Source organism: Protomyctophum parallelum (genome assembly GCF_964188405.1).
Source record: "Protomyctophum parallelum genome assembly, chromosome: 18".
NCBI classification, from domain to species: Eukaryota; Metazoa; Chordata; class Actinopteri; order Myctophiformes; family Myctophidae; genus Protomyctophum; species Protomyctophum parallelum.
In genome coordinates this window covers 981,541-1,053,629 of record NC_139716.1, presented here as the reverse complement: position 1 = coordinate 1,053,629, position 72,089 = coordinate 981,541, and the positions used below count along the sequence as shown (strand labels likewise).

Here is a 72,089-nt window from a genome sequence, read left to right as displayed (position 1 = left end):
CAAACCCAAATTATTTTCGCTCCTATGCCACCAAAATGTGGAACGCCCTACCAACAGTCATTAAGACATGTGAATCCCTTGACTCCTTCAAAACCGCTCTCAAAGGGCACCTACGGATGGCTGCAATTCGAAACTGGCCTCTGTAAAATCTGAATCCCCCCCCCCCCCCTTTCCCCTCACTGTATATGTATCTTTTCCCTTTGTGCTTCCTATATGATGAATTCCTGTTCTGTTCTTTAACTACATAGAAGTGTCTATTTGTATGTCTCTAAATGTTTTGATGAATTGAACAAGGTGGACCCTGTTGCAAACAAGTGTAATGCGTAATTGGGTCGTCCACTCACAGTTAACAGTCTTTGTATTGAGTTTGTGCTTGAAATGTACTGTAATTCTGCAAACTGTTAATACATATTTCAATCAATCAATCAAAACAGAGAGCTACATCACATGGGAGCAGGGTACTGTGTGTGTGTGTGTGTGTGTGTGTGTGTGTGTGTGTGTGTGTGTGTGTGTGTGTGTGTGTGTGTGTGTGTGTGTGTGTGTGTGTGTGTGTGTGTGTGTGTGTGAGAGTGAGAGTGAGAGTGAGAGTGAGAGAGAGAGAGAGAGAGTTTACAACAGCAACTTGATCTCCTGCACACTTTCTCCCAGACATGCAGCTGGGCCCTAGCTGACAGTAAACCTAAACACATGATATTACAAACATATATATAGCCCCCAGCACCAACAATTTGTATTAAATACAACTTCACAAAATAATGCAAAACTATCTCGACCTAAACATCAGCAGCTTCAAACAAACTGCTTCAAACAAACTGAACTGAACTGAAACTAAACATGGCTTGAGAACCAATTAGGGCAAGAATAAAAAAGACAACTTTAGTTTTTTTCAACCAAGGTTCATGTTTTAGGTTGTTATTAGAGAAAGTAAAAGATGAGTGTTCATTTTCTTTCATTTGCTGCTTTCTTTCGTTTTAGGGATTTTAGCTGTTTTTGACAGGGGGGCGGGGGCATTCGAGCATGGGGCTAAATATGTATTCTTTTTACAAAATATTATTTATTATTTACTATAGTCCTAATAAACCCCAAGAAATTACATCTGACCACAAAAGATCAAAGGATCTATTGAAGGTGACAAACTGACATATTGAGCCTATGCGCACAGCCTTCCCCCAGTAGGCTACCTTCACAATCAATAGATCCTGTGATCTTCTGTAGCCAGATGTAATTTCCTGGGGTTTATTAGGACTATAGTAAATAATACAAAAATAAATGGCCATAAAATTTGGTAAAAAAAACAAACATATTTAGCCCCATGCTCGAATGCCCCCGCCCCCTGTCAAAAAGAGCTGAAATCCCTAAAACGAAAGAAAGCAGCAAATGAAAAAAATGAACACTCATCTTTTACTTTCTCTAATAACAACCTAAAAGAAGAACCATGGTTGAAAAAAACTAAAGTTGTCCTTTAAGGGCTTGAGAAGTAGGCCTACTTACGTATGTATGCACTTATAGTTACTTAGTTGGAAAAGCGCTATACAAATGCAAAATAAATGCAATTAATTAGTTTCTTCCACCACTATGTAGTTACTTTATATAATTAATTAGTTTCTTCCACCACTATATAGTTACTTTCCACCAGTGATATTAAGTGAGCTGCGAGCAAAACACACCATGAAAAGGTGTGAAGTTGAACTCTTGGCCTCTTGGTCACATGGGCAGCAAAACAATGGGCCTCTCTCTGCGGGGAGCCTGCCTGCTATCATCCTGACTCCAACAACCAGAGACAGCTAGTGGGACTGACTCACACACTCCTGGGCAGGCAGTATCACATTCACTGCTATCTTTATTTATTATTATTATTATTATTATTATTTGTTTCACTCATATGGATATGATGAAGAATCAACTGACTGAGAGAAAACGCTATTGTTACTGCTGCTGAATTCGTTACATTTTCTCTAGAAACAGACTGTATCATATTACAGTAAACGATACAGAGACACCTCCTCAACAATATAATGCATGAGACAGCTTGTTTATTTTTGGACCACAATGCTTATATGAGACAATTTTAAGATGACCCCTGCATGTTATTCTACATAGAGAAATTACTTCCGTGAACCGGGCAGAATTACCAGGGGATGAGCGAGTGACATCAGGACTTCGGCGCTCTATTCAGTATGACCAATTCTTAACTGAACTAACTGGATGTTTGGGAAGGAATTGACTGTGGAGAAAAAAAAGTCCTTACAACATGAACCACTGCCATGTCAAAAGCAGTGTTGTTTTCGTCGACGAAAAATGTTCGTCGACTACCTATTTTCACTGACGAAACTAAATGGAAACTAAGCTACGATGACTAAAACTAAGACTAAATATACTGACAAGTTCGTCAACAAATAAAAACTAGACTAAAATGTTACGAAGGGACTAGTGGACAAGAGATCCAGTATAAGTCATTTTACACTTGGTTGCATACTGAAAATAGCTGATCTACAAGCTCACAACGCGTCGCAGCGCGACGGGTTGTGAGCTTGTAGATCAGCCATTACGACGGCATCAAGTCCGCCAAAATACATTTTAGTCGACTAAATCAACTGTAGATTTAGTCGACTAAAATCGCATGACATTTAGTCGACTAAAACTAGACTAACACTAAGACATTCCGAGGTGACTAAAATGTGACTAAAACAAAATGAAGTTTTAGTCCAAAGACTATGACTAAACTAAAGTAGAAATTTGCTGCCAAAAACAACACTGGTCAAAAGATCAGTTATTAGACAGAGTGCCATGTTGCGATACATTGTGATATTGTATTGAATATTGTATTGGCTATTATTTTCTTTATTTTACTTAAAATGGAGTGTATATAGGGTTCAAGTATAGTTAGATGAAAAGGAAATTATCGACCTTTTTGAAGTGCATGTAAAGCTACAAGGTCAACTGACTTAATAGAAAATACAAATCAAATCAAGCTTTTATAGCACATTTAAAACAGTTGAGATTAACCAAAGTGCTTTAGACAATACAATCTAGAAACAGTTATGCATATAAAATCATATGTACTGTTGCCTGCTAATGAGAGAGAGAGAGAGAGAGAGAGAGAGAGAGAGAGAGAGAGAGGAGGGGGGGGGGGGGGGGAGGAGGGGAGTTGCACCACTCAGTTCACACGGGTGAGTAAACGATGATGAAAAGGAAAAAAAATCCCTTTCTGGCCAAAAAGTACCGTTTACACGTGTGGTGGGGACTCAGAGTGCGTCCACTAAGGAAAGTAGTCTTTCTATTGACACAACCCATCTTTGTATTGGTGAGTAGGTCAAACGTTCATGAGATTTCCACAAAAGAGGAGAGGCTGGTCTGATTTCGATTTGAGATTTAAAACTGATAGTCCCATAGCCTTACTGCAGGGCAGAATCGAAGCAGTAGAAGGTTATGTACCAGAGCTAGCTACCCCCTACCTCTCCGATCTTCTCGAACCATATGTCCGTCCCCCCCCCGTCCCCCGTCCCCCCCGCTCCCTCAGGTCCATGACTGAAGCCAACCTCCTGAAGGTCCGCAAGGCCAAATACCGCACCTGGGGGGACACCTGGGGGGACACCTGGGGGGACAGACAGGGCCTTCTATGTTTCGGCCCCCAAACTCTGGAATGAACTCCCTAACCATCTCAGAGCTGCTCCCTCTCTCTCTCCTCTCCTTCAAAACCTCACTCAAAACACACCTCTTCAGGATAGCTTTCCCCAGCTGAGGCCTCGTTTATCCTTTTATCTTTTTAACCCTGTACTGTTGTTGTATCTGTTATGTTTTGCTTTCTTTTTTTCTTATTAAAATCTGTTCCTAGTGTTCCTATATGTAAAGCGCTTTGGATATTTAGAAAAGCGCTATATACATTTGAGCTATTATTATTATTTTATTATGTTTCATGATAAATGCTTTTTATATATGTGATGTATTCCCATGCTTTTTTGTTCTTGCTTAATGTAAATCGCTCTGGATTAAGAGCGTCTGCTAAATGCCTAAATTGTAAATTGTAGGCATGACAATGAATGAAAAACACAATCACTTAATGTGGCCCTCAGGTTAATATCAATACTGAGTCTAAATTAGTAGCTATGTTATTGTCTTATTATGCAATGTATTTGTATTTAGTTTATAGGCCTGCAGTTAACATAACTGTAAATAAAGACATTTGGAATTAAATAAAAATGTTGCTTTTCAGGGTTCCAGTTGAAAAATAGCAAAACATAATTCAGGATTTCAATTCAAATAATAACAAAACATTGCTGATCTACAAGCTCAAAACGTGCACTGCGCACTGAGCTTGTAGATCAGACTTTTTTTGCCAGTAATATGCAATGTGGCCCTCTGGAGCGAGTGTGGAACTATTATGTAAAGTTTCCCACCCCTGATTGTAAATAAATATACAATCAAGATATGCAATGTGACATATAGCTCTGTTTACAAGATGCTCTACCACCCCCTCCAACTGCATATAGGATATAGGCTATACTTTCCCCATTTTCGAATGTTTTTATATTTTGACACTTAATTGCTTTGGCTATGTAAACATGATAGGCCTATGTTTTCTCATGCCAATAAAACTAATTTAAAGTGAGACTGCCACTCAGTGAGAGGGGGGATGCGATCATGCGCCATGTCATGCTGGAGGCTGGAGCCCCGCCCCGCCCCCCAAACAAACACACACACACACACACGTGTGTGGGCGTGTGTGTCACGAACGCACGCACGCACGGTGATGCTGCCTGCCATGCTGGAGAGGAGACGGTGCAGCACTGACTGAGTGCCTGGTCTACTAGAGAGGAGACGGTGCAGCACTGACTGAGTGCCTGGTCTACTAGAGAGGAGACGGTGCAGCACTGACTGAGTGCCTGGTCTACTAGAGAGGAGACGGTGCAGCACTGACTGAGTGCCTGGTCTACTAGCCTATTTCGTAAAAACTTTCTCTCCCAGTGAGTGTCACGTCAAACTGCATGAAACTATAGGCCTTATTTAGCTTATACTGCATCATGCACCGGGTTTTAAATTCAGCGTTTTGGTTTCAGACGGAGGAGAACATAATCTACAGTAGGCTAGCCTAAACACGAAGACCACCGTCGGGGAGGTGAAAGATCCAGTCCACACCCAACATGTCAGGTAGGCCCTAATCTATGCTGAATTCATGTTGTTTATATTATGGTAATGTGGGCCCTGTCTTCAAAAGGTTGTTAGTGGAACACAGACAGTGTAAATAAGTTATTCAAACAACTCTTTTGGTTGGTAATGACTCTGAGATGCAGACCGTCGTGTGTTTATTGAGCCATGATCTGTAATCAATTAAAGTGCGTGGTTGTATAATCTAGGCTTATTAGGCCTAATGCTATAAAGTTAATAATGGGCGCTGCGCGTGTTTAGCAAGTCTTTCACATTAAGTCACAGGTTGATGAGAACTTGAAGCCGTATACAAAATGTGTTCATTTTGGGTTGATGTATAGTGTGTAGGCTACTGTAGACTAGGTAAACGCTGAACGCTCCGGGGCCCATCATGCACGCATTTAGGCCTTATACTTTTACTTTTCCAGAGGATTTGAGACATTATAGAATTGTAATACATTAATTTGTAGCACAGTGTGAATTAAATTGTTGTGTTATGGGTAAAAACAAATGTATTCCTGCATTTGTTTTATTTATTATTTATTATAAAGATTCGGGTTTTGTTTTTACTTATTAGGGGGTGGGGTGGGGGATGATCACAGCTGTGTCGTCGCTAAACTAATTAACTTTGTAAACTAATAATAATAACAATCCTTCAAACTGTATATGAAACTATTGAAGCTTCGTTAGACTGACTGACTGGTGCCAGCACTGATTTATCGTCAACCAAGTTTGGCGTGTTTTGGTTTTCAGACGAGAGGGAAAAAAAGACACCGTGGTGGGAGAATGATAAACGGACCAGGCGTCCAGGCCTATAGGCCCAATGGTGATTTAATGCCGTGTTTGTATTTATTTGGAACCTAATAGTTTAATGTTATGATAATGTCGGTAACCATTTGTTGTTTGTTGTTGTGTTGTAGGCTATAGTAGTTTAATAAATGTGGGTTTTCTATAGTACGTAAATATCAGCCCTGGAAGCACCGCAGACAACAATGTACAAATAGCAACCTTTATTATAATGCTTGACAAATACATGGAATAGTATGCAAAATATAAGTAGGAATACAATACAGTAACACATTAACCCAATAACCCCCTATTAAAACCAAGTAGCTATATAAACTGTATAAATACAATGTCTCTTAAATAATCCGTGTATACACAATACAATGTCTCTTAAATAATCCGTGTACACAATACAATGTCTCCTACATAATCAGTGGACATAGCCTACAATACACGATACAATTTCTCTGGGTACTTAACTCGCCGTGGTGGCGGACCCTCCCCCGGGGTCTTTGCTTGTGACGCCGTCCAACTCCCCGGGGAGATGCGTGTCGGACGTCGTGACTTGGACAAGTTAACGTTCAGTCCGTTGCAGATCGTATGGAGGAGCAAAGTGAGCGCACACTCTCTAAAAGCCCCTCTATCTAAACTACAGGAGACCGCAGGTGTAGTCTCCCCTCCTGCTACGATATGACAGCTAGCTCCCCCTCACTACCTGTCTTCACCGTCGGCAAGACTATAACACCTGCGAACGGCCCCTCCCGTACCCAGAGTGCCGCTTCACAAGACGTGGGCTCCAACGACACACAAACGTCTAAGTGTCACTTTTATACTGGCGTCCTCTAGTCGCCACCTGATTCAATGCCTGCAATCAGTGTCATTAGTTTACCACACCCGCCTGTGTGGCGTCATCAATGAGTCCGTGTTCGCATGCACATCACAGTAGTATTCGGTAAATTAGCTAAACATTAAAACTGTAAGCTTTTGGTTGCGGGATGCATTAAACGTCGTGATTAATGAGCTATACCTTAGAGTGCATATAGGCTACAGTTGGTTTAATTGGGAGTCTTTCTAAGTCGGTGACAAAAACTGCAAACGTTTGTTCACTTTTTTTGGTTGATGGAGAGATAAGAGGTTTCGTTTCGTTTCACATGAAGCATGCAGCTGTGTAATAGTATATAATATTAATATGCTGCAGCCTGCATGCAGGGGGCCCACGCATGCACGCATGCGTCTCTGTCGTGTAGTAGACTATACTTTTTAAATCGTAAAGGCCCGATGTGTGTTAATGTATCCTGGGATTCCTGGGCCGACCAGTTAACTATATGTATTGTCATTTAATTGTCTCTGATTGCTCTCTGTTATGTATACCGGTATAGGCTATAGCTTGGACTGGCCTGTGTGCGTGTGTGTGTGTGTGTGTGTGTGTGTGTGTGTGTGTGTGTGTGTGTGTGTGTGTGTGTGTGTGTGTGTTTTTCACATGAAGCAGCTGTTTAATAATATGCTATACTATGCTGCAGCCATGCAGGGGCCCACCATGCACGCATCAAAGTGGGGTCCGGGGACCCCCAGGGGTCCTTGAGGGAATTCCAGAGGGTCCCCAGCTAAATTATAGTTCGGAACAAAATATACCCTTATGGGTCTGTAACTCTGAGAGTGTACAAATGGACCATAATTTGTACAGCCTGCAGAGTTACATTAACATTGCTTTTACAATATAAATTGGGGGTCCCAGCGATATAAATGCTATTAAAAGGGGGTCCGTATACTGATGCACGGCAAACTGCAGGGGTCCATGAAATTAAACGGGTTGAGAATCACATCTTCTCTCATGGCATATTATATTTTCAAATGGGGGTCCGCGAGCTAATTAGTGTCTATTTGGGGGTCCTCGACATGTAAACGTTTGGGAACCACTGTAGTACTTTTTAAAACTTAAAAGCTAGGCCTAATGTGTGTTAATGAACTGGACTGAACAGTTAACTATATGCATTGTGACAATGCCATTGTCTGTTTGAACATGCTCTGATTGGTGCGTGTGTGTGTGTGTGTGTGTGTGTGTGTGTGTGTGTGTGTGTGTGTGTGGGGGGGGGGGGGGGGGGGGGGGGCTCTACCAACTGGCTGCAGGCTAGCAAGTACCTACTTAAGGGCCATTTGCTGGTCCTCACTGATGAATTGAAAATGGTGGACCCTGTTGTAAACAAGTGTAATGCTTTATTCAGTAACAGTCTTTGTATTGAGTTGTGCTTTCATGTGAAATGTACTCATTCTGCAAACAGTTAATAACTAGGCTACTTAAATCAATCAAACAAAAAATTGTGGTTTTATGGTAACAATAAATATATAGACTATAGTGGAACAGCACATTTTTATAAGCGAGTTTCCACTGAGCTTATGCATTTTCACCAGCACTTATAATACGTTATAAACATTGTTAAACGTTCTTATGCACAATGAAGTGTTTTATTATAATGTATGTATAAATGCACTTATAATTCATTATAGACCCAAGTTATAACATATAGTCTAACCAATAATTGTATACTCTGTAGCATTAAAATAAAGAAAGAAACTAGACGATCTATAAGCTCTCATGCGTTGCATCTCGACACTTTGCGAGTTTGTAGAGCTTGAATAAAGCATTACACTTGTTTACCACTCGGCTGGTGCTTGTTTACAACATAAAGGGTCCACCATTTTCAATTCATCAGTGAGGACCAGCAAATGGCCCTTAAGTACTTGCTAGCCTCCAGCCAGCTAGCCATAAAACATTTGATTCAGTGTGAAAACATTAAACGCCAAAAAAAGGTATGTATTAAGTAACAATAGTATATATAATTAGGGCCGGGACTAAATGCGATTAATTACGATTAATTAACTACAGAAAAATTAATGCATTAAAAAAATTAACGCATTTTAATCGCACTATTTTTTTCACCGCGGAACGTTGTCACTGGACAGTTTTCAGACGGACCTGCGCACCAAGTGTCCGTGTCCTCTTCAGACAATAACACCACCAGAAACCGCAGACAGTTCACCAGACTGGGGGAAGCCGCTGAGATCACTTTGCTTGTCCCCGTGGATTGGAAATAGGATTTAAAAGGCTATCCGATGGTAGCGTGGATTACAGCACAGTTGTGTGCAATTATTCAATAAAGAATTATTATACCCCTATTACTACAAAAACAATGTTTTATTGCTTAAACTTATGTATTCACTATTCATTGATTCACTAGTATACCAAAATCCATTTGAAAAAATTGCTTTCTCACTGTTCTCGGGTCAAATAATGATATGCGATTAAAATGCGATTAATCTAGATTAATTAATCGCAAAGCCTCTGATTAATTAGATTATTTTTTTTAATCGAGTCCCAGCTCTATATATAATATAATTAAATATTCAAATATGTTTGACACAGATTTAAATGTTTTATGGCCAAGATTCACCAGGAACGTGAACAAACATTTAAAACTAACTAAGCCCAGAACTAGGCCTGTTTTCTGCAGCAAATGTATGCTTGATTTTACACGTTTACACGCGTTGTGAGCTTGTAGATCTGCTATTTTCAGCAAGTGTACAAGAGATGACTTATACAGGATCTCAGTCCCTTCCTAACATTTTAGTCTAGTTTGTATTTGTTGATTAAATTGTCAATATATTTAGTCTTAGTTTTAATCATCATAGCTTTTCTTTTTTTTCCCCAGGAGCATTATTTAAATACTGGAGTTGAGAAATAATAAATGGTGGCATTAACAGCTTCTCTTAATAAACCCCACAAGTATAATGTACAACATTGAATTTTCACCCCAAAGAAAAAGGACAACAGAAAACAAAACAAACAAACCTTAAATACAATATCAATAAGAGTTGGAAAATAAAAGGCAGACTAAAACAGTACAAGACATCGACAAACAATTACAAGTACATGATGCATCCATAATCCACATTACCTCACAGCAGTCCAATCACAGTATACTTTTAAATCAAAAGTCCAGCAGACCAGTCCTCAAGCAGAGACGGATTCAATTTCTGAATGAATTTAAAGAATGGACCCCATATCCTCCCAAATGTATCAGAATAACCATTTAATGAGAGTCTAATCTTCTCCAGTTTTACACAGTCCAAGGTCTACAGTACATTTGAAAATGTATGAACAGTTTTGACCATGGAAATGATTAGGCCTATTATTGATTGATTGAAATAGTTTGCAGAATTACAGTACATTTCAAGTACAACTCAATACAAACTGTTAACTGTGACGCCATAAAGCATTACACTTGTTTACAATAGGGCCCACCATGTTCAATTCATCATAACATTTAGAGACGTACAAATATACTCTTCTATATAGCCAAAAACAGGAAATCATCATAAAGGAGGTAAATAGGGGGAAAAAACATGCAGTGAAAAGGGGTGGGTGGGGGATTCAGATTTTACGGGGGCCAGTTTTGAATTGCAACCGTCCGTGGTGCCCTTTGAGAGCGGTTTTGAAGGAGTCAATCGATTCACATGTCTTAATGACAGTTGGTAGGGCGTTTCACATTTTTGTGGCATAGTAGCGAAATTCATTTAGTCCTTTGTTTGTGCCGAATCTGAGTTGCACATGGTCTGTTGAACTCCCTCTGGTGTTGTGGGTGTGGAGTTCATTGACATTAAGGAAGTATTTAGACAGGTACATGTGTATCTTGGTGGTGTATCGAATCTTGTGGACCAGACCCATTGCAAGGTGCTGTACTATGTCGTCAACCCTAAGCCATTCCAGCCTGTCAAAGTGGGCAGGGGTGAGGTGGGTTCGGGGGGTGAGGCCAAGTAGTAGCCTGACCAGTTTGTTTTGGGAAGTCTGGAGCCTTGTTTTTAGGGCCTTTGAGGTGCTGTGGTACCAAGAGGTGCATGCATAATCGTAGAAACCTTGTACGAGGGCTCCTGTTAGGGTCTTCAAGGTGTTTTTGTTGACCAGTGAGGAGATCCTGTATAGAAATGGTTGACTTTTTTGATTACGTTGGTGGCCATTTTATCACCGGAAAGATTTGCCTCCAGGATGAAACCTATAGGCCTAGGTCATAATCATATGATGATTATATTATGCAAAATAATTATGATTAAGCTGTAGATGTAGTAATGATTGTGCCTGTTCATCGACTACCTTTTTCACATGACAAACTAAATGGAAACTAAATTAAAGCTAAGCTAGCCCACACCTTTGGGGGCTCTGACACTGTGTGCTGTTTTCCCCTCTGTACCGTCACTCTCTTAACCAGAGAGGGATGTTTTGGCTTTTGTCATTCTGTTAGCTAGGAGACTAATCTTGATCAACTGTAAATCGCCCACTTCCCCTTGGGACACCTTGGACTGTGTAAAACTGGAGAAGATTAGACTCTCATTAAACGGTTATTCTGATACATTTGGGAGGATAACGGGGTCCATTCTTTAAATTCATTCAGAAATTGAATCCGTCTCTGCTTGAGGATGTGTGAGGTCTGCTGGACTTTTGATTTAAAAGTATACTGTGATTGGACTGCTGTGATGTAATGCGGATTATGGATGCATCATGTACTTGTAATTGTTTGTCGATGTCTTGTACTGTTTTGTCTGTTTTAGTCTGCCTTTTATTTTTCAACTCTTATTGATATCGTATTTAAGGTTAGTTTGTTTTGTTTTTCTGTTGTCCTTTTTCTTTGGGGTGAAAATTCAATGCATTTATTCTTGTACATTATACTTGTCTGGTTTATTAAGAGAAGCTGTTAATGCCACCATTTATTATTTCTCAATTCCCCCCCCCTAATACTAAGACTAAATATATTGACAATTTCGTCAACAAATACAAACTAGACTAAAATGTTAGGAAGGGACTAGTGGACAAGAGATCCTGTATAAGTCATTGCTTGTACACTTGCTGAAAATAGCAGATCTACAAGCTCACAACGCGTGTAAACGTGTAAAATCAAGCATTACGACGGCATCAAGGCTGTATATTTAGTCGACTAAAAACAACTAGACTAACACTAAAACAGTGTTTTACAGGCGACCGGATTAAGGTTGGCGAGGGGCCCATTGAAAGGACCGGATTAAGGTTGGCGAGGGGCCCATTGAAAGGACCGGATTAAGGTTGGCGAGGGGCCCATTGAAAGGACCGGATTAAGGTTGGCGAGGGATGCGCTGCTCTGTGCTTGCGTTTATGGTTAGGTTGGGGTTTGAGCTAGGTTGAAGTTCGGGCCAATGGTATGTCGGGAAGCATGCACCCATATAACACCGCCCTACTAGTAGTAGCCGGAGCTGTAAAACAAGCGCCCATCGAAACTGAGGCTCTGCGTAAAAGCCCTGCCTAAACTATGCACGAGTTACCCTCACCAAAGTCCTTGTAATGGAGCCGGCCCACGTAAAGAATCATGTAAATAGTAGTCTTCAAGAGACAAGGTGGGCCACTCAGTCACGCACACACTGGTAGCCAAAGTGCCAATACTTTATTCTGGATGCAAAAAGAAGCCAATGTTTCGGCAGCTAAGTTAACTAACTGCCGCCTTGTATTATGACCAGAACCACCCCTGAAGGGGATGGCACATACGTCCTAAAATAAAATGGCTAATCTACCAGCTCAGTGTGTCGTGCCGCGATGCGTTGTGAGCTTGTAGATAGGCTATTGCCTATTTGTAAAAATAAAAAAGTAGTAATACAAACGTCTGTGTGTTTTGTGTCCATGCTCCAGAATGCAGTGCAGCAGGGAGACGGATTTCTCAACACGAACAAAGTACACACTGCAGCAGGTAACACACACACACACACACACACACACACACACACACACACACACACACACACACACACACACACACACACACACCCTCTCTCACTCTCACTATCACTCTCACACTCACACTCACACTCACACTCACACAAAACTAAAATCAAAATTTGCTGCCAAAAACAACACTGGTAGCCAGACGCACAAACACCAGGCCAGCAAGGCCTTCTCTGCTGGCCCAGTACCCGATGCAGAAATTCATATTTTATAATAAATATTTATTTTTAGAAAATATATTGTATTTATTTTGCTGCTATCATTGCACTGCATGTCTCTAATTCAGACAGGGAGGCAGGCTGGAAATACAGCAATATCCAAATAAAGATCAAATGGGCAGCCTATTTAAAAATTTCATTTGCTGCAGCTTACCATGAGGAATACAATAGCAGTAGAACCTTTTTAGTTCGCAATTATTGGTAATTAGCCTAGTTTACCATAGTGCGTTATTTTCAGTTATTATACCTTTGTATAATATGCAGTGGCAAAATCACAGTTAAATCATTAATTTATTAAAGTTTAGTTGTATGCATGTTTTTAAGGAATGCCAACCAACTTCATTTATATGAACATACTGTACATATATATGTACACACTATGCATGAATATATACCTTGCAATCTAATTGCAAAATTCTTGCAATCACCAATTTGGGGAATTGCAAGCTAAAGCATTTAGAATTATTGACATTAAGTAAAACTCCAACTACTAGTAATGCTGTCAATTATTTATGTATTGCCCTCTGGCTCCCTCTAGTGTTCCTTGAGTGTCATAGCACAGTTCGTTCCGTGCATATAGACTTCAGATGAACTTTGTACAAATACAATGGAAAGACAAAGAAGTTTTAAAACAAGAACAATGTACTGTTTCTCAACCAAAATAATTTTAGTCAGGGTCAGTCCTCCTTTTTGCCTTGAGACTGTTACTGGACTTATTTGTATAATTAAAAGCTATACCCTTTACGGCGATCAATCAAGTCTCCTGCGTCCTCCACTTGCACCCTAGTCCCGCCTCTGAGCGAGGAGGTGAGAATTAGACGAAAGTCTGGAGGAATTGAGCAGGTTGGACTGACTGACGGCCACATTCCAATACTTAACCCATTTAGACCTGAGAACGATTCTACAAATGTCTTCTAAATCCTGACGGTTTTATGAAAAACCTCTTTCTGTGTCAGTGGTGCTCAACCTTTTTCACGTCAAGGACCCCCAGAATTATCTGTATTTGGTCACTGACCCCCCCCATCTGAAAACATGTTGATCCAGGGCACCCCCCTGGATCGACAAGTAAAAACAAAGATCACATGGCTTTGGGGTAGGGTCAGTGAGGGATCAACCCCTCTCAAGGCCCTGGCACTTCACCAAATCAAAAGGCCCTACAGATTCAGCCAATTAATTAATGAATTAATTAACATGCATGCGTTCAGCGCATATCCACCACTGCCTGCGCTGCCTGCTGATACACAAGACACAGCCATGCGCTGGGCACAGCCTTTCCAACTTCAGTCTCTGCTAAACTATTATGTAAGGACTAGGAGATTACGTTATGGTTATTAATACAGTCATTAACAAGAAACATGCATGGCAATGATGAGATGGGGGAAAAAACTATGCCGTGTATTTTCTTATACTGTATTCAACAGCCAAACAGCTGATTGATGCACCACACATATCATACCTTGATTGATTGATTGAAATATTTATTAACAGTTTGTAGAATTACAGTACATTTCAAGCACAAACTCAATACAAAGACTGTTAACTGTGAGTGGATGACCCAATTAAGCATTACACTTGTTTACAACAGGGTCCACCTTGTTCAATTCATCAAAACATTTAGAGACGTACAAATAGACACTTCTATATAGTTAAACAACAGAACAGGAATTCATCATAAAGGAAGCAAAAGGGGAAAAGATACATATACAGTGAGGGGAAAAGGGGGGGGGGGGGGCGGTGGGGGGGATTCAGATTTTACAGGGGCCAGTTTCGAATTGCAGCCGTCCGTAGGTGTCAAGTTTTGAAGGAGTCAAGGGATTCACATGTCTTAATGACTGTTGGTAGGGCGTTCCACATTTTGGTGGCATAGGAGCGAAAATAATTTAGTCCCTTGTTTGTGCCGAATCTGGGTTGTACATGGTTTGTTGCACTCACTCTGGTGTTGTGGGTGTTGACTTCGTTTACATTAAGGAAGTATTTAGACAGGTAAATGGGCTGGCATGGAACTGGTCCACTCAACAACACTGCAATTTTCCAGAAAACATATTTGCCTATATCTACAAGCTCCATTAGCAGGCAGCAGCATATTTTGTCTAAATTGTCTTTGTGGCCAAATGTAGCCTACATTTGAAAACAGTGCTGTTGACCATGTTGTGGTCCAACAGACAATGCCAATATGCTATATTAATATTAGAACGTTTTAAAGACTATTATTATTAAAGATTATTATTGACGACAATGCAACCATGTGGGTGCAACGTCACTGAAAACTTTCATAATAGCAATTCAATTCATTTACTCACGAGTGCTGAAATCGTGAAATGGAGGATGTAAGAACACACTTTTGTTGGTTTAGAGCAGGGTAAATATGAAGTTTTGCGCCATATAGGCTGTATGTTGTCGCAACAATGTTGGTCTGAGAGAGGGGGCCTTCCTGAGCGAGGGGGCTTCTGACGGCGTCGCTTACTCTCTCCCCCTCTGTCAGTGACTGAGGAGGAAGCGACACGCAGCCATCAGGAACCCCCCCAAACCGACCAAGTGAAAATCAACTGCTACAGAAACTGTCGGACAACCAAAAACACTAGCGGGGGTTCCTGTGTTGCGTTATATTGTCCGACAGAAGCAACAGCTGTACCTATAGTCTCGTACCGGGCCCTGCAAACTGCGGGCCCTGGGGCTTAAGCTGCACTAAATTCCATTGTTAATCCAGGCCTGGGTAGGGTGACCTACAGAAGTCCCCTTTTGTGTGGGACAGCTTATTTAAAAAACTTTTCAGGTGTCCCACAAATTGAGACCCTGTCCTACATTGTGACTGACAGGCATCAGTGTTCACATTGAGACCCTGTCTGTCCCACATTGTGACTGACAGGCATCAGAGTTCAAATTGAGACCCTGTCTGTCCCACATTGTGACTGACAGGCATCAGTGTTCAAATTGAGACCCTGTCTGTCCCACATTGTGACTGACAGGCATCAGTGTTCAAATTGAGACCCTGTCTGTCCCACATTGTGACTGACAGGCATCAGTGTTCAAATTGAGACCCTGTCTGTCCCACATTGTGACTGACAGGCATCAGTGTTCACATTGAGACCCTGTCCTACATTGTGACTGACAGGCATCAGAGTTCAAATTGAGACCCTGTCTGTCCCACATTGTGACTGACAGGCATCAGTGTTCAAATTGAGACCCTGTCCCACATTGTGACTGACAGGCATCAGAGTTCAAATTGAGACCCTGTCTGTCCCACATTGTGACTGACAGGCATCAGAGTTCACATTGAGACCCTGTCTGTCCCACATTGTGACTGACAGGCATCAGTGTTCAAATTGAGACCTTGTCTGTCCCACATTGTGACTGACAGGCATCAGAGTTCACATTGAGACCCTGTCTGTCCCACATTGTGACTGACAGGCATCAGTGTTCACATTGAGACCCTGTCTGTCCTACATCGTGACTGACAGGCATCAGTGTTCAAATTGAGACCCTGTCTGTCCCACATTGTGACTGACAGGCATCAGTGTTCAAATTGAGACCCTGTCTGTCCCACATTGTGACTGACAGGCATCAGAGTTCACATTGAGACCCTGTCTGTCCCACATTGTGACTGACAGGCATCAGTGTTCACATTGAGACCCTGTCCCACATTGTGACTGACAGGCATCAGAGTTCACATTGAGACCCTGTCCCACATTGTGACTGACAGGCATCAGAGTTCACATTGAGACCCTGTCCCACATTGTGACTGACAGGCATCAGAGTTCACATTGAGACCCTGTCCCACATTGTGACTGACAGGCATCAGAGTTCACATTGAGACCCTGTCCCACATTGTGACTGACAGGCATCAGAGTTCACATTGAGACTGTTACGACTCACCGAGTCTAGGACGGTTAAGAAGGCAAGGTGGTAAAATGCCCAAAGTTCTTTATTACTCTTTTGTGGCATACAAGTGGTGGAAAACAATATACATAGGTATTCAATATGAATTACGTTATCATTGACAAACAGATGCAACGAAAAGGAAATAATCAAAAGCATACTAAAACTAACCTCTTGAGTTTTAGACACTAACCTAACAAACGAAATAAAGAGACAACAGTGCCCTACTATTGCCTACTCTACTCTAATCTAACAAAGTGTACAAAAAGCAGGCTTCCGTGGCCCGGTGCTCAGAACATAGGAGTACTACAGGTGACACAATAAACTCATCAAGCAACTATTGCTACACGATGGTTCCATAATATTACTCCGTGCATTCTCTCGCTGCATGGAGGGCGCGCAGCCTCTAGTCTGCTCCACTCTGGAGTGACGGTTTGGACAGCGGCCGTGAGTGAAGGCTGCAGGACGGCTTTATGCCGTCAGGTGGGCGCAGGTGCAGACGCCGGTTGGAGGAGCGAGGTGTGGAGCGGGCGACCAACAGCTGAGAGACGGTAATGCTCCCCACCAATGGCTGCGCTGACGGATCTACAGGGAGGGGTTAGGCAAAGGTGGTGCGCACTGTGCGCACCACGCACACAAAGACATACCTATAGGCCTGCGGCCGTAACACCCCCACCCTCAAGAAACAAACCAGCTGGTTTGTTCTAAACCAACTGCACCCCTACTAACCAAAAATACATCATAGAATATTTACCATACAAACCTACCCAAATCGCACTTAGGTTAACTTTTCAGACCAACTGTCACGGGTAATAATACAAATACAAACTGCACACAGCTATACTAACGAATCACCTCATGAAAAAAAAAGGGAAGATCGAATAATGACTCTCATACCCAATCTCAAGCTAAAGTAGCTATTCTGGTAACAACCACCTCATGAAGCCCTCTCCAGTCGTTCCCACGGTAGGACCGCTGCGGTCCACCGGCTCCCTCGAGCTGAAACGCTATACAATAGCTTGTAGGGCGGCGCAAGCGCTGCACGTCTGCCAGAACAGAACCAAACTGAATTAACATACAAGGTCAGGGACCCATACGAGTACGTTTGCATTTAATTTTCATCTTACACAAATGCATACCTTAAAGTTAGATGACACAAAACAAACCATATTATTTTCATTTCCTTAATCCTATCAGGGATCCTACTGAGAACATCCCTATCTCCGCTGCGGAGCTGCTTTCCATCTCCTCTGAGGAGCTCTGCTCTATACCTATCTCCACTGAGGAGCGCTTTGACTTTAGCTTTGAATATGAACCACATCGAACTCACTCAAGTTCAATAAGAGCGAGGCTAGATTATCCAGCCGCTCTGTATAACAAACCATGTACCGAAAACACACCGAAGTTCAGTAAGAGGCTAGACTCTCCAGTCCTCTTAACATAACGACGAACACACATTTGAACTCACTCAAGTTCAATACGAGACTAGACTCTCTATAGTCCTCTTAACAATATGTTTAGAATCTGCTTCTCCTTATAGGCTACCACTCGGCATTTAATACTGTTACAACATGCTCAGGCATGCATAACATAATATAGAACGGAGAAAAATAAACACGCAAACTAGTCCGTTCCACCCTTTGGTGCAATGGCAAGTGTTGGCATATTGCAAAACCAGAAGCCAATAAACACATGACTGAATTATATATGGAGGGTAAAAGGCTGGCCTGGCCAAATACCAGTTCTCAAATATACAAAGTAATAAGTAAAACGAATTTCGAATGTATACCAAAACATTTGTTCATAATGGTGAGCACATCCACTTTATATTTAAAAAAAAACACCTTCGTAGGATGTTCCCACAATAACCGAAATAGCCGCGCTATCGGGAAAGCTACATGAATTGAGTAGGCCTATGTAAAACTCTGACGATCATTTCATAGTGGGACCTGAACACATTAAATATTAATCACAAAAACAGGGGACATTCTAAACCACACGATTGGATACACATTCACTGGACAGTCAAATACATGACAACTGGATGGGAGGGGGACGGTCAGATATATGACCACTGAAGGACACATGTCCCATGTCTTCTGCTATCATGCTCTCCCCAGCACACATGACAGAAATGAACAAAAGGGTCACAAACACCCCAAATCATCTCAAAACGAATACTATAATTAAACGCTCATAGTATACATATACTGCCGCATATTCCGTCTAATGAGCCGAATACACAAGATTAACTGGTTGTTAACGAAACAATTAAACACCCACGCAGGAGCTTTGCATTAGCCATACGTTCAAACAAATTCACATTTTGGTCGACAGATTTCTTGACAGAACGAAATCTAAGTCTGTAATATTTCACTCAAAAACAAAACAGGATATACCAAAAGCACTTTACTTAAGTCACTATTAACTGAATCATACTGCAGCCTGTATATCCCCAGACTGTATAGAGAAAGAGTAGCCATGACCACACGGCCTCGAATTATGCACTATAGCAGCGCATCTTTTTGTCCACTTGAGCGTAGAGGAAATTAAGCAAAATAACAATCCACCGTAAGACTCGATCCCCAAAGTAGCATTAAAACAAGATGCTTAGATACATCAAAAATGACTGGAGTAGTAGTTGAAACACCCGCCGACATACCTGAATCTGATGCGGTGTGAGCCCCTCGTTGAGCGTCCATTTCCATTTGTTTCGCACGGCAGTGTTGCCTCAATCTCCAGTTTCTCTACCTGGAGCTATGCTCAAGCTCGGCTTGTCATTTTTGCTTTCATCTGTACAATACGGACTTCTGCGTCCTCCTTGAACCTTGGATCCATCTGGATCGGGTAGTGGATGACCACCCCCATGTACCTTTATACCTGCATGTGGCTGGATCGGCGCCTCGGCACCCTCCTTCACTCTGAGCATCAACTCGAGCGCCACCATTCGTCTCGCCTTGGGACATACTCACCACATCGCCATACAGACAACACCAGCAGGATATTCTTAATTACCAAACCAAACAAATGAGCGTCTTTAGCACTTCCTTACCTGCAACCTTCGGGACGGGAATCCTATAATAGAAAGCCATTTTATTTAAGTCCTCTTTGCACAAGCGCCAATTAAACCAACGTCGGGCTTTTACGAAATATTTTGAAGTAAAAGAAAACAGAGCACTCTACACCACGTTTCCACAACTGTATGCCACTTGAATAAACGGGAACACTATAACCAGGTCCAATTAAGTTCACGAGCCCCCATATGTTACGACTCACCGAGTCTAGGACGGTTAAGAAGGCAAGGTGGTAAAATGCCCAAAGTTCTTTATTACTCTTTTGTGGCATACAAGTGGTGGAAAACAATATACATAGGTATTCAATATGAATTACGTTATCATTGACAAACAGATGACACACGGAGCAACGAAAAGGAAATAATCAAAAGCATACTAAAACTAACCTCTTGAGTTTTAGACACTAACCTAACAAACGAAATAAAGAGACAACAGTGCCCTACTATTGCCTACTCTACTCTAATCTAACAAAGTGTACAAAAAGCAGGCTTCCGTGGCCCGGTGCTCAGAACATAGGAGTACTACAGGTGACACAATAAACTCATCAAGCAACTATTGCTACACGATGGTTCCATAATATTACTCCGTGCATTCTCTCGCTGCATGGAGGGCGCGCTGCCTCTAGTCTGCTCCACTCTGGAGTGACGGTTTGGACAGCGGCCGTGAGTGAAGGCTGCAGGACGGCTTTATGCCGTCAGGTGGGCGCAGGTGCAGACGCCGGTTGGAGGAGCGAGGTGTGGAGCGGGCGACCAACAGCTGAGAGACGGTAATGCTCCCCACCAATGGCTGCGCTGACGGATCTACAGGGAGGGGTTAGGCAAAGGTGGTGCGCACTGTGCGCACCACGCACACAAAGACATACCTATAGGCCTGCGGCCGTAACAGAGACCCTGTCCCACATTGTGACTGACAGGCATCAGAGTTCACATTGAGACCCTGTCCCACATTGTGACTGACAGGCATCAGTGTTCAAATTGAGACCCTGTCTGTCCCACATTGTGACTGACAGGCATCAGTGTTCAAATTGAGACCCTGTCTGTCCCACATTGTGACTGACAGGCATCAGAGTTCACATTGAGACCCTGTCCCACATTGTGACTGGCAGGCATCAGAGTTCACATTGAGACCCTGTCTGTCCCACATTGTGACTGACAGGCATCAGAGTTCACATTGAGACCCTGTCCCACATTGTGACTGACAGGCATCAGTGTTCAAATTGAGACCCTGTCTGTCCCACATTGTGACTGACAGGCATCAGTGTTCAAATTGAGACCCTGTCCCACATTGTGACTGACAGGCATCAGTGTTCACATTGAGACCCTGTCCCACATTGTGACTGACAGGCATCAGAGTTCACATTGAGACCCTGTCCCACATTGTGACTGACAGGCATCAGTGTTCCAATTGAGACCCTGTCTGTCCCACATTGTGACTGACAGGCATCAGAGTTCACATTGAGACCCTGTCTGTCCCACATTGTGACTGACAGGCATCAGAGTTCAAATTGAGACCCTGTCTGTCCCACATTGTGACTGACAGGCATCAGAGTTCACATTGAGACCCTGTCTGTCCCACATTGTGACTGACAGGCATCAGTGTTCAAATTGAGACCCTGTCTGTCCCACATTGTGACTGACAGGCATCAGTGTTCACATTGAGACCCTGTCTGTCCCACATTGTGACTGACAGGCATCAGTGTTCAAATTGAGACCCTGTCTGTCCCACATTGTGACTGACAGGCATCAGTGTTCACATTGAGACCCTGTCTGTCCCACATCGTGACTGACAGGCATCAGTGTTCAAATTGAGACCCTGTCTGTCCCACATTGTGACTGACAGGCATCAGAGTTCACATTGAGACCCTGTCCCACATTGTGACTGACAGGCATCAGTGTTCAAATTGAGACCCTGTCTGTCCCACATTGTGACTGACAGGCATCAGTGTTCAAATTGAGACCCTGTCTGTCCCACATTGTGACTGACAGGCATCAGAGTTCACATTGAGACCCTGTCCCACATTGTGACTGACAGACATCAGAGTTCACATTGAGACCCTGTCCCACATTGTGACTGACAGGCATCAGAGTTCACATTGAGACCCTGTCCCACATTGTGACTGACAGGCATCAGTGTTCACATTGAGACCCTGTCCCACATTGTGACTGACAGGCATCAGAGTTCACATTGAGACCCTGTCCCACATTGTGACTGACAGGCATCAGAGTTCACATTGAGACCCTGTCCCACATTGTGACTGACAGGCATCAGTGTTCCAATTGAGACCCTGTCTGTCCCACATTGTGACTGACAGGCATCAGAGTTCACATTGAGACCCTGTCTGTCCCACATTGTGACTGACAGGCATCAGTGTTCAAATTGAGACCCTGTCTGTCCCACATTGTGACTGACAGGCATCAGTGTTCACATTGAGACCCTGTCTGTCCCACATTGTGACTGACAGGCATCAGTGTTCAAATTGAGACCCTGTCTGTCCCACATTGTGACTGACAGGCATCAGAGTTCACATTGAGACCCTGTCCCACATTGTGACTGACAGGCATCAGAGTTCACATTGAGACCCTGTCTGTCCCACATTGTGACTGACAGGCATCAGAGTTCACATTGAGACCCTGTCCCACATTGTGACTGACAGGCATCAGTGTTCAAATGCCATACTAGTTAGTCCCCTAATAGTTGGCTTTCTGATATAAAGCTTTGTCTCTTTTCCTGCAAGATGTGTTTTTAAGCCTGTTAAAATAACGTGAGAAATATCCCTAGGCTACACAGCGTATAGTGTGCGTCTGAGCATAGAAATGGTAACGCCCCGCTTGCCTCTGATTGGCCTAACGACCCGTCTCGACTGTCCTCCGAGATGCGAGATTACTCCATGGTGGGGCATTAATACAAGAGAATGACAGCTTGGCACTCACGACAGAATGCAGCCTTGTAACTAACTTGTACGTTATATTTTTGTAGAAGAGCCAAACTAATATTGTTTATGCCGTTTGCTTTGCTTGAATAATTGATTGAACACACGTGTACAATGTACTATGATTTGATTTGGGTGTGTACTTCTAAATAAAGTGTTAGTGTTGATTATCGTGTATTAATCTAATTATAGTAAACTAATACTATTATACTAAAAAGGATAAAGGTGAAGGGAAAAGAGACCTTTTTACAGTACAATGTTTCACGTTTACACGTACAAATATGACACAATAATCAACACAAACACTTTATTTAGAACACACCCAAATCAAATCATAGTACAGCATACGTGTTCAATCAATTATTCCATCAAAGCAAACGGCATAAACAATATTAGTTTTCCTCTTCTACAAATAAAACGTACAAGTTACAGGCAGTTCTCTTGTATCATACTTGTATTATTTTCGAATCAGACTATCCAGCATATCTATAGACAAATTTAAAAACCGGTCTCATGGTCGCAGCTTACGTATTTCTTGTAGGCGGACTTGACGTAGCTGCGGGTTTAAACCCTCACCAGGCGCATCTCTTCTACTACAGTGAACAGTAGAGTATGACTGATGTTAGTCTGCCTCGAACGTTACTCTTTTACCTGCTTTTTACTAACACTAACATTACAAAGATGCCCAGAACATCGAGATGAACCTGTGTAGTTTATGGCTGCTCCAACAGTAGTGGCAACATTCCAAAAAAACAAAAAACGGAATGTCAAAATATCCACGCGGTAGCTGATACTAAGCATTTAAAGTATGAGGTATAAAGTACAGGCAGCCAATACAAATATTGGGTATTGGGTAAGACTGACGTTATGTATGTTTCAGGACCTTTCACTGCTTCGTCTCAACCATTACTCCATGGCTCTGCTCTCAGCTACCGCGGTGGATATTTTGACATTCCGTTTATTTATTTTTGGGAATGTTGCCACTACTGTTGGACACTAAAGGTCTCAGAGGCACTTGTCCATCAGGCAAGTACAGGTCATGTTCTACGGCCTCTCAGGCCATGGCCACTTGCCCCCCGGTCATTTTAACTTTTATAATACCTTTTTTGAAAAGATAAGATAATTTCAAGGACCCATAGTTTGACATGCACCACAGAAATTATGGACAGCCGCACAGGTGCTCCCAACTATATTTTTAACCCATTCTGAACGGGAACCCATTTTGGTGTTAGCATCATGTTATGCTTTAGCTATTGAAAAATAGCAGATCTACAAGCTCATAGCGCGCCACCGAGTGGCGCGCTATGAGCTTGTAGGTCTGCTATTTATGAAAAATCGAAGAACGACTGACATTTTTAGAATCTGATCTCAGGTCAGAATGGGTTAATCAGACCAGTGTGTTTCCAGTGGAAACCTCGTATGATTGAATGTGACAAACTGACATATTGAGCCTATACACACAGTATAAGCCTTCCCCCAGTAGGCTACCTTCACATTCAGTAGATCCTGTGATCGGCTGTGGCCAGATGTAATTTCCTGGGGTTTATTAGGACTATAGTAAATAATACAAAAGTAAATCACCATAAAATGTTGTAAAAAAATACATATTTAGCCCCATGCTCGAATGCATGGGGCAAAAAGTGCTAAAATCCCTAAAACGAAAGAAAGCAGCAAATGAAAAGAAATTAAGACTCATCTTTTACTTTCTCTAATAACAACCTAAAACATGAACCTTGGTTGAAAAAAAACTAAAGTTGTCCTTTAACAGATGTCGCCCAAATCAAACCTGATTTATGAAACTATTCGTATTTAATTTGTAATTAGTAAAGAAAAGTGTGAATGAATGTCACTGGAAGATATTCATGATTCTCTTTTGTCTTTGTCAGCCACTGACTGAAGCCAATCAGCCAATGACTTATTGTACTTATTACATTGTTGCACGGTTACTAATTCACATTTGGTGAATGAAGCCTGATTCTTGATTTGGAATCAAGTATGTCCAGAGAGCCTTATCATTATATCCAGTGAGCCTGAACCCATTAAGTAGGAAACATATGTTTGTTTCCAAAACTGTAATTTATAGGTATGTTATTATTTGTACCAGTCCATGAGACTGTGATATGGCTTATTAATTTCAGTAGTATTGGCCTCTTGGTTATCTCTGATATTTGATTTATATGCAACAGTAGTCTGTTCATGTTCTCATCACATTTTGTGAATAAAAGCCTCATTTTGTAACTTAATTTGATTAATAATCATTCCATGTCATGACAATATTTGGCCTTTCCTAGATGGAAATGTCGTCCATTTTCTGTGTGTTTCCTCAATTTTTAGACAACTCATAATGTGTTAGAAAATCACAGACAAAAATATAGGACCGACATTATTTGGACTTGCGGCCCTTGGAAGTTTGGTATTTTGCTGAGTGGCCCCTGAGCCATCAAAGGTTGACTAGCCCTGGCGTACAGGATTCTCATTCTGTTACTGTCACTGCCTGCAAGGATTTCTTATAAACTATCTAATTCATACGTGGGTCGTCGGGGGTCCACGTGGAGTTGTTGTTGTTCATGCGCCACGGTGCGCGGTGTGGAGAGGGCATCAGAGCGCAGCGCATCCATCCATCCATCCATCCATCCATACATCCATCCATACATCCATCCATCCATCTATCTATCTCTGTATGTGTTTTTCTGCTACAGCTAGAGGGCGCCAAAGGCTTAGGATTTGAGGCCAGATTCCAAGCAGCTCAAAGAAGTAAATGTTGATATTGAATGGGTCATGTGCCTTTTGAAACGAGATGAGCTGACCAGTGTGAAATCACCAATCCCTGTCTAGCTGCTCCAGATCAGATTTAGAGTCTCCTTTTCTGTGTTAGGTCAGCCAACTTTTATGACCTAATAATAACAATAATAATAATATAAATGTACTTAGTCTAAGTGTCACGAACCGTCCCACTTGAATACAAGTAAACAAATAATGTTTTTACTACAAAATAATGCAAGTCTTAATTATTGATGTATTGACATGAAATCATGTCAAATGGAGAGGAGGCATATATGAAAAAGCAATACAATCTAACTAATTCAGATGCGTCTCCGCTCGTCTGAACCGGTGGTAATATTGAAAGTCAATGAACAGAATCACAGCAAGGAAAGACTCACAAGAGCAGGGACGTGCAGAGGGCTAAAATCCTGTAAGAGGGCACTTTTGGACAACAATAGCTAAAATATTTCCGCTATTGAGAGCTTGTAGATTAGCTATTTTCGGGGCACAACCCAGCGCTCTTTAGCTAGTGGAGATGCGGTGTAACAACATGGATTTCAAAAGCAATTCTCCTGAATGCTGCCTTCCGGCACGACATGGAAAGGAGTGCCATTTGCATTTCTTTCACCATAGTAAATGCTGTATTCGTGGTCTGGAAAGGGCACTTGTTCTACAGACGGGTAAAAGGGCAGGGGATGAAGCCCCCTTTGATGTCTATGTGTGCACCTCCCTGCACAAGACTAATATGACCCACAAGCTGAATGGTGTCAATGGCAAGCAATCATCAAAACACAAGGCATCATAATACCTCCAATAAGTATGCATAATACACTATATTGGTATAAGACTATGCTTTATCACGTCTAGAAAGTGGAAGTGTGACCGCAGCTGCAAGCTCAAATATCTGAGAAGAAGAAACTTAAGACGCTTGTGTGAAATGTATGCTGGGCTTCAACTATCGTCACGAATAGTGGAGCTGTGCGCCAATGGCTTAGAATAAAGACAAGGAAATAGGGACGTCAACAATCTGAATTTGATTTAATACAATGTTGGTGTGTCAGGCAGGCAGTCTGGTTCAAAATAGAGCTTAGAGAAGTTCCAAAAAACAAACAAAAAAACCCCCACATAGAATGATTATTGGGAAACATGCTGTGGAATATTTATAGCAAAAATAACTTTTCATTGAAAAGGTTACACAGTATGATACAGTACTGTCTGGAAGGAAGAAAGAAAGAAAGAAATCTCTTCCATTGAGAAAAATGAATAAAATCAATTATCTGCAGCAGTTCGGATAGGAACATATTTTTCACAACTACATTTTAAATTACTAACTGACTAATTAAAAAATACAACATTACATATCAATTGATATGTGAATATTTGCATAGTAAATATACTCAATTACACTGTTTAATATATACACAGTAAGACGCCCTGAGGGCGAGAAGCCTTTGGCATGGGGGGGTCGGATCAAGATATGGAATGAATTCTGTACTGGCCATATATGGAGCGTCTCTTGAGTGTACAGGGTTTGATGAGGTCAGATCAACATATGGAATGTCAGAACAGGAAGGGTTGGTAGGGAAGGATCAACATATGGTACTGTATGTCAGAACAGGTCAGCTCCATATATGGAGATCTAAGGGTTTGAGGTCAGATGTAGAGTTGCTGGCCGGCTCCATATATGCAGATCTAGGTGAAGTCTTCTCCATGTATGGTTATCCAGGGTGAGGTGAGGTTGTGATCTTCAGAGATGGCCAGATGACTAAAACTAAGACTAAATGTACTGAACAAATACAAAATAGACTAAAATGTGAGGAAGATATCCAGTATAAGTCATTTTACACTAGGTTACATGCTGAAAATAGCAGATCTACAAGCTCACAACACATCACGCTGCGACGCGCTGCGACGCGTTGTGAGCTTGTAGATCGTCTATTTTCAGAAAGTGTAAAAGTGACGCCATCAAGGCCCGCCAAAATACATTTTAGTTGACTAAATCAACTGTAGATTTAGCCGACTAAAATCTTATGATATTTAGTCGACTAAAACTAGACTAACACTAAAACATTCCAGGTGACTGAAATGTGACTGAAACTAAATGAAAACTATTGAAGAGACTATGACTAAAACTAAAATCTAAATTTGCTGCCCAAAAACAACACTGGTCTGCTATGGAGGGGCGTCTGAAGCCTGTCCTGGTCGGGGTATCAGGGTGTAAAAACAACACTGGTCTGCTATGGAGGGGCGTCTGAAGCCTGTCCTGGTCGGGGTATCAGGGTGTAAAAACAACACTGGTCTCCTATGGAGGGGCGTCTGAAGCCTGTCCTGTCCTGCGTAAGCAGCAGTGCATCCAGGTCACATGGTGTTACTGTTCCTCCTAGATCTGACACAGAGACACTGAGGAACCAGACCAATAGCACCCGAACCCAACACAGAGTGGTTCAGTGGAAGTGGTCTGGAAGGTGTGAAGGTGTGTCAGTGTGCTAGAGGACACTTTGTAGAAGGACAGAGTGCCAGCAGAGCAGTCCACGTACACTGCTACTCTGTTGGAGCGACGGAGACCGAGGACAGAGTCAGAGCGACGGACAGAGAGTTCAGTCTCCTTCCCATTGTGACGGACAGAGTAACTGTTCTTATCATCATGACATTCCAGACTCCAGGACATCTTATTGTATCCTAACACACAGTCAGCACCTCCTCTCCTCTTGATTTCTCTGGTTGTCCCTGATATACGAACATATCCACTCCACTCTACCTCAGAGTAACAACGTCCAGTCAGAGTCTCTCTACACAGAACCTGATCACAGAAGGTAAATCTGTCTGGGTGATCTGGATAGTGCTGATTCTCTCCCACATTTGTCACCTTCCTGTAGTTCTCAGACAGAGAGAGGCATTTGTATGCTGTGTTTGGATCCAGTGTGAGTTCACACACATCTGATGAGAGAACAACACACAACACAACACCACTTTACAATCACATACAACTTCATAATAATATACAGAATTATTGAACGTATTAACCACTATGAGCACTGCTTCAAATCGTATTGACAAGCTCACAATGCATTGCGGTGCGTTGTGAGCTTGTAGATCTGCCATTTTCTGTATGATGTTCAGCTGCTGTATAATTACCTTGAATATAGTTAATCTGGTTAATAATAACAACAACAACAACAATAATAATAAGATCTACAAGTTCACAGCACATGGTGATGGATGTACACTAACTATGTATAGGAACATACAATAATACAACGGACATACAATAACGCACGCACGCACACACGCACACTCTCTCTCTCTCTCACACACACACACACACACACACACACACACACACACACACACACACACACACACAGACATCAATAATAATGAAGGCACTCGATCTACAAGCTCACATCGCAACACATTGTGGTTCAAATTGTTCAGAAACCACTTTAATCCATTCTGACCTGAGATCAGATTCTAAAAATGTCTTCTACATCCTGACAGTTTTCTGAAAAAGCTATGTTTCTATGTCAGTCGGTCTTCGATTTTTCAAAAATAGCAGACCTACAAGCTCGTAGCGCGCCACTCGGTGGCGCGCTATGAGCTTGTAGATCTGCTATTTTTCAATAGCTAAAGCATAACATAATGCTAACACTAAAAACGGTTTCCCGCCTAAAATGGGTTAAAAAAATCAGGTCTATGCAGTGTGAGCTTGTAGATCTGTTTTCAGTCAAACCTATAATGACGTGTCCAGAATGGAAATATATTAATAAATATATTGCATATAATAAATAAGATCTACAAGTTCACAACACATCACCATGCAGGACACACGCACGCACGCACGCACGCACGCACGCACGCACGCACGCACGCCATGCAGGACACATGTGTGTGTGTGTGCACAAGTAAACACACACACACACGCACACATGCACGCAAGTTCACAACACATCACCATGCAGGACACACGCACGCACGCCATGCAGGACATGTGCAGGCGTGTGTGCGTGTGTGTGTGTGTGCGTGTGTATGTGTGTGTGTGTGTGTGTGTGTGTGCGCACGTAAACACACATACACGCACGCACGCCATTCAGGACACCATGCAGGACACACGTGTGTGTGTGCACACGCAAACACACGCACGCACACACACACACACACAATAATAATGAAGGCACTCGATCTACAATAATAATGAAGGCACTCGATCTACAAGCTCACATCGCAACACATTGTGGTTCAAATTGTTCAGAAACCACTTTAATCCATTCAGGCCTGACGTCGAAAAAAAAAAAAAAAGGTTTTCTAAATCATGACAATTTTCGGAAACATTTGAGGCACATTTTAACGATTTTTCAAAAATAGCAGACCTACAATAGCTAAAGCATAACATAATGCTAACACTAAAAAGGGGTTCCCGCCCAAAATGGGTTAAAAAAATCAGGTCTATGCAGTGTGAGCTTGTAGATCTGTTTTCAGTAAAACCTATAATGACGTGTCCAGAATGGAAATATATTAATAATAAATATATTGCATATAATACATAAGATCTACAAGTTCACAACACATCACCATGCAGGACACACGCACGCACGCACGCACACACACACGCACGCCATGCAGGACATGCACGTGTGTGTGTGTGTGCACACGTAAACACACACGCACGCACGCACACACGCACACACGCAAGTTCACAACACATCACCATGCAGGACACATGCACGCATGCCATGCAGGACATGTGCAGGCGTGTGTGCGTGTCTGTGTGCGTGTGTATGTGTGTGTGTGTGTGTGTGTGTCACCATGTCACGTGTGTGTGTCAGGTCACCATGCAGGACACACGTGTGTGTGTGCACACGCAAACTCACGCATGCACGCACGCACGCACACACACACACACAATAATAATGAAGGCACTCGATCTACAAGCTCACATCGCAACACATTGTGGTTCTAAATCATGACAATTTTCGGAAAGATTTGAGGCACATTTTAACGATTTTTCAAAAATAGCAGACCTACAAGCTCATAGCGCGCCACTCGGTGGCGCGCTATGAGCTTGTAGATCTGCTATTTTTCAATAGCTAAAGCATAACATAATTCTAACACCAAAAAGGGGTTCCCGCCCAAAATGTGTTAAAAAAATCAGGTCTATGCAGTGTGAGCTTGTAGATCTGTTTTCAGTAAAACCTATAATGACGTGTCCAGAATGGAAATATATTAATAACAAATATATTGCATAATAAATAAGATCTACAAGTTCACAACACATCACAGCACAGCACACGTGCGCGTGTATGTGTGTGTGTGTGTTCGCGTGTGCACACACACACACACACACACACACACACACACACACACACACACACACACACACACACACACACACACATAAACACACACACACACACACACACACACACACACGTGCACACAGGGGCTCAGGGGTAGAGTGGCCGGATGGCAACCGCAATGTTCCTAGTTCGAACCCTCAAAGTTGGTGTCAAAGTGTCCTTGAGCAAGACTCTGAACCCAAATTGCTCCAGATGTGCAGGTTGGTGCCTTGCATGGTTTCCTAATCCTCAACCATTGGTGTATGAATGTGTGTGAATGGGTGAATGTAACGCACAATCTATGTAAGGTGTGTGAATGGGTGAATGTGACGCACAATCTATGTAAAGGTGTGTGCATGTGTGTGTGAATGGGTGAATGTAATGCACAATCTATGCAAAGGTGTATGAATGAGTGTGAATGTAATGCACAATCTAACTACAAATGTGCCGTGTGTGTGTGTGTGTGTGTGTGTGTGTGTGTGTGTGTGTGTGTGTGTGCGTGCGGTTGTAATGCACGTAACTCAAGAACCGTTTGACCCACCGACTTCAAATTCGACACACGCGTTCCACACCCCCACAGGGAGTGACCAGCCTTTAGTCTGTGGGACACACCGTTGTCCAGAAACACCACAAAAGGCTCTGGTCAGGCTCTCCCCTCACCTGTGTAATTTCCAGCCTCTGCCTCAACCAATTGATTGCCATGGCAACCCCACACCTGACAATTGATTACTTAACCATTCAGTTTGCACTCTTCTGGCACAGGCAGACAGACAGAGGCAGACAGACAGATACAGAGATCTCCATATACAGTATGGGCACAAAAGGGACACAGACAGATAGTTAAAACGGGTGCTATGACAAGTTGACAGCGGGTAATATTAATAGAGATGTCCCGATACTGTATCGGAAAAGTATCGGATCGGCCCTAATTTGGTCATATCAGGTCATATCGGTATCGGCAAATATGCTAGTGTCACCACAGATCCGACACAGGGGTAAGGGTTGACACTATAGGTAAATAAAATGTTGGGGCATGTGGAGTTTGCTTTGAAGTTGCCCAAACTGCAAGTGTTTATAGCAGACTCCTCAGTCTGCTATAAACAAACACGAGATACAATAGCTATAGATAGCTATAAACACTATTCCCAGACGGTGGACTTCAAAACAAAAGATTTCAACAAACACACGCACGCACGCACGCACACACCTATTAAATGTGTCACCTGTAATAACATGAAGACACACGCACGCACGCACACACGCACGCACACACACACACACAATAATAATGAAGGCACTCAATCTATAAGCTCACATCGCAACACATTGTGGTTCAAAGTGTTCAGAAACCACTTTAAAACAATGATGCACAATCTATGTAAAGGTGTGTGCATGTGTGTGTGTGAATGGGTGAATGTAATGCACAATCTATGTAAAGGTGTATGAATGTGTGTGTGAATGGGTGAATGTAATGCACAATCTATGTAAAGGTGTGTGAATGGGTGAATGTAATGCACAATCTATGTAAAGGTGTATGAATGTGTGTGTGAATGGGTGAATGTAATGCACAATCTATGTAAAGGTGTGTGAATGGGTGAATGTAATGCACAATCTATGTAAAGGTGTATGAATGTGTGTGAATGTATAACTACAAATGTGTGTGTGTGTGTGTGTGTGTGTGTGTGTGTGTGTGTGTGTGTGTGTGTGTGTGTGTGTGTGTGTGTGTGTGTGTGTGTGTGTGTGTGAGGGTGCGTGTGTGTGTGTGTGTGTGTGTGTGCAGTGTGTGTGTGCGTGTGTGTGCGTGCGGTTGTAATGCATGTAACTCAAGAACCGTTTGACCCACCGACTTCAAATTCGACACACGCGTTCCACACCCCCACAGGGAGTGACCAGCCTTTAGTCTGTGGGACACACCGTTGTCCAGAAACACCACAAAAGGCTCTGGTCAGGCTCTCCCCTCACCTGTGTAATTTCCAGCCTCTGCCTCAACCAATTGATTGCCATGGCAACCTCACACCTGACAATTGATTACTTAACCAGTCAGTTTGCACTCTTCTGGCACAGGCAGACAGACAGATACAGAGATCTCCATATACAGTATGGGCACAAAAGGGACACAGACAGATAGTTAAAACGGGTGCTATGACAAGTTGACAGCGGGTAATATTAATAGAGATGTCCCGATACTGTATCGGAAATGTATCGGATCGGCCCTAATTTGGTCATATCAGGTCATATCGGTATAGGCAAATATGCTAGTGTCACCACAGATCCGACACAGGGGTAAGGGTTGACACTATAGGTAAATAAAATGTTGGGGCATGTGGAGTTTGCTTTGGAGTTGCCCAAACTGCAAGTGTTGTGTTTATAGCAGACTCCTCAGTCTGCTATAAACAAACATGAGATACAATAGCTATAGATAGCTATAAACACTATTCCCAGACGGTGGACTTCAAAACAAAAGATTTCAACAAACCCACGCACGCACGCACGCACACACACACCTAATAAATGTGTGACCTATAAAAACATGAGGACACACGCACGCGCACACACACACACACACACACACACACACACACACACACACACACACACACACAGATACATCTATAAAAACATTTAATAATAGTGAATTTGTAATAGTTTGTCTCTATATTTCTGGGGACTTTCTGCCTTTATTCAATAGTACAACTGACAGAGACAGGAAACAGGGGGTGAGTTGGGGAGTGACATGCAGTGAAGCCGTCACCAGGATTAGGAATTGAACCCCAGACCTGTCAGGAATCAGAGCCCATGTGGTACGTGACTTTACCACTCGGCTATCAGTGCCCCGACAGGAAGCTATTGATGGACATAGTCAAAATAAAAGCCTCAGATAGTCTATGTTTTAACTCATATCTTTGCTTCTGGGGGGTCCCTGGAACAACATATTTCCAGCTGGGGGTTGGGGGCCAAATACATATATTTCTGGGGGTCCTTGACATGAAGATGTTTGAGAACGACTGACAGAAACATGGGTTTTTCAGAAAACTGTCAGGATTTAGAAGGCATTTGTAGAATCATCCTCAGGTCTAAACGGGTTAATGTGGAACTCAGAAGGCTGTTTGTCTCGGGACGCTGTGGGTGCTGGTGGCGTGTTTCCTCCTCTGCGTCATCAGTGCCCTTACCCGAAGGCGGGGTTGGCGAAAGGGCCTTTCTGTGTGGAGTTTGCATGTTCTCCCCGTGTCCCCTAGGGTAGGTACCCTCACAAAAAACATGCAGTAATCCTGGTCACTAAACTGCCTCCCCCTGGCCAGCCGGGGCGCCTGATGGAGGGGAAAGGAACTGGTTGGAATAACGTGTTCCTTCCACGCGCTACATCCAACCAGGGAAACTCCCCCTGTCAGGTGTAAAGGAGCAACTTGGACACTCAGGCATGAAGGAAGCATGAGTTCAAGTCCGTTGCTCTCCCCTTGTCCCCCATATATGGGGACTAGGTTGGTGGAGGGTGTGTAGAGCCCAGGATCACATAAGATGATTGACACACGGGTGAAAAATGGGTTACAAATAATTAACCCATAAAAAATATATTTAAAAGAAGGCTGTTTGTTTTAAATCAATAGATGTACCATAATTGCAATTATAGTAATTCACCCAGTATTTGATTGCTTATATTATGTTTAGATGGATCTCTTTAAGAGTATTGTACCTCCTAAGGTAAATAAACCAGTGGTTGTACTGATCAACTGTATTTATAAAAAGTCCAAAGACGGTGAAAGTAGCCGATATACAAGCTCTCAATGCGTCATGATGCAACACGTTGCGAGCTTGTAAATTGGCTTTGTGGCTATTCGTCGTAGGTCTTAGGGGTGGCTGTAGCGGAGGCTTTCACCTAGAGCTCCATAATATGAGGATGACGGCGACATCCAGCACTGACATCAGGCTAATGTAGAAACCTCATAATATATGGGGATACACGTTTGGCATCGTCATCATGACACGCACACAGTAAGAACCTTATATAAGTACAATCCGAAAGGTTTAGGGTAGCTAGCAGCATTTGCTACGCTCCTTGCAAGAGACTCCGTATAAGACAGGATATCTGGCCTAACAACTGGCTTTGGAAGTTTCAGCATCCCGGTAATGTTCTAATCGGACACCACTGCGGCAGGGCCTAGCCCAGACAACCAGCACTAGTTTGAGTTAATTTTATATGGTCCTCTTAAGTGGTTGAGACTCTTAAATAAATGTCTCACTAATAGTTAACGTACCTTTAACTATTTAAGTCCACATCAACAGTTGTTTAATTAGAAAGAGGCTGTCTTTAACTAAATCACTTCTGTTTGGTGTGCTCTTACAGGCCAGAGAGTTTACATTCAGAGAGGAAGTGCTGAAAGCTTTGAGACGCACAGTAGGTACTTAGGCCCTCATTTATCAACGCGGCGTAAGCAAAAATATGGGTGCACGTCGGAAATGACCACAATTTTCGGCATTCATCATTTCCGCAAAACCTTGAACTTGAACATGAGCCAGGACAAAAATCTCGTCAGGTCGGGAGCTGTCGTATTTTCTGAAATGCTGACAGGCTGTCAGAGGCATCTAAACATATGTTTTCACTCCTAAAAATGTATAAAACTAATATTACATTACATATTACAAAGGCATGTCATGAAATTGGTAGAATATTTCCAAGTGTGCAAGCAATTAAAATCACGCAATTAAAAAGTTTGCTTAAGCCATTTAAACAGTGTTTTGCATGAGCGCATACCCTATAGGCCTATATGAGGATTTGCGCTGCCTGTGCTGGAATCCCCCTGGCCCCCCCACCTGGAATAGTTTCATGATATGAATCGAGAGGCATTTGAGGGAGACTGCAGCTCTGCCGTCAAGTAGTGTAGGCTACTGTAGCCTAACCTACAGCAGGCCGATGTCTTTCTGGAGTTACGGTATGTGCAATCTCCTCCTGTTTAAGGATAAACCTGACACGTCGCTTGAATGCCAAATGTGCCGTGCCAGCGCAAGTGGGGACGCATCGGAGATAGGTAGGGTAACCCAACCAGTCACCACCACCATGCAGTGCCAGTGCCACACGAGACTGGTTTAGGCTGCACATTCATATAATTGACAGTTGAAAGCCCAGCCACTGTACTAGCGAGGTAATCTAAATAGATTGAAATAAACGTGCATGGTCACGGTGTCATGGACGGACCACAGTGATAGAGACAGACAGTCAGGGCATAGGAGAGGAGGAGATGCACCTATTTGCAAAACAGCAGCGTGTGTGTGCGCCAATTTGTTAATTAATTCCTGGTTCACAGGTTCAGGTTTTCGTTCACTAATACATCTTGTTGTATATTTGCGTTATTTAATTCATGCAGGTGTTCGTTCTTTATTTATTTAAGATACAACACACCAGTTGGGCTTGCAAGTTGCATGTGCGTGCGTCTGTGTGTGTGTGTGTATGAGAGAGGGGGGGGGGGGGGGGGTGAGGTGGCCAGCAAGGCAAGCGGGGGAAACCTTTTTATTTATTTTTCCATCATGTAACCATAGTATCCATGAGTTGTTTGGTCGTATTGCATTTGTGCATGTCGCAAAAACGAGGGCGAGGCTTCATTTCATAGGGCGTGCCAGCTTGTTTTCAGCTGTCACATTTATCACTGCTAGAAATTAAGGTAGGATCAGCTGTTTGTGATCACTTTATAAATGCTGTGGCGACGTGAGTGTACTACAAAACCGACGCTCGAATTTGGGGCAGATTTTACACTCAATTGATAAATGAGGGACTCAGGCCCTCATTGTTGTATATTAAATTATTAAAGTATTTTTAATTTAATATACAACAAGATATATTAGTGAACGAAAACCTGAACCTGTGAACCATGAATTAAATAACAAATAGGCACACACAAGCAGCGCTGCTGTTTTGCATAGGTGCTCCTCCTGTCCTTTCTGTCTGTCTCTCTCTATCACTGTGGTCCGTCCGTGACCAACTGACCATGCACGTTCGATATTTAGATTGCCTCGCAGTCGTTAGTCGCTGCAGTGGCTGGGCTGTCAACTGTCATATGAATGTGCAGCCAAAACCGTAGCCTCATGTGGCTGGCACTGGTGGTGGTGGTGGTGGGCTGGCTGGCTAGCCTACCTATCTCCGATGAGGTTCCCACTTGTGCTGGCACGGTACATTTGGCATTCGAGCGACGCGTCTGGTTTATTAAACGAGGAGGAGATTGCACATACCGTAACTCCAGAAAGACATCGGCCTGCTGTAGACTAGGCTACAGTAGGCTACCCACATTGGGACTCTCCACAGCTGCAGCACTGCACTATACTCTCCAACGTCCCGTCATGGAAATATTTCAGCACAGACAGCCTTGCATGTATGTGCTCATGCAAAACACTGTTTAAATGGCTTAAGCATCTAACTTGCAACATTGTTTTTAATTGCGCGATTTTATCTCCTATTAATTTCATATGACACATGTGTTTAGATGCCTGTGACAGCCTCTCAGCTGGTCAAACAATGCTGCTCCGCTGTTCTACGACAGAAAAACAGGTGAGGACAAAGCGTACGACAGCTCCCGACCAGACGTGATTTTTGTCTTGGCACAAGTTCAATTTCAAGCTTCGGCGGAAATGGCGTGTACCCATATTTTGGCGTACGCAAGGTTGATAAATGAGGGCCATAGTGTATAATTCTAGAATCCTATGTGGACACCATAGGTAGGCAGAGTTCACTCAAAACTACATTGTGTTTAGTAATAAACCCCCTGAAATATAATGCATGTTTTGGTTAATATAAACACATTACAGTTATGTTAAGTGAAAGTGACATGCTGTATAATATGAGCTGTTCATACATAGCAGGATGTTGTGCTTCTTTGATTTCATGAATACAACAGAATAAACACTTACACTTCCTCACACCTGGTCTCAGCCTGCACTCTCCACTGTGGTCACTGTGGGTGAAGGAGAGACAAAGATAAGATAATAGAAACAAGAATGATAGATAATGCATTATGTCATTAAACATTAAATGCTACTATACAGCACCCTGTACCAACCCCTGTTAAGCATTATACTTTAGCTGTTGAAAAATAGCAGATCTACAAGCTCTAGCGTGGCTACGAGCTGGCAGATCTGCTATTTTTGAAAATTGTGAAGATTTTTATTCCAAATTTGGAATATAGGCCTATATTGTTTCAGAACAAACGTTTTTAACTAGCTTTAGCTTCTGGGGGGGGGGGTCCTTGGAACAACATATTTTCAGATGGGGGTCGGTGGCCAAATACATATCATTTTTGGGGTCCTTGACATGAAATAGTTTCAGAACCACTGACATAGAAACAGGGTTTTTCTGAAAACTATGAAAACTAGAATCTAGTGTCAGGTCTAAATGGGTTAAACAACAACTAGGCACATTTACTCTGACTGACATCAAGTCTGTCCATACCTGATAGTCTGCAGTTGTCCAGCAGAGGGCAGCGTCTCTTGGTCTCCTGGGTGATTGTAGCTCAAGTCCAACACTTTCAGGTGGGAGTTGGATCTCAGAGCTGAGACCAGATAAGAACAACCTTCCTTTGAGACCATGCAGCCTAACAACCTACACACACGCATGCACGCACGCACGCACGCACGCACGCACGCACGCACGCACACACACACGCACGCACACACACACACACACACACACACACACACACACACACACACACACACACACACACACACACACACACACACACACACACACACACACACACACACACACACACATACACAGGGGACCAGGATTAAAGGGATATTTCACCTTCAAACATGTTTGGAGTCATTTTAACATAATGAGGAAAGCACCTCAATCAGCGTCAGCAGGCGACGCATTCAAGTGCAATCGCTGCCAGAGAGACTTTCACTCGCAAATTGGACTGCACAGCCACACAAAGCACTGCTCCCTCAGCACCACCTGATCTAATGCAAGTGCACTTGTGTCATGGTCTCTCAAGACTGACGACCGCTACTATAGGGAAAGAGCGAGGTGACGAGAGTGTTAACATTCGGGGACAACTCTGCCACCATCTTGTTTGTTAACGTCACTCAGAGCAAGCAGTGAACGCACTGAACTCAGGCAGTGTACATGATCTTCCATCAATATACTATCTTCGTTTAGCAAAAAACTACAACTTGGACTGTTTATCTTCCATCTCTCTACTATCTTTGACGTCACTGTTTAGATATGGTACGCCATACGCCAGTCCAGCGTTGTGTCGGATGCAATGCAAAGTGGAAGCAAAACCAAGGACATGAGATGTCAGAGTTATCAAAGAAACATCGTATCGTAATGGCTAATAATAATTTTCAGACAGGTAAGTTAGAATCCTGTTGTTTACATATTACATGGTTCTAGCCTTTGTTTACACGACAAGGCTACTGGACTAGCCTAGCTTTGCTCATGAGACATCTCATGTCCCGTTTACTTAGACTCCTCCATGAATAATAATCAGTAATAAAGATAACGCTTTAGTTGTTTAGCTAAAATAAAAAGTTATCAGCGATATTTTTGGGTTGTTGTTGTTACGGCCACGTGGTTCACGAGAGACATGCCCCCTATACACTAAATAATAATAATAATAATACTAATAATAATAATAATAATATGCACTCGAGATTACTTTTGTTTTGTTATTTTGGTTACACAACTAAGCAACAAAACGTTGTTCTTTTCAGGTAAACCTGCCTACAAGCACCGTCATTACACAGAGTTGAAGGCATCACTAGACTGACCAATTAATTCAACATTCATGTTGAATTAATTCAACATTAATTAATTTTGTCTGCATGTATCACTGAAGGTAAATGTATGGGACGAGGATCTGTAAAGGATCTGTAAACATTACAGATAATAATGACAGGCAGCCAGTGACACAATTATTAAGCTAATTTCCCAAATTATTAGCACAGTTGAAAATGGCAGATCTGCAAACTCACAAACTCAAGGTGGTGGTATTTTGACACTCGTAGCAGTTCAGTTAACTTCCCCAAAAGGTTGAGGTTCAGTTTGAGTGCTTTAAATGTAAAGTTGCCACATTAATTCCATAAATAAGATAGTGATAAATTGCCCGATCCATCTTTTTTATTACCAATGAGTATGAATCTGTTGTGTCGTGAGTCTAGCTGTCAATGGTGTCACCGGTTGCTAGCTGTACTAATCACTGTAGCCTCAGAGCAAGCCAACAAACAACATGGCGCCCGGCCGAGTGCTTCTAGGGCAGGCTCCGCCCAAACTCCGCCCATTGCCCGCAGCCCGCAGGTCCCGTGTGTTGTCCCGCAGGGCGGGCGGACGGGTCATGAGCTCTTTTTGTTGTTCATCTTATAATTATGGAAGGGGGCTTTAGCCCCTGCCTTTTTGACTGTCGGATAAATGGTCCTCTCCATCCTGAACTGGAATGTTGCTTTTCGTTAAAAGAATTCCCCTCTTGAGGCTCTAAGTCTGAACCATCAGCCCAATGAGCGCATCTGCATTCAATCTTTCTTATTTGTATTTTGGGGGTGCGGTACCGCCGCCACACAACGAAGTCGAAGTATGTACAGAATCGAAACTAAAATGAGAATATGACATTCATTCATTTCGAGCGGAGAGCTACACTGCTGTAGTGATAACACAAACCAAGCGAGTGAAGTGAACCGGTCCGAGACAGATAGTATGTCATGTCACGTATAGCCTATGTATAAGTTTTATATGTTCATTCAAATAATTTATGACTCGCGCAGGAACCATCTCTCTCTCTCCGTCCCTCTCTCTCTCTCTCTCTCTCTCTCTCTCTGTCAGTCAGTCAGTCAGTCAGTTATACCCTAGGCAGAGCTGCCAACCTGCACACATTTTGTGTAGCAACCACGCAATTCTAGGCGTATAGACACCTAGAATTGCGTGGTTGGTACACAAAATGTGTGCAGGTTGGCAGCTCTGCCTAGGCAATCAAGCAAATATGATTATGCCATACTTAAGCTAATATTAATAACAGTAAAGCATGCAAATGCTCATTTTACTTTGATAACCAATAATTTGGGCTGCAGGGCACTGGTTGGGTTTCCTTCCATTTCCTAGATATTCCTCTAAATTTGGGTAGAAATGAAAATGAAAAATAAAGGTGCCTTTTCAAATTCCAGATCCTGCACTACAAATTCCCTCTGCACGTCCTTGCCCTCTCTCTCTCACTCTGTCTCTCTCTCACTCTGTCTCACTCTGTCTCACTCTGTCTCTCTCTCTCTCTCTCTCTCTCTCTCTCTCTCTCGAAAGCAATTGAAATTGAATGGACTGAACTTGCTGGGTGTTGAAAAGCCGGTCGCTAGGCTACTTTTTGTTTTTGCAGGCCGCTGGGCAGGCGGGTGGTTGATTAATATATGTTTGGGGGGAAGGTTGGTGCGGGCTGGCTCCTGTGGCGGGACGGGACAGGAGAAAAATGCATAACCCCTGAATCTGGATAGACTAGGGGATACATTAATTCACATCAGGTGAAAATTACAGTATGGTTATGTTTTTAAATGTTGAGACAGAGCTGTCAACTCTCATGCAATAAGTGTGAGACAAAAAAAACATTGAATATTTAATTATATGTTGTACTAAATTGAATTAATACCCTTTGTGTAGCGGTTTTCTTTTTTTTCACTAAATCAATGGTTTTATGTGCATGACTCGCCAGGATTCTGGATGGCTTGATTATAGGCTTAAAATAATTTATATAAATATTTTTTTGTAAATCTCTATGGGAAAAATGAATGTGGAACCACAACGCCCACTGCTATGCCCTATAGGCTGCTATAGTAGGCTATGATATCCCCCACATCATCAACAACATATAGATTTTAACATTAATTCATGTTATTTGTTCTACACATCCAAAAAGTTAGCTTCCGGGTAAATTCGACCTTGGGACTTTTTGAAACATGTTTGTGTCACTGCATTGCTTATTTCTAACCTAACATGTTATCATATACAAATAATAAGGGAAAATTAAGGAATGTGTGGCAAATCTGCAAAAAATAGCTAATGAACTCAGCACAACAAGTGGAGGCAGTGTGGGGTTCAGTGTCTCATTGGAGGCAGTGTGGGGTTCAGTGTCTCATTGGAGGCAGTGTGGGGTTCAGTGTCTCATTGGAGGCAGTGTGGGGTTCAATGTCTCATTGGAGGCAGTGTGGGGTTCAGTGTCTCATTGGAGGCAGTGTGGGGTTCAGTGTCTCATTGGAGGCAGTGTGGTGGCAGTGTCTTGCCCAAGGACACTTCGACATGTGGACAGGAGGAGGAGCCGGGATTCGAACCGCCGACCCAGGGATCATTGTACGACCTGCTCTACCTCCTGAGCCACAGCCGCCCAGCCAAATATTTGAATTGATTGGCCAGAATAACAATATAATACAACAGAACTTCCTTCTGCATGAAGCATGGATTGGCACAAACATTTGGGAAAACACCATTTTCCCACCCCTAAAATTGGTGTGCGCTGCGCGCACCACTTTTGTCCCTGTCTAGGACAGGGGTAGACCGATGCAAGTTCGGGGGGGGGGGGTTTCCCCTTTCACAACGTTTTACAACACATTGGTTACTTTCACCTAATTCACTTTACACCATTGTTCCTTGTGTAAACTTAAGTTAAGTGTGATTTCTTCCCTAATGCATGTTATAAAGTTCTTCCTTATTTACTTTATTTCAGAGCAGTGTGTGGAGTCCAGACTCATAAGGACTACAATACCCATGATGCATCACTCCCAGGTGAAGATGGACTCTCCAGACTCAGCCAGGGACGTTTCTATTAAACAGGAAGCTGAAGACGTTTCTATTAAGGAATACTAACCTTAGTGTCTCCAGTGTACAGTTTGGACTCGCCAGTCCAACACAAAGCTTCTTTATTCCTAAATCCTGCAAATCGTTATTAGTCAAGTCCAATTCTAGAAGACTAGAGCTGGAGGTGAGAACCGACGATAAATCCTCACAGCATATCTCGGAGAGGTTGCAGCCACTCAGCCTAAAGAAAAATAATTGTGCTAAAATTAGATTTTATTTTTATTTTCTTTCGTATAAAATAATTTAAGAAAGATTATATATATATATATATATATATATATATATATATATATTGTTGTTAGTTCTCTATGGGAAAAATTAATGTGGAACCACAACGCCCACTGCTATGCCCTATAGGCTGCTATAGTAGGCTATGATATACCCCACATCATCAACAACATATAGATTTTAAGATTAATTCATGTTCTTTGTTCTACACATCCAAAAAGTTAGCTTCCGGGTTAATTCGACCTTGGGACTTTTTGAAACATGTTTGTGTCACTGCATTGCTTATTTCTAACCTAACATGTTATCATATACAAATAATAAGGGAAAATTAAAGAATGTGTGGCAAATCTGCAAAAAAATGCTTAGCCTACCACTAGCTTTCTTAATATTTGTGTTCATAAAGGTGCATGTCTACAATCACATATACATTTGTTCCAATCCAACTCCATTTGGAAACGTTGTGACGGCTGTTGAAAATTGGGGTACCATTAACAACCAATATAAGGCAAACATTTCCAAATTTTATTATACTTTAAGTAGCATGTGTCGTGTCAAACTAGGGGGTTTTCTTGATGCGGAATCCATTGCAAGCATTAGTTTTGCACAGAAAACATGACAAATGTGATGAGGTCAGCCCATTTGGGCACATTTTGGGCAAGTGGCTATGGCTATGTTCGTGCAAAACTAATGTTTGGAATTGATTCAGCATCATGAAAACCCCCTAATTTGACATGTCACATGGTACTTAAAGCATAATGGAATGTTGGGAATTTTGCCTTATATTGGTTGGTACCCCAACTTTCAGCAGCTGTCACAAAGTTTCCCAAGGGAGTTGTGTTGGAACATAGGTATAGGTTATAGTAGACACCTTTATGAACACATTTGTGAAGAAAGCTAGTGGTAAGCATTTTTTTTCAGATTTGCCACACATTTCACTACTTTTCTCTAACTAAAAGGAGTAGCTCTGTAATTCAAACCAGGTGTGGTTGGAGGAACATGCAGCTATGGGAATCACACAGGTGAATGAAATCAAGAATGATATATTCATAAGTTCTTGCTTATGTCAAGTACAAGGAAGTATGTTTGCATTTGACAGGAAGTAATCAAAATATGCCTATATTAGGGAATTATGGATACATGTAATTTACATAAAAGGTTAAGGCATACTAACCTGAGTGTCTCCAGTGTACAGTTTGGACTCGCCAGTCCAACACAAAGCTTCTTTATTCCTAAATCCTGCAAATCGTTATTAGTCAAGTCCAATTCTAGAAGACTAGAGCTGGAGGTGAGAACCGACGATAAATCCTCACAGCATCTCTCGGAGAGGTTGCAGCCACTCAGCCTAAAGAAAAATAATTGTGCTAAAATTAGATTTTATTTTTATTTTCTTTCGTATACAATAATTTAAGAAAGATTATATATATATATATATATATATATATATATATATATATATTGTTGTTAGTTCACCTACAGAACTCTGTTGGAGGCTTTGACCACTGGCAGCAGTCTTAGTAGAGCCTCTTCTGAAGCACCGTATTTCTTCAGGTCAAACACGTCCAGCTCCTTTCCTGATGACAGCAACATGAAGGCCAAAGCTGACCACTGAGCAGGAGATAGTTTGTTTGCAGAAAGACTTCCTTTTTTCAGGTACTGTTGGATTTCTTCCTCTAGAGAATGATCATTCAGCTCATTCAGACAGTGGAGCAGATTGATTTTTCTCTCTTGAGAGATATTCTCCCTGATCTTTTTCTTTATGTACTTGACTGTTTCATGGCTGGTCTGTGAACTCTTGTCTGGCTGTTTGAACAGAATGTTTAAGAGGGTTTGATTGGTTTCCAATGAGAGGCCCAGCAGGAAACGTAGGAACAAGTCCAGATGTCCATTTGGACTCTTTAAGGCCTCATCTACTGCATTCTGGTAGAGGTTCTTCTTAGATTTGGTTCCAAAGAGCTTAGAAAATGTGGAGGTTTTTGATTTGATCAAGTTGAGACCATCATTCTTGAATGAGAGAAAGACATAAAGAGCGGCCAGAAACTCCTGAACACTCAGATGAACAAAGCTGAACACCTTGACTTTGTGCAACCCAGACTCCACTTTAAACATCTGTGTGAACAGACCTGAGTACACTGAGGCGTCTCTCATATCAATGCCACACTCTTTAAGGTCAGATTCATAGAAGATGAACTTGCCTTTTTTCAGCTGTTCAAAAGCCAGTCTCCCCAGAGACAGAATAACCTGAATATTATCTGGATTCAAGTCTGAATTTCTCTCTTCTCCGTCCATCTTGATATTCTGATGTATGAATTGAACCGCTACGAAGTGGATGTACATCACAGTCATGGTCTTCGGCAGTGCAAAAGTCTTGCCCATTCTCAAGATATTCTCTAGAACTGTAGCAGCGATCCAACAGAAGACTGGAAGGTAACACATGATGTGGAGGCTTTGTGATTGTTTGATGTGTGAGGAGATTGTTCTGGCCTTGTTCTCATCATCAATGAATCTCTTTTGGAAGTACTCTTCCTTCTGGGGGTCAGTGAATCCTGTCAGCTCTGTCATCCTGTCAACATACTTATTAGGGATCAGATTGGCGGCTGCAGGTCGCGTGGTTATCCAGATGCGGGCAGAGGGAAGCAGGTTCCCCTTGATGAGGTTTGTCAGTAGAACATCCAATGAGGTTCGCTTTGTGACCTTTGTCAAGATGGCATTCTTCAAGAAATGTAACGGAAACCTACACTCATCTAGACCATCAAAGATGAACACAGTTTGGGTCTCTTTGTTGCAGATTCTTGCTGTGTTGATTTCACCAAAGAAATGTTGAAGAAGTTCCATCAAACTGTAGTTTTCGTCCTTCACCAAATTCAAGCTTCGGAAAGTGAATGGAAACATGAAGTCGATATTCTGGTTGGTTTTATCTTCTGCCCAGTCCAGAGCATACTTCTGAGCTGAGACTGTTTTACCAGTGCCAGCCACTCCCTTCATCATCACTGTTTTGATTGGATCTTCTCCCGGTAAAGCTTCAAGAATGTCTTCAAATGTGATTCGTGCTTCTGGTCTGAATGGTTCCCTAAACGCTGTTTCAATCTGACTGACCTCATGTTCATTACTGGCCTTTCCACTGTCTACCTTTGTGATGTAGACCTCTCTTAAGACCTGATTAAGAGGCGTGTTTGGAGTTTGACCGATGTCTGTCCACTCTTCCAAACCCTTCAACTCCTTCTTAAGATGAGCCTTGAGTTGTTGAGTTTCTAAACGACAAAGAAGATAAAAAAAAGATAAAACAGACAGCATCATTAACTCATTTATTGCGGCTAGCTGTTAGCATAAATCCCAGTTCCAGGTGCCACCATACGCATTCACTTTGCCCCCCCCCCCCCCCCCCCCCCCACACACACACGCACACTCGCTACACACACTTGAGCATCCCCCATCGCTGGCAGCGATGGGGGATGTTTTCTTTTCTTTGTTTGTTTGTTCGAATAATTTACAAATATGTATGAACAGGAAGTGTCAGTTGTATTCAATGTATCTGTGAAATGTGTCATATAATCCCATATGGGATGGGCCAAAGTGGCATGACACGAAAATAAATATTTCATTCATTCATTCATTCATTCATTCATATGAAGACACTTTTTCATATAATTGTAGGATAATTGTAGGATTGTAGATTGGCTATGTTTTATGCGTGACACCGTCGAACGATGACGTATACATTGCACTTTTAAAGTGACGGTACACATTAACAGTTCTGTAGGCCTACTATATTTCAAGGCCTTCATAAAATGTAGTGCAAGGGATGTTTTGATTGGTTAAAATAAAGAGAAGATTATAGACAAAACTAGAACTGCACTCTGTCGAGTGCATACTTGCTTGTTGCACACTAGTAGGCCATAAATGGCCAACTAGTGCGCAAGCAGAGCGCGCAAGTACTTTCGACCGCTGTAGGTGTAACTATTTGTTACCTACCTACTTTATGCATATAAACACCTAGTATTATTAAGTATGGTTCAAGTTTCTATCTATATAAGAAATACAGTTTTATCGATGTAGATATATTCTGGATCCCTTTTTAGTTTTTTAAAGAAAAATAAATCATTGATATGTGATGAGAAAAAAGGTATATAAGGTATTTAATTGAATTAAAATATGTTATACAGTATAATTATTCTGTAAACGGTGGAATCTCAATATCTCTGTGAAGGAACGTTTGAAATGTCTAATTATTAGGTGTAACTATTTGCTACCTATCTACTTTATGCATGTAAACACCTAGAATTATGAAGTATGGTTCAAGTTTCTATCTTTATTTTCAAAGAAAAATAAATCATTGATATGTGATGAAAAAAAGTATATAAACTGAATTAAAATATATTATACAGTATAATTATTGTATTACTTATTGTAAATTGTCAATTGTTTTAAATGTATTTCATGTTGGACTATAGTGATATTAATACTAAATCATGATCAGAGTAATATGTGTCTCTAACTTCAATTTCTGTAATAATACTTTCACATTTGTTAAAATATACATGATCTAAAATACTTCCGTAATCTGTAGTTGGATTTGTATTTGATTGTTTAAAGCCTAATCTTGACATGTAGGTCTTTATACTTCTTTCTATCTCAGTATTATGGTCTTCATTGAAATCTCCTATTATCATAATTGCAGAAGTCGGAGATGATAGATACTTTACCATGTTTTCGAGAAATGTGTTTAATTTCGAAAGGTCTGTTTTAGGTGATCTGTACATAAGAATGATAAATAGATTTGTATCTTTTACATGTATACATATGTGTTCTACTTTTTCTAATATCCTGCTTTCAGTTTGAATTATTTCAATGGAAATATCTTCTTTTATAGCAAACATAACTCCCCCACCTATATCTTTTTCTCTGTCATTCCTGATTGAATTGTAATTCGTGTTCGTTGTTTTTAATTTAAAAGTAATGTTATTATCTTTTTCTTTAAGTGTGTTTCAGTAAACTGATCCCAGTACTCTGGTCCCAGCAGATCAGGCACAAGTTGCTATTTTATTTATACTGATTATGTATATAGTATACGTATGACTAGCTCTCAATGATGACGTAAGACATACGTATACATATACGTATACATAACATATACTATAGGCTATAGAGTATGTAGTTGTAAATTGATTAGCGGTATACTGTGGTTACTTTGCACCAAAGACCGTGACAGCCGTCCCGCCATTTGATGTTAATGCAAGAAAACAGCAAATCTGTGCCTGGTTTGCTGGGACCAAACGACCACAAATGACCATATTTCTTACGTCATCATTAAGAGCTAGTCATACATATACACACCACGTACTCTGGTCCCAGCAGATCAGGCACAATTTGCTATTTTATTTTTACTGATTATGTATATAGTATACGTATGACTAGCTCTAAATGATGACGTAAGAGATATGGTCATTTGTGGTCGTTTGGTCCCAGCAAAACAGGCATATACTATATAGGCATATACTATATATAGTATATATATATATAGTATATAGGCATATACTATATACTATACATATACTATATAGAGTGTGTAGTTGTAAGTTGATTAGCGGTATACTGTGGTTACTTTGCGCCAAAAACCCTGACAGCTGTCCCGCCATTTGATGTTTATGCAAGAAAACAGCAAATCTGTGCCTGGTTTGCTGGGACCAAACGACCACAAATGACCATATTTCTTTGTCATCATTAAGAGCTAGTCATACATATACACACACCACGTACTCTGGTCCCAGCAGATCAGGCACAATTTGCTATTTTATTTTTACTGATTATGTATATAGTATACGTATGACTAGCTCTAAATTATGACGTAAGAGATATGGTCATTTGGTCGTTTGGTCCCAGCAAAACAGGCACAGATTTGATGTTTTTCTGCATAAACATCGAATGGCGGGACAGCTGTCACGGCGGAAGAGACCGGGCGAAATTATTACTTGCGCGCTCTGCTTGCGCAAGTAATATGCATATTGTGTGTGTGTGTGTGTGTGTGTGTGTGTGTGTGTGTGTGTGTGTGTGTGAGAGAGACACATACGTCATGACATACAAACTCTCACAACTGGGTTGAACTGGCCAATACAAATAAGGTTCTGTTCAGAATGTATTAGATTTCCACAAAATAATAGCAAATGCTCGATAGTGGGCTCGATAAGGACCCGGCTCGATAAGCCTGCTCGATACGGTGATCGTCATCAATAAAAAATTACGAGCTCCATCCCTAGTTATAATGTCTGTTTTGTATCTGTGTTTTATATGGACTAGTTGTGTGTGAAATAAAAATGTATCATCCATCCTCTCCATCATGTTAAAGCTGTGACTTGCATACTGCTCTCTAGGGTGTTTCATAACTCACCACTCTTAGCTGAGTCTTCTGATGTAAGTACAGTTCCTGCATAAGAAGAGGAGTAATGTGTCAGTGAGTTCAGCTGAAGTGAGCTCAGTGAGTTGACCTAACATTCATGTACAGTAATAGGATTATTGTCGTTATCTATGGGGCAAAGACATTCATGTACAGTAATAGGATTATTGTCATTATCTATGGGGTAAAGACATTCATGTATTACCAGTGGAACTATCACATGTTCCTGGTAAAAATAAGTATTTAATATGTCAACCCTTTCCCCAGTAAATATATTTCCAAAGATGCTATAATTAACCCATATGAACAAATCACAATATATTAAGGTTCATAGGCCAACATAATATTTATGTTGAATGGCACAGGAATATAGAAAGTGCTAACTGAAAGTAACACATTCACCACCACTGGCTTAAATGTACGTCACATCCAATCCAGCGGTTAATCGCCAATGACCTAAATCTATGTTGCCTGGTCTTTATAGTGGTTTATGATAGATCACAATCATTTGCTCTACAGTAGATTAGCTCTGAACCGGAAACGAGATTGCCACGCCCGTACACATCAAGTTGTTGACCTTTTTTCTTTTTCTTTTTATATATATATATTTTTTTGCGGCTTACGCCTTTTATTGATTTTTTAAGGGACAGATAGTAGGCTGACAGGAAACGGGAGAGAGATGGGGGGATGACATGCGGTAAAGGCCGTGTCGGGTTCGGGAGTCGAACCCGCGGCACACTGCGACTGGATCACCAGTCCGGTGCCCAGACCGTTATGCTACGGCCTGGGCCTTGTTGACCTTTTTTACCGTAGGTTTTTGTCACCATAGTAATTTAGAGGGCACTTTTCACCAACGGCCAAAAGGGCAGGGGCTGAAGCCCCCTTTCATGTCTATGTGTGCACGTGCGTGATGCCGTATGTATGGGCTTGCGATCAGATGCAGCATTCTGTCGTGACTGTGTGGCCTTACCGTACCATCCGACTGTCAAATACCTAGCCAGACTGTACCAAGTTGTCACGAAAGAGAGAGGTGTGTGACTTAGGGGTGGGCAAAAAAGATATATTGCAATATTATACCGTTATCTGGCTTCAAAGTAGTGTATTGAACTATATATTATAATATATTTGCTTAGAATTGTTTTCAAATGTTCCAGTATAATAGTCTGTAGGCTGTAGTTCATTGTAGTCCAGTTATATAGTATAATAGTCTGTAGGCTGTAGTTCATTGTAGTCCAGTTCTATAGTATAATAGTCTGTAGGGCTGTAGTCCATTGTAGTCCAGTTATACAGTATAATAGTCTGTAGGGCTGTATGTAGTTCATTGTAGTCCAGTTCTATAGTATAATTGTCTGTAGGGCTGTAGTTCATTGTAGTCCAGTTCTATAGTAAATAGTCTGTAGGCTGTAGTTCATTGTAGTCCAGTTATATAGTATAATAGTCTGTAGGGCTGTAGTTCATTGTAGTCCGGTTCTATAGTATAATAGTCTGTAGGGCTGTAGTTCATTGTAGTCCAGTTCTATAGTAAATAGTCTGTAGGGCTGTAGTTCATTGTAGTCCAGTTCTATAGTATAATAGTCTGTAGGGCTGTAGTCCATTGTAGTCCAGTTCTATAGTATATTGTAGTCCAGGAAGAATTGACATTATGTACTGTGATGTGTGTGACAAAACACACTCCAACATTCCAATGTTTATTATGTCCTCGACTTCATTAAAATAGGATCTGGGTGAATAATCTGTAATGTTTCCTTTAATTAATTTATTTCTGTGATTGTTTTATTTCTTGACATTACATTATTCTCGTAATGAACACTCATGTATAATATATGATTTAATTAAGACATATTGATGAAATATTGTCGAATCTGATAATGCATAAACAATTGCTCCTTGTTGATAGCAGGTGGACCTGATAGTAGCTGAGGAAGGCCATTCTGGCCCAAACGTGTCCACTCTATGGGATTGGGACTGCTACTATGAATTATATTGAGGTTGTAAAAAATAATAATATTTTAGTTGTACATGTGTTCTTACCAAGGCTCACCAGCAGGTCGGGCTCATGTTGTTCAAGGGCACTGTAAAATGCTGCTTTCATATGAGGTCCACCTGGATCTATCCCGCATGTGTAGAGTTCCCTCATTTGGTCCATGGTTGTCTTCTCAGCTTTAATCCTGGCATAGTGCTCAGGATGGACCATTTTTCCTAGACTGTCTACTATAGGCATGACCATGGAAACCCTTTGAATAAACGCTGCTTTGTGCTGGATCACAAAATGGGCTGTTTGCAAGAGAAAGAGACAGTTGAGTTCGCATCACAGGCAATATGTATTTAGAAACATAAAGCTATCTGCATTGCTACATCCTCACATGCATGTAACAACTGGTATATTAGATATATCTTTATGAATAAAGCTCACCTTTTTCTGCATCCTTTTTGTCCGAAGTCAAGCTGACAACAGCATCCTGTTGTACACAGTCATGTTATTTCAATCGTATCATGCCTGAAGCGCTATTAAACAATGTCATGTCTTGTATGGTATTGTCTACATTAGTGGTTTTACACCTACAACCAACCACCTGCATGTTTGGTGCTATTGTATATAGACTAGTAATATCCCATTTGTTTAAGCAGCAGCAACACTGAACTTTTGTTGTTGCTTATTTTTAATGCAGAGACATTTATGAATATCCAACCGTTTAAGTAAGCTAGCCTAAAATGTATAAAGTTAGGCCTGTTCCCTAACTCTTTTTGTTTGTCTTGTTGTTTAGTGTGTAAGCTGGAATGGAAATAACATGAGCTTGTATTTTTTTTGTAATGTGCAATATGTATGACAAACAAATAATAATAATAACAAATAATAATAATAATAATAATAATAATAATAATAATAATAATAATAATAATAATAATAATGAATGTATTTGGTAGATTGCAACACAAACAATTGTAAAGCGATCAGATCAGTCATGGATATAGGGATACCATGTGCAGTTTCTACATGTTACTGTATGTGTAAAACACAGACAGTAAAGCTACAGTCATGATGTGTGTGGTCATCTGAAAGCTGTCTGAGGACAAACATTGAAGATGTTTACCTGCTCTGAGGAACCTGCAGTTTCTCCAGGATTAACAGCATCCACTCTGGACTCCATCTCTTCACACTGCTGTGGAAATAGGTGTCCATTTCATTATTGAACATATGCTACTACTACTACTAGTACTACCCAAGAGGAGAATTAGCAAGAGAGGCCAACTTTGCTTTACTTCCCGTAGCTGCGTGAGGTGGGCGGTAACATTATTAGGAGACGGGAAGAATGCTGGAGTCTATTCATTTCCAATGGGAGAGTGAAGGTGAACACAGCTTCTGAACCATTCCTTAACTCCACCGTCACTGAACTAAATACTGGACCCAATCATTACAAGGCACACAATATTTACAAGATATGCATAGTAAAGTGGCTTCTTTTAGCGAGACAAATCAGGAGAAAGTCTACTTTGTTAATGACATTTCTTTACCCCAGCAACAAACTCTCGCGAGATTTGAGATGAGTGCGGAAGCCTCTCTCTGTCCATGTGCAATTTCACGGACAACACATACAGTAGGGGGCTATGACCCCTTATTTAAGATGAGAATAATATGTGAATATTATAACGTGAAATGAATGGACATATTTAAAACGATTAGAAACGATCCATATGTGCCCAAATTAGAGCTGGCATACTTGGTCTGCATATTGAGACAGGCAGATATGTAGGCACGGTTGAGGAGGATAGATTATGTTGTCTGTGTGATCTAAAGGAAATTTTAAATGAAATGCCATTCTACAACTCTATTAGGGAGAGACTTTTTAATAAGATAGATCCAAATCATGAATTTATATGGTCTTCGAGAAACTAAAACGACTATTTCAAAAGTACACCTTTTCATTTGCCTCATTCCTTGAAAAGGCCTGGTCAATGAGGAGGAGGGCCATTTACATGTAGACTCTTTATGTCTGAAATAAGTGTCAGAGCTGAAATCGACATAAATATGAAATAAATGCTTAAACATGTAGCTAGGTGTAATGTTAGAGTCCACAGAAGTGAACCTTTCAAGCCTGTTTTCTCAACTCGCTGTTTTCTGTAAGACATAAGCTATATATCTCCAAACCTGGTGGGTCAAACTGAACAACCAATATGTCAATTTGAAGCTATGGTTCCCTGATTTCATATGACATGGAAAAACGAAATTTCAAGAAATTACAATGGCAGTCCCTCAGCCAAATTTAGTCACGGGCCCAGGTAGAGCAGAGCCTTCATTATCAGCTACCATAACCATACAGGCAATGTTGTGTCATTATGATTAAAGGGATATTCCACTCTGTTACACATGATCCCTAATTTGTTTAATTTATTATCTACTGCTGTCAGGAAGGCCATGTTGAGAAGAGTTTAACAAATGTATTTACATCCTTGGGACAATTCAAACTTTACACGGGTAACAAGTGCTTCATTGTCAGTCTGTATTAACAGTGGATACAATACAATAGACTCCTAACCTAGAGTTGTCAGTCCAGTTCTGATAATTACTCAGTTTAAAAACTCTTTAGCAGAGAAATCAGAGATCAGGTGGTGTAGTTGACAATGAGTCCACTAGATGGTGCACATTAACCACATGCAGACTATAGGGAGGTGAGGGTGTTTTGTTCACCACTGTTTAACTTATCTTCATATAATTAGTCCTCACTAATGTTCATGATAAAATACCACAATTCTTTCCTACTCAGTCTGTGTCTCATAGGAGGGCTGTGGGCAGTTCAGAAACCCGTCCACCAGTGACATCATCGATGGGGAATCCAAGCTAATAGAAACGGCAGGATTTATTTTTCCTGAAGTGTTGCAATGCAAAAATGGAAGCCATCGTTCTCACGATAATAAAAATCTAAATATATTGTAAAACAAATCTTGTTTAAAAAAAATCTGCCTAACGATGATGTCACTGGTGGACAGGTGTTTTATCATGAACATTAGTGATGACCAATTATGTGAAGAGATGTTGAAAAGTGGTGAAGTGGTCCTTTAATGAAATATTTAACTGTCAAACTCATTCAAGCTGTTCAAGTTGGTTTGCTTCCATGCATAATCTATAATGGTGCATTTTTTTGAATGAACAATTCACTGTATAAACAAAAGTAACATTGTTTCACCATTGTCATTACCCGAGTCACTTTCTCCACTTAAATAAAAGTCCATGAACACACGAAAACACATCACCATCGGAGATTGACAGAAGGTCTGTGCTGCTGTTCCCACAAGCTAAACTATAAAGCTATGAATTCTAACATTTATATTATGACATAATACTTATTCTGTTGATATAGACTTTGAGCTGATGGCTAGAGATAGGCACCCTCTCGTTTGAAAGTTTCTGTGGCATATTTTAACTCATATTGATACAAATTGTTTTGACTTTTCAATATCGCTCGCAGCCAGCATTCTCGACATTTACGCAGCAGCCGCAACGACAACTGTCCTCATCCTGTCGTACCTTCACAATAAAGTGTCTCCCCTTTATACCTATCAATGCTGCACATTTTACCCAGGTTATTAACAGGAAATATAGGTGCAACTTAACAGTGTGGGAGAGAGCAAGGCAGCGAGTGAGCGAGTGAGGCGAGAGATTGAGGGCCTCGGTGCAAGGGTGGGGGGTGCCCGAAGCCCCATAGATGGTGGAGACCCCATAGACTCAGTGGAGGAGACCTGTTTCAATTGGAACTGATGAAACATAGCAAAGGCCTCCTACAGTATGTGTGGCAGATACCCCAAATAAAAGGGACACAGTTATTTTTATTTTAGACAATGACATATATACCCATCAGGCCGACACCTACTCGTCACGTAAAATCAAATATCATATCCATATTTTAAAAGAGTAGTATGTGTAGAAACAAACACAGACTTAAATCATAGTTTATTATCATCATTATTATCATTTAAAAAAATTAGTTTTACCAGTGTTGGTTAAGTTCACTATACTTCAGTTCACAGTTCACACATTTAAAAATAACTAGTTTAGTTCATATACGTCATAAAGTCCATGGTTCCAAAAAATAACTAGTTTAGTTCCCCCCCCCCCCCCCCCACCCAACATACCACATAGAACCACATTCTTTATTCCTATTAGCCTTTAAAAATAAATAATAATACAAGCTCATATAGCGTGGCACCGAGTGCCGCGCTATGAACTTGTAGGTCTGCTATTTTTCAATAGCTAAAGTATAACATAATGCTTTAAAACACCAAAAGGGGTTCCCGCCCAGAATGGGTTAAACACAACTCCACAGTATACTGAGACGCCTGAGGGCGAGAAGCAGGGCGAGGTCCCGTGCACTGGCCATATATGGAGCGTGTCTTGAGTGTACAGGGTTTGATGAGGTCAGATCAACATATGGAATGTCAGAACTGGTCAGCTCCATATATGGGGATCTAAGGGTGGCAGCAGGGGCAGTGTCTTGAGTGTACAGGGTTTGATGAGGACCCAGGTAGGGCGCCTTGATTTTCAGGCCTGTTGAGAACTCTATTTTTTGCCGGCTGCTGGGCGCGGCTGCACAAATAACTTTGGGACAGGCCCGTCTAGAGTTTAAATGGACAGGTATCAGTCAAAAGGGTGACATCGAAGAGGAAGGGCGGATGGGGAAGGATCGACACATGGAATGTCAGAACAGGTTCTGACATATTTCCATATACTACCATATATGGGCTTACTTGCGACAGCAGGTCACATTTACTACGATCCCTGATAGTGATACACTGACTGACGGGAAATGCAATGCATTCCATAGTTAACTGGTAAGGTTGAAGGTTGAAGATGTTTACCTGCTCTGAGGAACCTGCAGTTTCTCCAGGATTAACAGCATCCACTCTGGACTCCATCTCTTCACACTGCTGTGGAAAGAGGTGTCCATTTCATTATTGAAGATATGCTACTACTACTACTAGTACTACCCAAGAGGAGAATTAGCAAGAGAGGCCAACTTTGCTTTACTTCCCGTAGCTGCGTGAGGTGGGCGGTAACATTATTAGGAGACGTTGAAGAATGTTGGAGTCTGTTCATTTCCAATGGGAGAGTGAACGTGAACACAGCTTCTGAACCATTCCTTAACTCCACCGTCACTGAACTAAATACTGGACCCAATCATTACAAGGCACACAATATTTACAAGATATTCATAGTAAAGTGGCTTCTTTTAGCGAGACAAATCAGGAGAAAGTCTACTTTGTTAATGACATTTCTTTACCCCAGCAACAAACTATCGCGAGATTTGAGATGAGTGCGGAAGCCTCTCTCTGTCCATGTGCAATTTCACGGACAACACATACAGTAGGGGGCTCTGACCCCTTATTTAAGATGAGAATAATATGTGAATATGTGAATATTATAACGTGAAATGAATGGACTTATTTAAAACCATTAGAAACGATCCTTATGTGCCCAAATTAGAGCTGGCATACTTGGTCTGCATATTGAGACAGGCAGATATGTAGGCACGGTTGAGGAGGATAGATTATGTAGTCTGTGTGATCTAAAGGAAATTTAAAATGAAATGCCATTCTACAACTCTATTAGGGAGAGACTTTTTAATAAGATAGATCCAAATCATGAATTTATATGGTCTTCGAGAAACTAAAACGACTATTTCAAAAGTACACCTTTTCATTTGCCTCATTCCTTGAAAAGGCCTGGTCAATGAGGAGGAGGGCCATTTACATGTAGACTCTTTATGTCTGAAATAAGTGTCAGAGCTGAAATCGACATAAATATGAAATAAATGCTTAAACATGTAGCTAGGTGTAATGTTAGAGTCCACAGAAGTGAACCTTTCAAGCCTGTTTTCTCAACTCGCTGTTTTCTGTAAGACATAAGCTATATATCTCCAAACCTGGTGGGTCAAACTGAACAACCAATATGTCAATTTGAAGCTATGGTTCCCTGATTTCATATGACATGGAAAAACGAAATTTAAAAAAATTCCAATGGCAGTTCCTCAGCCAAATTTAGTCACGGGCCCAGGTAGAGCAGAGCCTTCATTATCAGCTACCATAACCATACAGGCAATGTTGTGTCATTATGATTAAAGGGATATTCCACTCTGTTACACATGATCCCTAATTTGTTTAATTTATTATCTACTGCTGTCAGGAAGGCCATGTTGAGAAGAGTTTAACAAATGTATTTACATCCTTGGGACAATTCAAACTTTACACGGGTAACAAGTGCTTCATTTTCAGTCTGTATTAACAGTGGATACAATACAATAGACTCCTAACCTAGAGTTGTCAGTCCAGTTCTGATAATGAATCAGTTTAAAAACTCTTTAGCAGAGAAATCAGAGATCAGGTGGTGTAGTTGACAATGAGTCCACTAGATGGTGCACATTAACCACATGCAGACTATAGGGAGGTGAGGGTGTTTTGTTCACCACTGTTTAACTTATCTTCATATAATTAGTCCTCACTAATGTTCATGATAAAATACCACAATTCTTTCCTACTCAGTCTGTGTCTCATAGGAGGGCTGTGGGCAGTTCAGAAACCCGTCCACCAGTGACATCATCGATGGGGAATCCAAGCTAATAGAAACGGCAGGATTTATTTTCCCTGAAAAGTTGCAATGCAAAAATGGAAGCCATCGTTCTCACGATAATAAAAATCTAAATATATTGTAAAACAAATCTTGTTTAAAAAAAATCTGCCTAACGATGATGTCACTGGTGGACAGGTGTTTTATCATGAACATTAGTGATGACCAATTATGTGAAGAGATGTTGAAAAGTGGTGAAGTGGTCCTTTAATGAAGGAAATATTTAACTGTCAAACTCATTCAAGCTGTTCAAGTTGGTTTGCTTCCATGCATAATCCATAATGGTGCATTTTTTTGAATGAACAATTCACTGTATGAACAAAAGTAACATTGTTTCACCATTGTCATTACCCGAGTCACTTTCTCCACTTAAATAAAAGTCCATGAACACACGAAAACACATCACCATCGGAGATTGACAGAAGGTCTGTGCTGCTGTTCCCACAAGCTAAAGTATAAAGCTATGAATTCTAACATTTATATTATGACATAATAATTATTCTGTTGATATAGACTTTGAGCTGATGGCTAGAGATAGGCACCCTCTCGTTTGAAAGTTTCTGTGGCATATTTTAACTCATATTGATACAAATTGTTTTGACTTTTCAATATCGCTCGCAGCCAGCATTCTCAACATTTACGCAGCAGCCGCAACGACAACTGTCCTCATCCTGTCGTACCTTCACAATAAAGTGTCTCCCCTTTATACCTATCAATGCTGCACATTTTACCCAGGTTATTAACAGGAAATATAGGTGCAACTTAACAGTGTGGGAGAGAGCAAGGCAGCGAGTGAGGCGAGAGATTGAGGGCCTCGGTGCAAGGGTGGGGGGTGCCATAGATGGTGGAGACCCCATAGACTCAGTGGAGGAGACCTGTTTCAATTGGAACTGATGAAACATAGCAAAGGCCTCCTACAGTATGTGTGGCAGATACCCCAAATAAAAGGGACACAGTTATTTGTATTTTAGACAATGACATATATACCCATCAGGCCGACACCTACTCGTCACGTTAAATCAAATATCATATCCATATTTTAAAAGAGTAGTAAGTGTAGAAACAAACACAGACTTAAATCATAGTTTATTATCATCATTATTATCATTTAAAAAAAATGAGTTTTACCAGTGTTGGTTAAGTTCACTATACTTCAGTTCACAGTTCACACATTTAAAAATGAACTAGTTCAGTTCATATACTTCATAAAGTCCATGGTTCCAAAAAATAATTAGTTTAGTTCCCCCCCCCCCAACATACCACATAGAACCACATTCTTTATTCCTATTAGCCTTTAAAAAATAATATAATGTATATTATACATAATGTATAATATAATACAAGCTCATATAGCGTGGCACCGAGTGCCACGCTATGAACTTGTAGGTCTGCTATTTTTCAATAGCTAAAGTATAACATAATGCTTTAAAACACCAAAAGGGGTTCCCGCCCAGAATGGGTTAAACACAACTCCACAGTATACTGAGACGCCTGAGGGCGAGAAGCAGGGCGAGGTCCCGTGCACTGGCCATATATGGAGCGTGTCTTGAGTGTACAGGGTTTGATGAGGTCAGATCAACATATGGAATGTCAGAACTGGTCAGCTCCATATATGGGGATCTAAGGGTGGCAGCAGGGGCAGTGTCTTGAGTGTACAGGGTTTGATGAGGACCCAGGTAGGGCGCCTTGATTTTAAGGCCTGTTGAGAACTCTATTTTTTGCCGGCTGCCGGGCGCGGCTGCACAAATAACTTTGGGACAGGCCCGTCTAGAGTTTAAATGGACAGGTATCAGTCAAAAGGGTGACATCGAAGAGGAAGGATCGACACATGGAATGTCAGAACAGGTTCTGACATATTTCCATATACTAATATACTACCATATATGGGCTTATTTGCGACAGCAGGTCACATTTACTACGATCCCTGATAGTGATACACTGACTGACGGGAAATGCAATGCATTCCATAGTTAACTGGTAAGGTTGAAGGTTGAAGATGTTTACCTGCTCTGAGGAGCCTTCAGTTACTCCAGGATTAACAGCATCCACTCTGGACTCCATCTCCTCACACTGCTGTGGGAAAGAGGTGATAAATAAATAAATAATTAGACTCCTAAACTAGCTGAGGGGGGGGTTTGGTCATATATTTTATATCAATTCGGGCGTCCATGGCACAAACAAGTTTGAGAACTACTGCTTTGTAGAATGGGCCTCAGGTCGTAATGGGTTATAAGGAAACGTTGTGTTAAATTCCTTCAAGCTGTCAGACAGAGATCTGACACGTGCATGATGACTCACCAATGGAATGAGGTTTTGTATAATCGACTAACCAATGGAATGAGGTTTTGTATAACCGACACCGTCTATTGTTGCCTGCTGTTGATTCTATCTTCCAACACTGGAAATAAAACAATGGATCAATGTTACATGAAGTACATTTTGACCACAAGTCAAGGAACACATTTCTGTACAAATGTTGAAAATATTCCACAATTGTATAATGCTTCATCACTATCATCATGTATAGTAGCACAATTTACACTTCCAGAGTTGTATTATGCAAAGCAATACTGTTCATCAAACATTCATAATCTGTATTTGTATCTTGTCATATTATACATTATAATTAGAAAAAACGAATCAATTAGAGTCTTTGTAATTAATTAATCAAGATTACTCGCATGTTTAATCACATATCTGTTATGCGGATATTTGACTGGCTGAGAGGCATTTGTTTGTTTACAATTAAAACCAATCTTGTTATACGAGTGAATCAATGAGTGAATAGATATAGTTAATTTTGTATCAAAAACAGACCAACAGGCCCAGGCCGTAGCGTAACGGTCTGGGCACCGGACTGGTGATCCAGTCGCGGTGTGCTGCGGGTTCGACTCCCGGACCCGACACGGCCTTTACCGCATGTCATCCCCCCATCTCTCTCCCGTTTCCTGTCAGCCTACTTTATATCCCTTAAAAAATCAATAAAGGCGTAAGCCGCAAAAAAATATCTTAAAAAAAAAAAAACAGACCAACAGTCAAAGTTTTACCATAAAGAGCAGTAATTTTAGGAATATATATTCAGAGATTCACACACCTTTATGATCGGTACACCTGGAAGTCAGTGAGAAAGATTCTGTGGTGCAAAAATAAGCCTTGATTAAACATTTTTCAAACATTATTTTTCTGAAATTAATTAATCAAAATAAATCAGTTAAAGTCCCAGCCCAATTATAATGTCACATATGAACTACTCATTAAAACAATAGTATGTTTGCCTTTTAGTAGCGTTACCTGGTGAATTCACATCCAGATTAAGTAAAATGTGACCCTCATCTGCAGAGGATGTATTGTAGCCTACAGAGATTATATGTATTCATATCTATTTCAAATTCTTTATTCTGTGAATACAAATGTATATAACATGTCATATTGTGATCATCATTGTTATACTGTAGGTTATGTTAAGTGTGATGTGCATGTTTTATTACAGGAGCCTAGATTGCACACTCTTAAAGCCAGCGTGACAGCAACATAGCGTAGACTGTGAGACATCACATACCTGCAGACAGATTTATGAGAAGAAAGCACACGTGACACATGTGACAGCTGGGTTGGTCTGGAATTGACAAGAAGAAAAAAGGTCAGACCTGTCTGAAGTGAGTGGTACTGTACTGTACTGTACTGTACACTTGGTGGTGACCAAACACTATAACGCTATTTTCATGCTCGGACAGACAGACCCAGGGACACATGGACAGACCCAGGGACACAGGGACAGACCCAGGGACACAGGGACAGACACAGTGACAGACACAGGGACACAGGGACAGATCCAGGTCCACAGGGACAGACCCAGGGACAGACACAGGGACAGACCCAGGGACAGACCCAGGGACACAGGGACAGACCCAGGGACACAGGGACAGACCCAGGGACAGACACAGGGACAGACCCAGGGACAGACACAGGGACAGACCCAGGGACACAGGGACAGACCCAGGGACACAGGGACAGACCCAGGGACAGACACAGGGACAGACCCAGGGACAGACACAGGGACAGACACAGGGACAGACCCAGGGACAGACTCAGGGACACCAACTTCTCAGTTGGTGTGAAATGCTGCCACTCTGGTATGCATGCATGCATGGTGCTAATGACATTGAACGCACACTGCACACACGTTATGTTTATGTTTATGGGCATACAGATTCATGAGTAGAAAGCACACGTGATGCTTCATTCACACCAAGATGAAGCTGGAAACAAAAGCATGCAAAACTGCAGCTTTTTCTCAGAAAGTGGGCGTGCCCAAGGTCCCTGTCACTGGAGTGGCCCTGTCCCTGGAGTGGCCTTGGGACAAGACAGAAAATTGGCCGTCTGAGCTATTATCTGCAAAGTGTTTGTTTCATAAAAACCATTCACCGTAGACATGTTATGAGCCACTTCCTGTCAATAAATTGTCATAATAAGTGTCAGAGTTCAGAAGCACTCGTTATCAGTAAAGCAACCCCCTGCTGCCTCCTGCACTATGTGCAAATTCAAAACAGGTGGTACGCATGGGCTGTTGAGTGGTATGCAACAAGCACTACCAAACTCCAGCACTTAGAGAAAAGAAATCACCTGCAAGGAAGTTCTTGACAGAAAGGAGCTCACAAGTCAATAAATCATATACTGTAACATGTCTACAGTGGATTTTTATGAAACAAACACTTTGCATATAGAAAGAGGATAATTCAAACTTTTCGTTCAGCTGCAATGTTGGTGAGTTTGATGTTGTTTAATACAATTTGATAGGACTTTTCTGTTTGGATGAATGGGCAATGGGAAGTTGCACCTAGGTAGCACCTTGCTGGCAAGGCGGCAGTGGTGTGCATAAGGTCAATTAGGTCAAAAGGTTGACTTGAAAGCACTTTCTGCCCAAGTCATTTTGGAATGTAGGCTACCAAGCCATACACACACACACACACACACACACACACACACACACACACACACACACACACACACACACACACACACACACACACACACACACACACACACAAAAGAGTGTGTTTGTGTGACACAACTGGAGGAGGACCCACACGTCACACCAGCGAGCAAGGGCTAGTCAGATATTACCCGCATAGGATATTATACCCACAGGACAGCCAACATCAAAGCAACTATATTATATAGAAAAAAGAAGAAAGAAGAAAGAAACAATCCGGGCACTCAAGGTTAAAATAAGGCCCTAACTAACCGATACAACCGGTTAGGTCGAAACATATTGGCAGTTAATTGCCTTTTGCTTTATCTGCGGTTTCCCCGCACCTCCTTCTACTACAGTGAATATTAGTCTGCCTCAAACGTTACTCTTTTACCTGCTTTTTACTAACACTAACATTACAAAGAAGCCCAGAACATCAGGATGAACCTGCTCCAACAGTAGTGGACATTCCAAAAAAACAAAAACAACGGAATGTCAAAATATCTACCGTGGTGGCTGAGACCAGAGCTATATAGCAATGGTTGAGACAAAGCAGTGAAAGGTCCTGAAAGATACATAACGTCAGTCTTAGCCAATACCCAATCTTCCTGTTTTAGGAACACAAGGCTGCTGTACTTTATACATTATACTAAGCATTAAAGTATGAGGTATAAAGTACAGCAGCCTTGTGTTCCTAAAACAGAAAGCTCTGTGCGTCAATTTGTCTCCATTTTCCTTTCATTCCATCATAATAAGAAAAGAGCTGGATGTTGGGTTTGACACGCCACACTTTTCATGTGTATTATGTTCAACTCTCACTAATACTTACTCATATTTTTAATAACTTGTGTTGCTTGCTTGCCAGATTCAAGTCAGGGACACGCTGAGCCATGAGCCCGCCCTAGTCTGCCTCTGATTCACGGGCGAGTTAGCCAACCCAACGAAAGGAACCAGCTGCACCACGTATAGTTCTGATCTTAAAGGGCGACCATCTATAAGAGCTCTAGAAGTCTCTATCTAACCTTGGGGTGGTGGGTGAGGATCCGTCGAGCTGCAGGCACAGAGAACATATGCCAACACAGCTCAGTATTACATACATTCTAGAGCAGGGGTGGGCAACTTTGAGGATGGAGAGGGCCACTATATTTCCACACTCACTCCCTAGGGCCATATATTACTGTCGTAGCGAAAATAGCCGATCTACAAGCTCAAAACGCGCTGCGACGCGTTTTGAGCTTGTAGATCGGCTATTTTTTGCTATATTCGAATTGAAATCCTGAAAGTTATCATTTTTATGTCATTTGAAATGCCTTTAATTATACTTGTGTTGAGCAATGAGCTACTAATTTAGACTGCAGTAATTAAAGCGGGTCATGTTTGCATGTTGTGGAATTGTAACAGCTGAAACCAATACTATATCAGTATTCTGACATTAACCTGAGGGCCACATTAAGTGAAGGTGGGGGCCGCCAGTTGCACATGTATTCGAGAGTTACACAAATATACACAAATATATACAGTAGGACAGTGGATCTATGACGTCCCTAGTAGATTATCGAACCCATGGTAAGAACAGAAAGAGCAGGAAAACACATGCATCTCATATCATAATGCACGTATACAGTCAGTCCCTCTGATGCAGTAGTAGACAATTAGTTAGGTAAAGTTAGCTTAAGTTGTGGAAAATCTGCAAAAAAAATGCTTACCACTATCTTTCTTCGATGTGTTCATAAACGTGTCTACTATCACAGAAAAAATAATCTCCAACCCAAATCCCTTGGGAAACTTTGTGACAGCTGCTGAAAGTTGGGGTACCATTATCAACCAATATAAGGCAAAGAATTCAAAATTTTATTATGCTTTAAGTAGCATTTGACGTGTCAAACTAGGGGGTTTTCATGATGCTGAATCCATTGCATGCATTTTGCACGAAAATACTCCTTGGCTAAATTCGGCCCAATTTTCTTGCCTTATATTGGTTGATAATGGTACGCCAACTTTCAGCAGCTGTCACAAAGTTTTTTTCTGTGATAGTAGACACGTTTATGAACACATCGAAGAAAGCTAGTGGTAAGCTTTTTTTCTGCAGATTTGCCACAACTTAAGCTAACTTTACCTAACTAAATCATCATGTCATGCAGTATATATGTGCAATATATGCAGATCAATGTGTTGTCACTGAGTCAGGCAGCTGAGGCCATGGCTATATAGCCTCTTGACACATCAAGAGGAGCAGCTCGCAGCAGAGCAGCAGAGAGACAGAGCAGAGATACATTCTCTCATGCACCGCTGAGGAATCCACTTCAGCCGGTATTCCAGCGACAAAGGGAATTCAGTCATTGTATCTGAATAGCCACGGGCCGCCAGCCCCCCACCCGTCAACTGTAATGCAGAAATGCGAGTTTGTCTGCTTTCTTGTGAGAGTCATCGATCGCTCCATTGATCATTTAGGTTGCTGCTATCCCAGTCTGCCATGTCGCAGACAGGACGATCAACAGCAGATCTTAAAGGACAACTTTAGTTTTTTTCAACCACGGTTCATGTCTTAAGTTGTTATTAGAGAAAGTAAAAGATGAGTGTTCATTTTTTTTTCATTTGCTGCTTGCTTTTGATTTAGCAATTGTACCTATTTTTGATGGGGCTAAATTATTTATAAAATATTATGGCAATTTCTTTTTTTCTTATTTACTATAGTCCTACAAGACCCCAATAAATTACATCTGGCCACAAAAGATCACAGGATCTACTGAATGTGAAGGTAGTCTACTGGGGGGAAGCCACACTGTTTGTCATAATATATAGGCTCAATATCTCAGTTTGACACATTCAGTAGATCCCGTGATCTTTTATATAATATATATATATATAATAATAATATAATATAATTTCTTGGGGTCTATAGTAAATAATAAAAAAGTAAATTGCTATAAAATGTTGTAAACAAATACATATTTAGCCCCATGTTCGAATGCCCCCACCCCCCTGTCAAAAACAGCTGAAATCCCTAAAACGAAAGAAAGCAGCAAATGAAAAATAATGAACACTCATCCTAAAACATGAACCTTGGTTGAAAAAAAAACTAAAGTTAATTGATGTTCTATACACGTTCTATACACATCCAAAATGTTAGCTTCTACAGATATTTACCAACTGTGTGAGGTTCATTTCTCGGCTACTTAAACATATCAAGGACCAGGTCAAGGAGCTCGGCGCTAGCCGTGACAGAGTATGATTTGACTTTTATAGAGCCTAACAAAATTCGGCACTAGGACCTTTCCAGAACAGACTTCTGTTCGGCCATACATAGGACTATGAATCAGCCAATACATTTAATATCTGCCAGTGCTTTTTGTGTGTATGTGTGTTTAATAAAGGCTGTAATATTAATGATGATTTGGCACGAACATAGCATATTTATGGAAATAAATAAAAGTTCATATGAGAAACAAGTCGTCGAAGAGGTGGAAACTGGTTGTGACACTTGCGACCCAGGTCTCTCCCAGGGGAAAGGCACAATAGCTGTGGAGACGACCTGCTGTCACCCTGACTAAACATACCCACCCAGCCATAAAAACGAATATTAAGGTCTTTAAATTAGTCGATGTAGATAGATAGACGTGAAAGAACCATGCACTTTCATTAACATTCCGTTTAATTATACCTTTTAACCTTTTTATCCATCAACCTGTGTGTGTGTGTGTGCACGCACGCACGCGTGTGCATGTGTGTGTGTATGTGTGACTTTGAAACAAATTATACAAAATGTAACAATTACACTGTTATCCCTTAATCGTGTGTTCCGGCAACACCCCTGTTGATCTGTGAGTATCAAATATGGCTTTTCAAGACTCAACTATCACTCTTATCTTATACAATTATTAGATACTGTATATAGCATTATACAATGTTATACACCACATACTGTATATTTTCTTAGGATTCTTACCTGGTGAATTCACTTCCAGTTAAAGGTGACCGTCATCTGCAGAGGAGACGTTGATAATGAAGACAGACAAAAAAGAAAAAAACTTTGAACATTCAGTGTATTCTCTGCTTTCTGGAGTTGTGTGAATAATTATGCAAAAACGGCTCATCTGGTTGGACGGCGGTGTCATACGTATAACACCGATAAACCTCCGCCCCCTCTCCTCTGCTCCCTGCCCACCACCTTTCCCCGCCCCTCTCCTCTCCTTCCCCCCTCTCCTCTCCTCTCCTCTCCTCTCCTCTCCTCTCCCTCCCGTAGTAGTAAAATAAACTTTTTCATTGGTGAATGAATGCGGTAACAATGGCTGCTCAACCAGCTGTTGGCTGTGTCGATCAAAACATATCTTTACATCATCTCCCATTAAAAGAAGACCAGCGCTCCGAGTGGATTAATTTTATTTTTGATGCTAATGTTCCATCTGAGATCACAAAGAAACTTCTGTTGGTGTGTGCACATTCCAACTAGTCTGTAAGTATTTATACCGCAATGCTTTGTGGTACGTTGTTGTGCATTAGGTTACTATAGTTGAACTTTGATGTTGTTTTGGTTGTCTCATAGCCTACCCTGGACTAGCAACGCACGTGTGATGGAATCCACGTTCAGTCTGGTTAATGACAGGCTAGTCAATAATATGCTGGTTTGTGGTGGACAAAATTTGTGGACAATATCAACAGAAACACATAAGATAGCCCTGAATGAATCATCACTGTTACTGAGTATACACATGGAACCCATGATGGAACCAAATGGAGGCTACATTTTGTTCTATTTGTATACTGTTATGATGGCCCTTGTATAAATAAAACATTTGAGAACCCCTAATGTGCCATACATAGTCATACTAAATCTGTGTTCATATTATTCTGAAGAAAACCTGGAGACTGACATTAATTTGGTCTTATCAAACAGTATGGTGTGTAAAACGGAACATCTGAAATGTTCCACGGACAAGCTACACGTCTATGCCGGACACATATTCACCCCCTGAATATAATCATAACTATAATACAATACTTTGTATCGCGTCGTATACGTTCATTATGCATACCAAGTGAGGGGATTTTCGACATGTGACACCGTTGTGTGCAGCATAACTGTTTGTTGTTGTGTTGTTTACAAACCTTTGCCCTTATGGCCACGTTGATTGTCGCTGCAGTTGTCCACCCCTTCAGTACATGCAATGATAGTCTTATAAATAACATGTTTAATCTGAATGACTTCTGTTTACATTACAGCCCATGGTTCATCAACTTCACCGCACAGACCGGTCGGGAAACGGAAGAGATCCCAGAACCAGATGACAAACATTTTGTATGTAGGAATAACGCCTGTCAGATGTGAAAGATATGACTCAACATACATGACACAATAAGTTCAAAGTTGTATAATTGCTACAGAATGTAACATGAAAAAGGAAATAAAGTATTCCAAACTGATGCATATGTTGCTGGCATATTGTAGCCTACATCTATTTGTCATAAATTATATAGGCTATATTCGTTTTTTCTTTGTGTTTTGCATACATGTTTGAAGGGAAAGTGCCAAAAACATTAAAATATTGATATTATATAGTCATTTAAAAATAATGGTTAACTGATTATACAATTTCAGTCATGTATTCTCAATTCAAGAAATATCTTGTACAGTCATGAATCAAGCCAAATGCTCAAAGAGAAAAGATTAATTCAGAATATATATTTTTAATGGAACTATTGTTGCCTGGCGAAAATGCTTCACAGTATGTTTACAGTAGTTATTAAATGTGACTCCATGAGTTAATTGTGAGAAATATTGTAATATATAGAAGGGGGGGACGGGGACGGGGGACGACGACAGTGGTTGTAATTTCATACACTGACTATAGCAAGCATGACGGAACAAACCAATTTGAATGTAAAACATGTTTTCTGAATCTTGAAGCTGATCTGTTCTGATTCTAAAGATGCCATGCCCAGCACTGTAAATTTGTAGCATGTTGTAGTGGTTCCTGGAGCAAATATGTCGTCCACTGTTCTGGATGATGTTCTTCTCGTTGTCCTCATTCGTCTTCAAACATTGAATAAATGTACATTACAGTATAATTATGGTAAGTTGTATGTCTAGAGAAAATTATTCAAAGGCCACAAACTCTGAGTAGGCTAGAAACATGTTGGCAAGTTGAGACAATACTGCTATTAATATTTCAGAGGATATTATCCACAATTAACATGGACATTTTAACGTTACAGAAATACATATGTCAGGAAAATGAATACATGGAGTGGAGTTTTTCTGTTAAAACTTTGTAGACACATTTGAAGGACCATGGCCAAAACTTTTAATGTTGTTAAAATTATGTTATATAAATAATGTCATAATACCTTTAACCCTGTAAGACCCAGCGTTGCTTTTCGGTAACATTTTAATTTTAATTAATTACTTAATTATTATTATCTTTTCTGTTCTTTTTTCACCTAAACGTCATCAGTGATGTTCATTGCAATGCCATTGGTCATGAAATTTGCATATAAATACCCCCCACAGAGGCTGAAATTCACACAAATTAAAGAATTCTGGACTCTGCAATTTTGAACAATTTTGTACCTATGACTTTTGACCTTTAACCCTAATAAAAGTAAGTAAAATAATTGCAATATATGTTTTTTTGTGATCATTAGAATGTCTAGAACATGTTTTATTCATTATTGTGAAAGATATCCCCCAAATTTAAATATTATATTATTATAATAATTATATATATTATATATATATTTTTTTTTACATATTCTTTCCTAGTCATAGTAGTACAAAGTAGTAGTAAGGTTGAAATCTCTTTTTTGCAAGTAGAAATATATCCGGGTCTTACAGGGTTAAGGCTAATCTCTCAAGACAGATCCTTAAAGAATATTCTTCTTCTTCTTATTCTTGAAATCGTTTTTTTACTCTTGGCACAAATGGGTCGATCTGCTTCCCCCTAGTAACTGCTCCCGGTTGTTTTGTTCTGATTGATTGAATACGTATTAGACAGATACAACAGAATACATGCTAAGTTATGAATACATTCATAACTTAGCATAACGGTCGTCATCTGATGAAGATTGAATAAGATTGAAATGTTGACGAGCAATAACAGAGGAGCTTTTTCAGCATCACCAGTGTGCAGAGACTCTATTCTTATTTTAGATATTTCTGTTTGTCTTGTTGAACCTGGGCCATGGATGTGTGTGTGCAATACGTCCTCCTTGTATTAAGGAGTGAGGTCCTTGCAGCCGACATCACCACAATGAGCTTCACAACAGATATTTGGAGTTCTGATGTAAGCCCCATAAGCATGCTGATTTTAACGGCCCTAGTGGATACAAGAAGATTTCACTCTACATAAAGTGATTTGACATCAAATTGAATTTTATTAGACAATATAAAAGTACAGTCAGGCATTTTGGTCCAAAAATATTTCCGAACAAAGACCTTGCGGTCTTGTTTCCATTTGGGTCCCATGCACTCACACACATATCATGTCATGAACAATAATCATGCCATAATAATCATGTCATGAACAATACTCAAAAACATGTGAAAATGTTTTAAATTGTTTAATGTGAAATTGTTTTAAAGGAAGCCAGTGATTTGCTTGTTTTAAGGGAAGGGGGCAGGGCATTCCACACCTGAATGTGGAATAAAAGGAAGGTGAATTTACCCATAGCCTATTTGTTTTATAAGTGGGTGGCACCCGATCATTGTTTACACTCCCTCTAGTAGTCTAACTAGGAGGAATATTTGTGGATCACAAACCGCAACTAACATTGCAACATTCCAAAAGAGAAGGTGCATTGTATTCTGCGGCACAATGCACGCATCCAGTGGACACCTTGGAAGCAACTCGACGACTTGGACTATGCAGATGATTTGGCACTACTGTCGCACACACAACAACAGATGCAGGAGAAGACCAACAACGTGGCAGCCGTTTCGGCCCAACTCGGCCTCAACATCCACTAAGGCAAGACCAAGATCCTCAAGACCAACACAGCTAACACCAACAAAATAACACTGGACGACGAGGCATTGGATGAAGTTGAAGCCTTCACTTACCTAGGCAGTGTGATCGACACGCAGGGGGGCACAGATGCTGACGTTAGAGCTATAATCCGTAAAGACTGTGCATCATTCGTCCTATTACGGAACATCTGGAGTTCCACAGCTGCCTGCGGAAGATCCTCCATACCCGATAGCCAGACACCATCAGTAACAATGAACTCTGGCAGAGAACAAACCAGCTTCCGGCGGAAGAAGAAATAAGGAAACGCAGATGGCGATGGATAGACCACACCCTACGAAAGCCAGCAAGTACCATCAAAAGACAAGCCCTAACCCACAGGGCAAGCAGAAAAGGGGTCGCCCTGGCGCAGAGACCTGGAGGCAGACATCAAGACCATGAAGATGACCTGGAACCAGCTGGAGAGAACAGCTCAAGACAGAGATGCCTGGAGATCGCTTGTTGACGGCCTATGCCCCAGAAGGGGCAGTAGGCGCAAGTAAGCAAGTAACAATGCACGCACCGAGGCCAAGGCAGCAACATGCATGGCAAACTGCCATGCATGTTGGCGGTGAACGAAGGCATTCTGTCACAGACTCACAGCCAAGCGTGACAAACATGCTGAAATTGGGGAGACAGATCGACGGGCATTGCAAGCATTCCCAGCATGCATACAGCCGCCTACAAGATGTGCAGATAGAACTAGGCTCCAACAAGACACTGACCACGTTTACATGAGGTCTGAAACCCCCTCTTAATTCCGAATAGAAGTTCAATCCTATTAAACGTTGTCATGCAAACACCTACAAAAACGTAATGTCACTGGCTAGATTATTCCATAGTTAAATGAGATTGAAAGAAAATTGGACTCATGTATACACTCCTTCGGATTTAAGTTCATTCTGGTCTTTCTGAGCATGCTCATTTCCAAGGCGCTCCAACTCCAAGTCACTCATATCCAAGGCGCGCCGAGGAGTTTGCACATAGAGCACGTTATTTCGTGCATTTTGCAGATCCAAAATCCACAAAAACAACGTGGAGCAGCAGCAGTGATGATGATCCCCCTGCTCTGTGAGTGTTCAAAGATCCAATCGTCCCGAGTTGATCATGAACACTCTGATAATTTCAAACATGTTTGATATAGTC

At 41.3% G+C, this 72,089-nt stretch overlaps 1 protein-coding gene across 1 annotated transcript; it reads right to left on the bottom strand.

Annotated features, from left to right (window-relative positions):
• Nucleotides 1-27,970: 27,970 nt before the first annotated feature.
• On the bottom strand, nt 27,971-71,130 carry LOC310875654 (NACHT, LRR and PYD domains-containing protein 3-like; the record flags this gene model as incomplete). The annotated part of the gene is made up of 12 exons (XM_083788945.1): nt 27,971-28,527; nt 37,818-37,861; nt 42,749-42,919; nt 44,138-44,308; nt 44,441-46,214; nt 51,386-51,628; nt 51,768-51,813; nt 52,447-52,515; nt 56,207-56,275; nt 59,976-60,044; nt 61,479-61,530; nt 71,000-71,130. The coding sequence occupies 12 exons, from the start codon at nt 71,128-71,130 to the stop codon at nt 27,971-27,973; spliced, it is 3,396 nt and encodes a 1,131-aa protein (XP_083645071.1).
• Between the last annotated feature and the right edge of the window lie 959 nt (nt 71,131-72,089).